General features: G+C 38.3%; 3 protein-coding genes across 3 annotated transcripts; all 3 read right to left on the reverse strand.

The window, feature by feature from the left end:
* Positions 1-5,234: 5,234 nt before the first annotated feature.
* On the reverse strand, positions 5,235-18,155 carry LOC132544675 (uncharacterized). Its single transcript, XM_060208298.1, has 7 exons — positions 18,054-18,155; positions 15,222-15,363; positions 13,317-15,082; positions 9,769-9,865; positions 7,036-7,124; positions 6,466-6,667; positions 5,235-5,467 (listed from the first exon to the last, which is right to left on the reverse strand). Exons 1-7 carry the CDS (start codon positions 18,153-18,155, stop codon positions 5,235-5,237), a joined length of 2,631 nt encoding a protein of 876 aa, XP_060064281.1.
* Positions 18,156-27,714: 9,559 nt separating this feature from the next.
* LOC132544648 (sodium/glucose cotransporter 4-like) lies at positions 27,715-41,607 on the reverse strand. The gene is made up of 15 exons (XM_060208270.1): positions 41,407-41,607; positions 38,626-38,697; positions 38,291-38,395; positions 37,686-37,745; positions 36,968-37,072; positions 36,529-36,634; positions 35,895-35,975; positions 35,392-35,597; positions 34,523-34,658; positions 34,218-34,325; positions 33,719-33,869; positions 33,060-33,228; positions 32,734-32,949; positions 30,147-30,252; positions 27,715-28,527 (listed from the first exon to the last, which is right to left on the reverse strand). The coding sequence occupies exons 1-15, from the start codon at positions 41,488-41,490 to the stop codon at positions 28,298-28,300; spliced, it is 1,935 nt and encodes a 644-aa protein (XP_060064253.1). The 5' UTR covers positions 41,491-41,607; the 3' UTR covers positions 27,715-28,297.
* Positions 41,608-64,900: 23,293 nt separating this feature from the next.
* On the reverse strand, positions 64,901-66,904 carry LOC132544642 (immediate early response gene 5-like protein). The gene has a single exon (XM_060208263.1). The coding sequence runs from the start codon at positions 66,802-66,804 to the stop codon at positions 65,746-65,748; it is 1,059 nt and encodes a 352-aa protein (XP_060064246.1). The 5' UTR covers positions 66,805-66,904; the 3' UTR covers positions 64,901-65,745.
* Between the last annotated feature and the right edge of the window lie 5,185 nt (positions 66,905-72,089).

Genomic DNA, 72,089 nt, shown 5'->3' on the forward strand with positions numbered 1-72,089 from the left:
TTTTGATACCAATAAAAATATAGAATTTTAACTCAATTCTTTACATGTTTGCCTCGGTAAATGGGCAAAGAAGGAGAGGAATCGCTTGGGTTTATTATATATATATATATATTTTTTGTTTTGTTTTTGACAATCTTTGAAATTCAGCCGTGTTTAAACCTAGTGTCAAGCGTAAATATGTAAATACTCAATAGGTCAGCTTCTGTTTTTTATAAATGAAAATTCATTACACTAACATTGTGTTTTTGCAGTTACTTTTAGATATCTATCAGACATTTTTATATCTTAATAAGGTCAGGAAAATGTGGTATCTAAACACGGTCAGAAAAGTACAATGTAAGAATTATATGTAAAATATGAAATCATTTGTAATGTACGAATTATTTCTCGTGTATTTAAACAGTTTCTGTTTCTCGTTAGTATAGAGAATGACTGTTCATTAGGGAGAATTACTGCCCGGTTTGGAGATTGTTAAGTAAGGGGAATTATCATATGAATCTAAAAGGTTCAAACCCACAGGTATTGATATCATATTGTCAGATAAATATAGTTTTCAAACCGTGTATCGGGCTTCCGTCTCTTACTTTTCCTCACAATAAACATTTCTTGTTTCCATACCCGAACTCTCTTATTTTGTACGTTCCCGTTTAGCCGATGTGATGTTCTTTACATGTTAGTCAGGTTTTTTTCTCATTTTTCAAAATGGGATACTTTCTTACGTGTATATAATTCCAAGTCCCACACCTCATATCTTGGCGCTTGGACACGGAAAAACTTTTCAGTCCAGATTCGTCAAATCAAGGAAGGTTTTACTTTCTCAAAGGAGATTAAACTTCCACAAAATTAAGGTCATCGCATCGCCAGTCATAACCTTGTTATCTCCCCTGATATAATATAGTGCAATCTGCTTAATAACTTGTTCCATTTGTCAGAGGGAAATATCAGTGATGATAAGTGGAACGTGACATTAATTGTTGACACGTTTTTCGGACGTCTTAATCTTTCTGCTTCTAACAGAAATTGTTTGAAGACCAAAATGTTTAGTCTGTTGTTGCATTGTCCATCTGCACGGTGACTTTCCTTGACTTTTGTTTGTTTATTCTTTAAAATATCTAACCTGCTATCATAAATGATCGTAAACCATCATGTCATTTTCAAAGTTTATATGTGGTCAAATTCATACGTGACTCTACGGTGTCATCATTTGAGGATTTGCCACGTAATTCATTAAACCATTACTGTGTATGCTTCATATTGGAGCATCGATGTTACGGTTTGAGAACATCATACGGTCACCTTATCAGTGTTTACTTTGATTTAAGCAATCAATGATTTGGAGACAGATACAAACGTCTACGTTCTAATAAGAACACAATTTTCAATCTTCATTCCATACGATATGCTATATGGAAGAATCGTTTTGGAAACATGATTCCATTTTCAGCAAACACATAAACGGCTCCGTGAAGCTTTTCGGGGCACGTGCAATAATTTTTCTATATTAGATTAATTCATACTTTATTTCATGAAACTTGAAGTTCAGATCAGTTATTTGAGCATCTTAAGTTCTGTATCAGAAATGTGTTCACTTATATTTGAAGATGGCGACATTCGTTATGACGACATCGATATGCCGCGGTTTTGATCATTCTAACAAGAAACAAAATAAACATATTTTATCGTAAATTATGGTTCAATTTTTTATCGTTTTCTCAAGAGATCTTTTATTACTTAAAATCGATCCAGGTACGCATGTCAAAGACTCATGTCAGGAAGTTTCGGCAGCATGTTAGAAAACTTGGTGGTATGGCGCCCACTCACACGCGGCCTAACCATCGTGAAAGGTTCCAAGAGACACGCAGCTGGACCTTACAGGTAAGTGGGTTGATTTAATTTTGTCCAGTAGGGTAATGACAATGTTTACAGAAAGCGTCCATGTGGCCACTGAGGCATGAATCCTTCTTTGTTTACCTTACTTTAATTACCCATGATTAACAAGACTTTTTGTTTTGTTTGATAGTTGCTGTTAATAATAATAATAATAACAATAATGATAATAATAATAACATAGTTTATGAAAGTGTCACATATGGATTGATGAAATACAAATAACAATTATAAAATGTACAAGTTTAAGCGATCAACACCCAGCTTTAATTATTTGACCCATGAAACATCATAATCGATAATATTAACATATTTTTACACTGTGACTAAGACACAAAGGTGGAAATACCCTTCGTCACACACACAGACACACAGACACACACACACACACACACACACAAACACACACACACACACACACACACAACACACACACACACACACACACACACACACACACACACACACACACACACACACAACACACACACACACACACACACACACACACACACACACACACACACACACACACACACACACACACACACACACACACACACACAACACACACACACACACAAAACACACACACACACACACACACACACAACACACACACACACACACACACACACACACACACAATCACACACACACACACACACACACAAAATCACACACACACACACACACACACAATCACACACACACACAATCACACACACATTTTAATTTACAATTACTTATTTACATTTCCACTCATACTCTGGGGCAAAGAAGTTAAACTTTCACACCAGAGAATATTACTATGAATATCATATGTAGAAATGCCCTTCGTCACAAATAATAGTGTAACTTAGAATTACTTATTAAGCTTTCCATTCATACAGTGTGGCTAAGATGTTCAAATATATCAGAGCATGATACATGGAATTCAATGGTAAGTGCCCTTCATCACAAACACACACACACTCACACACACATATATATTTATACTAGCGTAACATACAGTCACTGATTAAACTTTCCATTCATACAGTGTGGCTAAGATGTTAAAATATATCAGAGCATGAATATCAATGGTAAGTGCCCTTCATCACAAACACATATATATGTACTAGTGTAACTTACAATCTCTGATTAAACTTTCCTTTCATACAGTATGGCTAAGATGTTAATATATCAAATCAAAGGATATTTCTATAAATATAAAAAATAGAAATGTCCTTTGTCACATATACTTAATGTAACTTTCAGTTACTGATTGATAATTACATTCTGTGAAAAATTAAAAAAAAAATTCTTCTATTAAAGAAAATAAAAAAAGCTCGCATTTGTTTGCTGGAGATCACCATTTTTTCATTATATTGTAAATATATTATCTGTGTCTAGGTTAAAGAAACCGCCAATGGCATAAAAACGTTTTTTAAAAAGATCGTTTCTTATGTCATCATATAAATTGCATTCTATTAGGAAATGTTTTTCATCCTCCACTTTATGCTGGTCACACGGGCGGTCTGGTGTATCGTCCCGTCACAAAGGTCTGAGGAAGTAAGCCCCCTGGAAAAATACAAGATTACGTCTGTGATGTCTTGGTATGTCCATTGGGATATAACGTTCATTCTTGAACTGTCTATATGTACAGAGCTTGTTTCCGTTAACATTGTCACGGTCTTCATAAAGCTGAGCTTGCCATTCAAGACTATCTTTTAATAATAATTTCAACAGGAGTTTTCTGACAACAAATTTTGATGAAAGGTTCACAGTGGATATTAGGTTATCTGTGTCTATAACGTCACACAGACTGTAGCATTCCAACCTCGTCGTTGTCGAAAGGACAACTCCATTATTTTGTTTTGCATCCGATGATCTTCGAGCCTACTGATTTTATACAATAGTGTCACACACGGGACATTCTATTTATGGGGATACGATGGTCAGCTTATGTCACCTCTGGTAGAGCTATTGGAAGTATATTTTCGAACACCTAAAAAGAAGCGACATGCTCTGTTGAGCTTAGTGTTTATAACCGAAAGTATCTTGGTTCTCTATATAGTACTGCCGCGGTTATACAACTGTGTTATAGAGTTGTGTAAAACATCGTCGGTTATACTATCTGACGAAATAAATTTTCCTTTTAACGCTCCAAGTCCGACTAGGTCATGACTTATGAAACTATCAGATTATCATATCTTGGATTACATATAATATGTAAATGAAAAGAAAAAGTGATATTAACCGACGTGACATTAAGTTTTTTCAACTGTATATCATATATTAGATAGGTAACCAAGACATTAAATGAATTCATCGCCTGAAGATGGCCATAGAACCTGAAACCGATAACGAAAATATTTGTCACCATGAATTTACTATTCTTATCAAATCGATAAAGCTATTCTCCAATTTTTACTCTCTAGAAAGTTTTAGTTATCTCCCTTGATTCGTAGATAAGGTAGCTCGTGACGATGGCTTTAATTTTAAATAAAAAAGTGGTACACAAACCCCAAAAAGTTTCATTTCCTCATTTCCTAATGCAGTTGTGTGTCTTAAAATTTTATCTATAATTAATGTATTGTATAACAAAACAAAACGGCTTTATGACGCAGTTACATTCATTATCTGGCTCTATCGTATCTAATTCTAAATTTATATTAAAATGAGCGGTTTACCTGTGTGTCTTTTGTCTTATTTACTTATTTGTTTATCATCAGGTATGCACCAAAATACCAATCGCTCTAAGCACATATGATTTGCTTTTATTTTGTTTGGATTAAGTTGAATTAGCAAACAAGAATAGAAATAAGGCTTTATACGTAGACTTGAACACATCGATTGTCATGTTATGCAAACACATGCTATTGATGATGGTGATTCATTGTCTTCGTCAAACTGCACTTATGAAAACCCATGTGGTAATTTATTTATCTTTTCTGTGTGTGAAGTCACCTGCTGGTATCCGAAACGGAGACTGTAATACTATTAGGAATTAGTCCCTTGCTTAATGCATCGGGAGGGACGGGAGGGGGAAGAGGCTGTTATCTACATTTGGGAACTGACCATGGGAGAAAAGATCGTTATCGTCATTGTAAGTACATATACGAGTATATGGCTGCCGCAGAAGAACATGCGGTATTCGACGATTGTATTCTGATCATTTCTTGTATGGCTTGCTTATCATAATTACATTACGTTTGTATATCCTCTTATACACCAAAGTGTATATCGATTTTCAGTTATTTCAACATCGTCATGTTAATATCGCAACATAATGTTTTGAAGAAGAATATCCCATTGCAGATATGACAGAAAGAAACATCTGTGATGACGTAAATGCAACTGTTCTACAGTAGGTTCTGGAATAATAATTCAGCGTTCTTTTCAAGGAAAACCGACTCCATGAATTGGCTAATATTTCTACTGAGGTCTTTGAGGACTGGGATAAGGTTGAAGAATATCTCGACCACCAGTCTAGCCTTATTGTTTCTGTTGCTGGAGTACACCATGTAACTGAAGACGTCGAGATAGTGCGAGTGAAGAGCCTCTACGGAATTGGAATCCTCGGCTGTCACTCCATCTAATGAAAAAAAAAACAACAAATGCAGGAATCAAACCCAGGCATAAAACTAGCATATGAATAGGATATAAATTATCTTTAATTTCATATGAAATTTTTTGAAAAGTGTATACTATTTTTTGTTTTTATTTTGTTTTGTTTTTTTTTTTTTCGCGCGTGCCTTGATAAACAACTATTAAAACCTTAAGACCGATTTCATGAATCTCATAAGAAACGATAACAAATTCAAGAGTCCTTTTGATTACATAACGAGTTAAATTTTGACACGTTTTAATGTTAAAATGTATAGGACAAAATCAAACGGAGCCAGACAGTTTTTTTACGCCAAATTCAAATCATAACGTAATGTCAGTGTCCATATTATGAATTCACAATTGATTTTGACTGGATCAGCCAATGAAAAATGTTCCAGGGTATATAACACCAGTGACATAAGCAAAAATATTAAATACTTTGCAAATAATAATGTCTTATTCTGGCGATAACAACAACTTTTAATTGATCAGCTGACCGTTTGATAACAATGTACGTGTTCAAATTGAACCGAACAATCATTTGATTGTACCGGAATAGGACAACTGAACACTGATACAAGTAGTAATGAGATGAAGGAAAAGGAAGGCCTTCACAGAAATTTGGTAAGTTTGTAAGTGCAAGACTAAATAGGTCACAATCGGACAACAGTGTTTTTGTGATTTTATAAGTAGTGGCTGGATATGGTACAACCAGAGGACAGTGTTTTGGTGATTAAATAAATAATTGCTGGATATGGTACAACGAGATAACTGTGTTTAGTGATTAAATAAGAACTAACCGGATATAGTGCAAACAGATAACAGTATTTTGGTGACTGAATAAGTAGAGGGTGGATATGGTATAACCAGAGGTGGTCGGAGATCGTTCAGACAGATAATAGTATTAATGAAGACTTATGAAAGATAGTATGACTGTGTGTCATGGTGGTTGTTAGGTGATGGAAAAACACAACTTCAGCTCACCGAGAGATGTCAGTAGGATAGCGCATAACAGTCCTATTTCGAGGTGAGACAATTCGAACCGCTCAATCAATTCAGACACGCTGTTGATCTGATCCACCATGCGATCGTCCACAAACGTGTTCAGAGCGCTCTGATTCAAAACGAGGGCATTGTCTGCGATGTAAAACGATTCGTCCTTCAACTGGATATCTGATGTAGTAAGCTGTTCGTAGATAAAGAAACGATAAAAATCAGCATAATTAATTATCGTTTTAGCATCAGCTGATAAAAGGCATTACAGAGTGATGATTCTTATATGTAATGGGGGACTGTTAAATCAAAATCTATTAATGATCGTGCTAGTTTCAAAGATATTTTTCATATACTCACAAATTTTGTGATGGTTAACGTAGAAATTTATCTTTACTTCAATGAAAAACAGCATACCGTATCTGAATTTAAGTGTCTATATGCATATAGCCAATGCGTTCACTTTGCGATATTAGATTTTAAAAGAAATATTCAGAAAAGCTTGTCCACGTGAAGAAATACCAGTCTAGTAGTAAAGACTGATCTAGCTTTCGTACACACCAAATGTATTTCAATAAACGCCCTCTTCAGAAGCAGCATCTGATCATCAGTGTGTATGTTGGCAAATCCGGGCATTTCTAGTGCAAACCCTGAAAATGTAAAACCACTTTATGTAATGATGTCATTGAAAGAAAATTACTAAAAAATTTTTGTTTTTTCTTGAAGTCACCATGTATACTTAATTGTTTGACACATAGTAGTTCAATGTGAAGGATGCACGCAAAAAGACGGGTTAGTGCTTAAAAACAAAAAAACAAAAGCGGGTTATCTGTTATTTTGTATTAGAGCTTTCAGCAGCGCATCGGAACCTTATCCTTTACACTAGGATTACGTCACTGATACACTTCTAGGATTGTGCTCGCTGATACGTTTGTCGGTCTAGCACCGTCCATACGTTCTGTACACGTGTATGACTACATGCAACAATGCGCGTGAAAAAATACGCCATCGATACACTGTATATCCTGTATACTTTAAGGACTACAAAATTGTATTCGAACTTACAGTTTTCGGTCTACCCCCGCCTACCCACTCATAGTGATAAACTGCCAAAAGTAAAAGTAAAGACTGACAACACCCAATAATATACTTGTAGCATACATATCACCGATACGCTTGCCGAATATAAGTCTGTCTATACCCACGCACGACTACGTCATTGATACGCTTGTAATGGTACGCCCTACGATACACATGTAGATGTATGCCCGTCAGGACGTTGGTAAGACAAACTATGTCACTAATACGCTTTTAGGGCTACATTTGTACGCCTAGTGATTTGCATCATAATGTCCACCGATACGCTTGCAGAACTACGATTTTCGATACGATTATTAGTTTATGACCGCCGACACGCTTGTAAGACAATGTTACTGATACGCCTGAAATGCTTTTCCCATTGATACGCGTGCAGATCTACACCGCCAACGTACAGTGTATGTAAAATTACAGGAATTCGTTGGTCTCTCGACGCAAATACCAAATAAAAAGTAAAAGGTACATTCTTCATTTTAGGATTCATATCACATGCTAGAGATAAACACGATTTTTATGACTTGATCATGCGACCATGAGCTGAATCCAGATAAAATCATGAGGTTTGTGATTTAACGTACTTCTGGGAGGTAATCCTAATGCCAATCAAACTGCCGTCGTCACGTTATCATGAAAAAGAATATTATGCAACATTAACAATGTCCCTACAATATACAGTACAAAAGAATGCGCCAAAATATCTGACGTCGGAGAAATCAGTGTATTTGTCAAATCCATGTAAATAATACCACTTACTACAACAGATATTCTATAAGCTGATCGAAATGTTCAACACAGATTTTTTATTCATCGGCGTTTTGAGTTACAAATATCTAATCTAAGAGGCACGAACCTGTACAAAACAGCTGTGTTGTATATATTTCAGCGGACAGACTTTTTTGCTGATACTTTTGTTTTTCTCTGAAAGGTTAGATCTGACAGCGCTATACCCCTTTATATGTTTCTGAAAGTTCTTTTAAAGTATGCACATAAAGTAAGCGTTTCTCGTTGCTGTTATGAAATGGTCACAACTACATCTAAACGTCTACATTTTACAATTTTCTATTCAATTTACATATCATTTCTACCATATTGTAGCAAAAGCAGGCACTGTTTAGGGATGTCAGTCCTTTAACAATTATGTTGTTGTCTATTAAAGTGTTATACAGGCTGTCGTCGTTACAAAAGTAGGAAATTCACAAATTACTTCTTAGGCATAATTTAAACTTGCATTTGTATTTGTTCTGAATTGAATATACTTGATCTGAGCATATTATATTGTTTTATTTTCTCACGATGTTCTGTTGCCGTTGATATATATTTGGGATATTTTTCGATAAAGTCACGAAGGCCACTCCTTCACTGAATTCATCTACGTTACGATCTCCAGAACATGTCTATCATGTTATCTACTCATGCATATTGCTTAGATATTTTATCATTTGATCCATGTTTGCGTGGTTGTATGACATAAATAAAACCCTATTTGCACATTTTCCCGGCTGAACCGACAATATTTCTTTATACAAACCACAACAATTTGATATAACACGTATGAGCTCTGTATGTTCGCTTTAGTATCTAGTGTGTTTAAGTTTCCACACCTAAATCTTTTAAGTCGGGTTCTGAATTTTTAATGGAAAGTAGGACTATGAAAAATCAATAGAGACAATGAGTATGAATATTAAATCAAAACTTCGGAAATTAAGAAATGAAACTATGGCAAAATAAGACCAGAAGAAAGAGATACAGTAGAAACCTGAAAAATACAATAATAATAATAATAAAAATAATAATAAAATCAGGCATGTTCGGAAGGTAAACGTTTTCTACCTCAGTGACTACACTCACCACGGAAATCATAGTAAATCAGAAGATGTTATATAACCAAATTAAAACAAAGCTAACGACAATGGAGGTCAATTTTCACGAGCACCAAACACGTTTTTTTCACAAAGAAATAGAATATTTTTAAATGGGACCATGAAACTTTCCCATTTTATTTATCATAGATAGAACCATAATAGTGTGCTGGTCATCGTCCATTGTATAACCATATCTTGATTTGATTTCTCCCTATCTTAAGTGAATACTCTTCTAAACTGTTACGGGGATATAGTTTAATGCATGTTTGTGATTTTAAATTATACTCGAGAATCAAGCCATGTAAAAAATGTCACTAATTAAAATATATCTTACCTCTTATCCTTTCATTTTCCGCTTTTATTTCCATAAAAAGGTTCGACAAGAAAAACCCGACCCCTTCTTTTGATCTTGATGCAATCTTCCTACTTTTCTAAAAGTAAAATGAAAGAAAAAACAATTAAAAACAGCATGTTCATATATAAATCAATTAGGAACACGTACTGGTCATATTGATATTCGTAATTAGAAGTTAAGATACGTAAAACCCGTAAATCATTTGTCATGTTTACAACCTTATAGAACACTACACGATGGTTATCGATGTTTCTTACAAGATTGTAGCAGCCGATAAATACATTGTTCTATCTCGTCATTCTAGGACTTCAAAGGATATTTTCAATTCAAATTGGTCTCTTTATGGATTCTTTTTTTCATTTTCTTCTATTGTCTGCGAAAAACTTCCTTCAAAGGGGTTGAAACATCTCGACAGCAGCGACGGTCGTTCTAGAGTCTACCGTCGTGTTGGTGAACGTTTCCATGGCATTTGTGTGATACAACGGCGTTCATTCGGCGGAGTCATGGTGTGGCATCTCATTCCGTGGCAGAACGGCTCTTGTGGTTATGAACGGCTCACTTACAGGCATCAGATACCATGACGAAACCATCCGGCCTCACGTCATTCCATTTGTGCAGCAACGTAACGCCACGCTGCAACAGGATAACGCTCGCCCGCACGTCGCGCAGGCCGTCACCGACTTCTTGATCCAGAACAATGTGAATGTACTGTTCTGGCCTGCCATATCACCGGATCTGTCGCCTACATAACACGTGTGGGATAAGATGCAGCGTCGCTTATGTCGCCTCCAAAATCAGCCGTTGACGTTATTAACCTGTCACGTGCGCTTGTGGGAATGTGGAATGACATTTTTTTTCCAGCACACTCGTCACATCAATGAGCCGTCGTTGTCAAACATGCATCGATTTCAATGGTGGACATACATAATATTTTATGAGCTGAAATTTGTTTAGCGAACGCATTTGAAAAGTGATCTCTATCCATAACCATATCAAATAAACTGGGGTTAAATAAAGTTAAGATTTATTTGGCGATTTCTTATATACCTCCTTAGTTATAGCATATAAAACCTGTACAGTTTCTTTTAAAGAAGGGAAGTAGGCTCATTATGTAGAGTTGCGAAAAGGAAAATTAACTATAGAACATGATGTTATATTCATATAAACAACAGTTTCTGCCATTGGGCTATATACGCATGTGATAGAATTTAGATTAGTACTATTTTTGATGGGAAATGTCTCTTTCACTACCCATGCATGGATTTGTAAAAGTGTGTGAAATGTTTAACGAACCAGAGTGTTTTTTTATTATCATCAAGAAGTAGACCCATCCTTTCCAAATCGTTGAAGCGTTTTATGAAAAAGATGAACAATTCCTACTACAGACACTAGAGAGCTCAACAAGAATACTGGGAGTATGTTCCTTTCTTGGAAATAATGATTTTCCTCGTGCATTTTGTATTCGGTAGCACACTACACATTTTTCCAGTCATGGAATGAATTGGATTTAACTTGTTCAGTAGTTTCATATTTTTTATGTTTTTTTTTTTACCAAGTCATGTTTATTAAACCTTCTATTTTGAAATAGGACTTTATATTATCATGTTTGTTTTGCATTGTTCCTAAGGCACATTTCGCTATCTTATATATGACTGTCCAATAAGTGAGTCACTTTTAAGACAGTTACAAGTAACATATCGAACAGTTACAGATAACATATAAAACAGTTACAGGTAACATATACAACAGTCACAGGTCACATATTGAGAAGTTACAGGTAACATATACAACCGTTAGTTACAGGTAACATATAGAACAGTTACATATGACATATAGAGAAGTTACTGGTAACATATGTTACAATTACAGATAACATATCGAATATCTACTTTTAAAATATAGAAAAACCACAGGTAACATATGTAACAGTTACAGGTAACATATAGAGAAGTTGCATATAAGGTATAGAGAAGTTACAGATAACATATGTTACAATTACAGATAACATATAGAATATCTACTTTTAAAATATAGAAAAATTACATGTAACATATGTAACAGTTACAGGTAACATATAGAACAGCCACAGGTAACATATATAGCAGTTACTGGAATCATATTGAGTAGTTACAGGTAACATATAGCACAGTTACATGAAACACATGTAACAGTTACAAATAACATATGTTACAGTTACAGGTAACATATACAACAGTTACAGGTAACATATAGCAAAATGATATGTAACATATAGAAAATTTACAGGTAACATAAAACAGTTACAGGTAACCTATATAACATTTACAGATAACATAGAGAACAGCCACAAGTAACAAATATAGCAGTTACTGGAAACATATACAACAGCCACAGGTAACATAGAACAATTTCAGGTAGCATATTGAGTAGTTACAGGGAACATATGTAACAATTACAGATAACATATAGAGAAGTTACAGGTAACATATAGGACAGTTACAGGTAACATATAGAAAAGTGACAGGTAGCATATAGAAAAGTTACAGGTAACATATAGAACATTTACAGGCAAAATAAAGAACAGTTACATGTACCATGTAACAGTTATATGTAACATATATTATAGTTATTGGTAACATATACAACAGTTACAGGTAACATGCTCGATTATATTACAAAACCCCACCAATGAATGACATCATAACCATGTTTTAAGAAAGGTTATAAGACAGCACATGACAGGTTCAAGGTGATTATGTAACTCCTATATGTAATATTTATTGTTTACACAGATGATATAATATATAGTTTTATTGGTAACTTTCTACCAGGTGTGATCAATTTTTGTACAAAATGTAGGACATTAATTAAACATGCACTGTCATTCTGCGTCATATACCGAAATTTGTTATGGAGTTCGACATTATCTGTAAAAGTACATATATTTCTATATTAACTTCGTCAGCGTGTTACGTGGCATTATAAGGTACATTGATTTATTTGCATACAGTAAGATGGCGACAGCAATAAGTTATCTAAGTTCTAAGACTTATGGAAAGCAAAGTTTTTATTTCATTAATATATGTAGTTTTGAGAATAACACATAAAAGCATGTTTATTGCAGAAATGAATAATATAATCTAAAATTCCTTATTATACACATTTGAATTATGAAACCCATTAAAGATTTTTCATTTTAACTCGCCGGGGTCTAGCTAAAATGATTCTTGAGGCCTTGTCGTAAATATCCGATAAAATGAAAACGCATGGAAGTTTAAATGTATGTAATTAAATGTATCTGGCATTAAGTTTTTTCATTCTTGGCTATACCGTGTCATTAGACGTAAAAGATATAGAATCTTAAATGAGTTTCCATTTCATATGAGATTTTATGAAAGGAGTGTTAATAATTCAATTCTGCGAGCCAAGGCAAGTTTCATAATCTTTCATACGAAATGGAAACAAATTTAAGAGACATTTTTATCACATGTTTTCATGTTTCATGGTATGATACGAAAAGTAAAATAAATAGTGAAAATATTACTTACTTTGTCATACTTGTGTTTCTTGGTGAGGCGTCTCTTCAGAAACACTGGTATGTACAGCTTATCAACAGATCTGTGAAACACCTTCAAGGTTTTCCTCATGTCATCCGTAATATCATTTACCGTGTCGACTTTGGCCAGGTCGTTGTCATTCGCTGTACGTGCGTTGTCTCTGGTGTCTTGTTCATTGCCGATAGAGTTGCAATTTGAGGAATAGTCGTGAAAGGCATCTGTCATAATAGTTTGTGCTCCTTGATGTGACGGATCTAGATCGCCATACAAATTTCTAAAAATAGCTGATGCCAGGTTTTTCATACGGATTGGATTTAACACGCTTCTTTGCTGACTATTTGTTAGTTGTTTACATTGATTTATGTTTGGAGATGTAATATTGCTACTTTCTTGGTCTAGCGGTTGAGAATCTGTAGCAGGCAGACTGTTGCCCTGCTGAATGCAGACTGTGTCGTCTCTAGGTTGAGTATCAGCCATGTTTCTCGAATCACTTTGCACTAACGGCTGATTGATTTTCTTCACTTCACTTTCCATAGTTACAACATTACTCTCACTATCATTGTCAATGCTAGTTTGCCGAAAAAAAGGAATATAAAGTGTCTGCATCTGTGTATTGTCATGAAACACTATATTGCTTTGAACGGCATCAGGTCCTCCAGAACTGGCAACATGTATCTCACTGACCGACAACGAAGTATCTATTGACGTGGGACCATCCGATTGTGTCTCACACTGAATATCATCCTGGGTATTGAATTGGTTTTCGAGTTCATTCGTTAACGTTTCGTGTTCTGATAAGTTAGTTAACAACCGTACGTAATTGCGAAGGTAAGCACTATTAGAATCTGGTTCAGATATTTCTAGTACCGACACTCCAGTTTGCACATCATCGCAAGAATCCTGCGCTGGTGTCATATCATCAATACAAGGATTAGTTCCATCTATCTTTGCACTTGGTAGCATGGAATTCATTCTAGTTTTATCGACATATTGGCTTTGGTGATCTGATACTGAACTAGGCATATTTGGAAAGTCGCCTACTGCTAATGTTTCACAACTTACATCATTATTGCTGGTACAGTCTTGGTGATCCAGATTTGTCATTGATAGTATTTCGGATGAAGTTTGGTGTGTATTAAAATAGTTTTGAGAAGTTGGATAATGCGACGAATCCTCTAATGGTAATATTGTCGCTTTTATTGCCGAAGGCCCGCTCTCGTGTATCGGTTGGACGGAATGCAACACAATCTGAGTTAAGTCCGACTGGATTGAACAATTTGGAGTTATCTGATCAGAAACTAGGCTTTGATCCATTAAAACAGTCTCATGGCCAAGAAATGATGTACTCGCTTCATATGAAATTGGTGCCTCGGTTTGGGATTCTGTTACAGTGCCGTCTGAAGAAATGGCATTTGTGTCATTGGGTAATGATGTGGACTTATTTTGTACGATAGAAGGGAAGAACTGACCATCACTGAACACCTGCTCCGTAGGTGACCATTGCAGATTTCCCGTCGTCTCGTTGAGGTTTGTTAGAACGTGTTCTTCATTTTCTCCTCGATCTAGAATTTCTCTCGATGAGTGATTGATGTCTTGAAACTGTGTTTGGTTGACAGTGGATTCACGTGTTTTCTCATCTTTCTTTCTTGCTCTGTTCTGTTTAACTAATGAAGATATTCTTGTTTCTGTCCGTGATCTTTGTAATTCTTCAATTGCAGCTTTTTTCTCTACTTTCGGAATTCTTCCCATCTTTATTGCTACAATGAAGTACAACCAACGTAAGAAAGAATTAATGATTGCCCTCTTAATATTTCAAAACAATAATGCAAAGTATTGTACTGATATTTTTTTTGACATTATATCAATTAACAGTAAAGTTGTGAACAAGAAATATACCTTCTATGGACATTCCATTCTCTTTGCATTTCCGAAATCGACACCCTTTACAACAGTGACGAGTATCCGGCGTGATAATACAGTTCCCGCCAAAAAAGCAAGCCAGCGTCTTGTCTCTGTTCATCCAACGTTTGAAGAACGCCTTGTATAAATAAGATACCAAAATCATGATTGTCAATCAAATACACACTGAACAAGGTCATACAAACAAAACGTAATTATATTACACTATTTTATTTAACCTTCAGAAACGATCCGATTGTAAGTCACTGTCAAAAGCGTGAAAGTCAAACCATCCAATAAGCGGTAACACATATTAGTAAGGCTATATTAAAAATATAATATCCCCCCTCGGGAAAAAGATTACACTCCATCTGTAAAAAGGTTAAATTCCCTATGGAAATAGATCACACTCCCTCTGTAAATAGGCTAAATTCCCTATGGAATGATCACACTCCCTCTGTAAATAGGTTAAATTCCCTATGGAACTCCCTCTGTAAATAGGTTAAATTCCCTATGGAATGATCACACTCCCTCTGTATCACACTCCCTCTGTAAATAGGTTGGAAAAATTCCCTGTAAATGGTTAAAATGGAAACAGATCACACTCCCTCTGTAAATATGTTAAATTCCCTATGGAAATAGATCACACTCCCTCTGTAAATAGGTTAAATTCCCTATGGAAATAGATCACACTCCCTCTGTAAATAGGTTAAATTCCCTATGGAATGATCACACTCCCTCTGTAAATAGGTTAAATTCCCTATGGAAATAGATCACACTCCCTCTGTAAATAGGTTAAATTCCCTATGGAATGATCACACTCCCTCTGTAAATAGGTTAAATTCCCTATGGAAATAGATCACACTCCCTCTGTAAATAGGTTAAATTCCCTATGGAATGATCACACTCCCTCTGTAAATAGGTTAAATTCCCTATGGAAATAGATCACACTCCCTCTGTAAATAGGTTAAATTCCCTATGGAAATAGATCACACTCCCTCTGTAAATAGGTTAAATTCCCTATGGAAATAGATCACACTCCCTCTGTAAATAGGTTAAATTCCCTATGGAATGATCACACTCCTTTGTAAATAGGTTAAATTCCCTATGGAAATAGATCACACTCCCTCTGTGTATGGGTTGAATTCCCTATGGAAATAGATCACACTCCCTCTGTAAATAGGTTAAATTCCCTATGGAAATATATCACACTCCCTCTGTAAATAGGTTAAATTCCCTATGGAAATAGATCGCACTCCCTCTGTAAATAGGTTAAATTCCTTATGGAATGATCACACTCCCTCTGTAAATAGGTTAAATTCCTTATGGAATGATCACACTCCCTCTGTAAATAGGTTAAATTCCTTATGGAATGATCACACTCCCTCTGTAAATAGGTTAAATTCCCTATGGAAATAGATCACACTCCCTCTGTAAATAGGTTAAATTCCCTATGGAAATAGATCACACTCCCTCTGTAAATAGGTTAAATTCCCTATGGAATGATCACACTCCTTTGTAAATAGGTTAAATTCCCTATGGAAATAGATCACACTCCCTCTGTAAATAGGTTAAATTCCCTATGGAAATAGATCACACTCCTCTGTATGGAAATAGTAAATAGGTTAAATTCCTTATGGAATGATCACACTCCCTCTGTAAATAGGTTAAATTCCTTATGGAATGATCACACTCTTTTGTAAATAGGTTAAATTCCCTATGGAAATAGATCACACTCCCTCTGTAAATAGGTTAAATTCCCTATGGAAATAGACCACACTCCCTCTGTCAATAGGTTAAATTCCCTATGGAAATAGACCACACTCCCTCTGTCAATAGGTTAAATTCCCTATGGAAATAGATCACACTCCCTCTGTAAATAGGTTAAATTCCTTATGGAAATAGATCACACTCCCTCTGTAAATAGGTTAAATTCCCTATGGAAATAGATCACACTCCCTCTGTAAATAGGTTAAATTCCTTATGGAATGATCACACTCCCTCTGTAAATAGGTTAAATTCCTTATGGAATGATCACACTCCCTCTGTAAATAGGTTAAATTCCCTATGGAAATAGATCACACTCCCTCTGTATATGGGTTGAATTCATTTGGAAATAGATTACACCCCCTCTGTAAGTTGATTATACTGGAAATAGATTTACTCCCTTTGTTAAAAGATAACACTCTCTCTGTAACTAAATTACACCCTCCGGAAATAGATAACACTCTCTCTGTAACTAAATTACACCCTCCGGAAATAGATTACACTCTCTCTGTAAATGGATTAGACCCATTCTGTAAATAGATTATACTTGCTTTGTAAATAGATTGCATTCCCTATGTAAATAGATAACACTCCGCCTTGAAATAGATTAAACTCCCTATGTAAATAGATTACACTCCGCCTGGAAATAGATAACACTCCCTTTGTAAATGGATTACACTCCCTCTGTAAATAAATCACAAAACCACGTCTTAAGGTAACTTGGGTCAAAGACAAGTATAATCACGATGTTGTTTTATAGATTTCAGTAGGTTAAATTTAAAGCACACACTCTTTTCGTTCAGACGTTAGAGGTTCGAATCTCTGATGAAAGCATAATGTGACAAGGTAATGCTACCGTGTTCCGCTATTTAAGTAATGTAACACTTAAAAACCCGTCCTTGAATGATCCGGTTATCTGTGGAGACCGACTTCATGTGACCAAACTTCCTTGATTAAAAAAAAAACAAAACAGCTCACCAATTGTTTTCAAACGATGATACCAACAACTGTACACTAGAATTTGAGATCAAAGGGGATTTACATAGTATTGTTTAATCTTACCTTACATCCCTCACATGTAGCAGTACCGTAGTGAACTCCCATCGCCTTTCCTGTGCATATACGACATTTCCCGAAAGGAAAGGAGACCGATTCATTCGTCATTGTTAATCCTAATCAAACACGTTATATCAAAAATTAATCAGTTAGGAAGCTGTTCAAACAAAACATTTATTGTGCGAAGACAATAAATTGCAACGATTTTTCTACCACATTTTATGTCTGAACTTTTAAGCACAGTGGTTAAACGTTATTTGCGCTCGGTTAGCTGGTTTTCATAAACTTAAGGACAACATCTAAGAGTTGAGTAACGTGCGAACAAAGTAAACAGTTGAGACGGATGTTCAAGTCTGTTGGACTATCATTTTGATAATACCTGCCATAAATATAAAATTTATGTTGGCTTTGTGTGTGTCAAGCGTGCTGATCAGACAGAAATCGACACTGTTGTTCTGGTCATGTGCAGCGTTACACTCCGAGTCAAGGCCGATGATTCTATTGTGTACATCACATGACTCCTCGATTTAATGCGTTAATATGTACCCGCGTACACGTTAACTATCACGTGTGTGACAATGTGTCATGAATGCTAAGCTGTCTTTATAAGGAAAACACGCCGACCAATGAAAAAAAAATCTAGTCAGGGGCGAACCATGTTCTACAGTAATGGGAATATTTAGCTGTCACTTTTATCAGTTCGAGGCGAACATCAGATTGGTCGTACCACGGTAGCTAATTGGAATATATGGGACTCCCTGTACAATGTCGACCAACATAAATATAAAAAGCCCATTGTAGTTTTTTCAAGCTATATTTGCTATCTAGTTCATATCTATATAAATATATTTTCTTTAAAAAACGGTAGCTAGATATGTCCTATAACTGGACCTCTCACCCATTGTATTCACAGCAAAAAAGCTATAAAAGTCTTCCTCAATGTTCTATGTCAAAACTTATCGTAAAAGACTGTAAAGATGAAAGATAACGTAAATAGGTAAAATTTCGAGATGTGTTATTGTTTCCAGTGTGTCGTGGTTAGTGATTCTACCAAATGAAGTGATATTCAGATTTCCGACAGACATTTTAATGACTCAGTTATTACTATCATACGTCTGGCTACACACTGCCTGTTACAGACATTAGTATGGTATTAAGCAATAGGTTCTTTCTGATGTTATTTCTTATCGTTTCATATTCTTCTTCGATTTCTATTCCAATCGAATGATCATCTGAAATACAGACACAAGACAAAACATTTGCTCCGATGTCAAAATAGAGAAAAGCATGCGTGTCTGTTTCTATCTATATCGGACATGCCATGTTGTTAGATATTGGTATTCCAAGATGTTCGTGTTTGTTTGTTATATTTTGTTTTGTTCTACACCATCAAGTCGCCAAAGAAAATGATTGTTATCAAAACGTCCACCAAAACACCAAGGTATTTCTTTTTTGGTAAAAACTAAATAAGAACATTCATAAATATAAAGCAGATATTGCAAAGAACCGTTTCCAGGCCATGGCGCCCTGTTGTGATCCCTACCCCACACCCTCTTTCCCCTTCCCTTTAACCCTACCATCTACCCTCTACCCTACCCTATGCCCTCTTCCACCTACACCGTACCCTCTAACCTCTACTCCTACCCTATTCCCTCTAACGGCCACCCTCTACCCCTACCCTCTTCCCTTTCCCCTATCCTCTGACCTTAACCCTTAACGCTTCACCCTCTACCCGTTATTCCCTGCCCTAATGTACCATCTACCCCCATCTCTCTACCCTGTACCTTCTATCCGTACGACATTTAACATTCAGAATTCGAACGCTTTACCCGCTACCCCCAGCCCTAAACCATGTACCATCTACCCTCATCTCTCTATCCTGTACCTTCTATCCGTACGATATGCAACATTCAGAATTCGAATGTTGCCCACCAGGAAATGCGACGCATTCTTAATATTTGAATGTTGCGTACCACGACATACGCGTACAATACTCAACATTCAGAGTTTGAATAGTTTGTACTACAACATACGTGTACAACATTCGATATTCAGAACTGGAACATTTTGAGGTTTGAATGTGGCACTTCACAACAAATAACATTCAGAATTCGAATGTTGCGCAGCTTGACATACATGTAAGACAAACAACATTTAGAGTTTGAATATTGCACATCACGACATACTACATACAACATTTAGAACATACATACCTAACATCCTCCATATTAAGTGTTCATCTTGTTCCAGATAATGAGTTTTCAAATTCAGATTATAAGCGATAACATTTTTACAACATCCAACGTATGCTTATCATTTTAATTTTAAAGATATTTTCACTGAGTACAGATAAGTTTAGTCCCAAATTCCACCTTATTCTGACATTAATTATCAGCCACCGTGGATGGGGGATTTCCTATAATGATAAGATTTTCCTTCGATAGTGTATTTGTTCGTCCCTCTCTCTGTTTTATTCACAACTTCTCCTTTGCCTGTTGACTCTTACTTCAGACAATGCTTATTTGAACGACGTGCTTGCGTATGAGTGATATTAGGGTAACTGTTACTATACACTTCTGTAAATGTTGTGTTTGGTTGATAATACTCAGACTTTCTCGATCATTTTCCATAAGAAGGATTAGCTCTCAATTGCTCTTCATGTTCAGATGTCAAAGGTCAATATTTTCAGCAACAATGGAAGTGTATAGGAAGAAACCAGGAAATGTGACAAAAGGACCCAAAGTTGGTAATTTGATTAGATCAGGTGAAATCAGAAAGGGAAGAGTCGAGGGAACAGGGAGCATAGCAACAGCGACAGACTAGCTAGCAAATGAAGGCAGAACTGATCGGCAGAACGAAATTCTCAGAGGAAACTACCACCATAAACCAGAGATCAGACATGGTACTCTGGTCTGCAACAACTAAACAGGTCATCATTTTGGAACCGGGAACAACGCATCTCTGTCTCCTGTTGTCTAAATTATTCTGACGCTCTATTGCCATTTTTATATCGGTCTGGGAATCGATGAACGTCATAACTCCTGCCCTATATAAAGTGAGTGAGTGAAGCGGACGGCACTCAAACGATAATTGTGTAAATTGTCAAGCAATAGCCTAGCAAAGCATTTCATATCATTTCATATTCCACTTCTATATCTATTCCAATCGAATGTTAACGTGAAATTCAGACTCGCGACAAAAACAAAAAGATTCAAACTCACAATACATGGGCTAAACATTGACAAAAGTAAGATTTACACAGAGACTCTCGAAAAAGTGAAAAAAAGAGAGTAAGACCAGGTGTTCCGATGGAGTAAGTGTATTGTGTCTCCTTTATCGACGAGATGTAGAAAGCACAAGGGCAAAATGTTAACTAAAGGAAAAATTGAAATAAGTAAATTTACGATAAGACCAGGTGTTCCGGGAAAGCATATGCAGAGGCGTAGCAATAATGTATGCTTGTATGCTTAAACATACACTCGAATTCCATTGAGATATATTTGCCCTACTTTTTTAACCTTACTGCGCCCCTAGACCCCCTTAACCGGGGCTTCGCCCTTGGATCCTCTCTTGAAAGCATACACTCTTAAAAATGTTTTGCTACGCCACTGATATGGCATGTAAATCTTGATCAATCCAATTTAATTATGTTCCCAAATACATTATCATGTTGACAAGGAAATGATATATTTCCAAAGACGATCTTTCCTATTTCTTCCATCGCGTGGGAAATCAAAATAACTCTATCGGTTCCGCTTGTGAATTTCACCAAATCTAGCCCCACTGGAAATCATACAACTCCGCCTGCAGAATAGCTGGACTCTTGTCGACAAATGGCAAAGAATAAGGCATTGATAAGTTTCGTTGTATCATGATATGGTTAAATAGGGAAACTATATCTGCAAGTATATATCTAAAGAACCACGATAGTTTCTTTATTTGTTTAGTTATCTCTCATAAAGATTTAGAACACACACTCCTCACCGTAAACGTCTGACTCGCTGTCAATCACCCCAAAGCAGCGACGGTAACATAAGGTTATTGTATGCATCGTTCATGACTCATGTTTCTTTCACTTGAGGTCATAAGAGAAGAAAAGGGAATCTGTATTTTAACAGATGGATGCACAGGCTTGTTAAGTGGCAAGTTATGGATTATAAGTACAAACTGTATATATTTCTTTGTTCATTTTTATACAAGTAGAACAATTTACAGTTAAGTTTTACTCATTTTTAGTACAATCTATATTACTTTGTTCATATTTATACAACTAGAACAGTTTACGGTGAAGTTTTTCTCAAACTGTATGTATTACTTACATCAAATTACTTACATCAAATTTGTTCAAGTAGAAAGATTTTATAGGAAAATTCTACATATTAACTGTTTATATTACAAAATTCATATTCATAAATCAGAACAGTTTTATAGTTAAATTTTATTCATTGATCATACGTGTACACTCTGTTCATATTCCTCAACGCCTATATTCAAGCTTATGTGCTGCACGACCGAGTTACAAACAGCCTTCACTCATTATGTAAGATTGCTATATATATACATACGTATTTAAGACATTTAGACGTCAGCAGTTAATTTTTGCAAGTCGTTTAGTGTTAACGTTGGAAATCCTTTCAATTCCTAACCGTCGTTCTTGAATGTATAATGCATCCACCTTTTATTGTTTAGTCCATTAATATATTTCTCCTTTTTGTTCCTTTCTCGTTTTTCGTGATCATGTGATCATGCAGATAAAATCATGCTTAGTCTGCTGATAAAAAAAACAGCAGTATAAAACGATATTTAAGTCATTAGCATAACACATCCGGTTTTCTCGTCTTTCAAAAATTATCAGTATACTTTGTAACTATATTACATGTAGGCCAATCTATTCAGTAAATACAACCATGCATTCACTTCGCGTATTGAGTATGACCTTGAAACGTTCATGATAAAATAAATAGTGATATAATTGTACCACAATAGTTTCTATATATAACGAAGTGTTACCTAAGGATCACAAGAACGATAACTCACTCAGCCGTCTCATGAATTTTTTACATGTATAACATGGCTATTCATATCTTCTAGGTGATTTTCATCAATTTATTATTCTGGGTAATTTGTTATTGATTTACGACCAAGACTTAAGACCAACCGTAACTTTTTTTGCCAAACTCGACGATATTGTCTCTTACGGCGCTGAGCAACTTTGCTCATTTCAGCTTGAGCAACGTACAAGAGATCGCTATTTTAATTGGCGGTCTGATTTCAATGAAGCATAAAACTTTGAACATCGTACTTTGACCAGTATAACATAGTACTGTTTAACAAAATGACAAGCGACGAGACGAGAGACAAAACGACCGTTAGGCTGGAAGGTCACTTGCTTATTATGCCGTAAGTAGGTCAGCAGTGCGATGTCAAAGACCACGGTTATAGTTATATCTGAAAGGTGTAAGTGCGTTTTAAAATTCACAGACCTATGATACAATATTTGTTTGCAATCTCCTCTCCCATCTGAATTCATATAGGACATATACTCATATGTCTTTTACCAGCTGCACACTGCACATCTATCTTCCATCTTTGTCAAAATGCATTGAGAATAATCATCTTGCTCCGCGTCTGTTATTTCTATAAAGAAAGTACACATTTATACTAACACGTTACATGTCGTTGTTATAATTACTTTGATGAATAACCATCGTCACGTCATGATACACATTTACGGTTAGAGCGCACAAATCGTAGTGTTTCTTGTCTCTCGTCTCGCTTAAATAATCGGTAGGTCTATATTTTTCTCTCACATACTTTGGTTTATTTTTTTCTCTTGACCATGACTCCTTCACCGCAATTAGTGACGACAGCAAGACCGTGGCTACATCAATATCACTCAATGCTCTAATTTCGGTACCAGATTGTCGTTTCTATACACATCGCCTGGACACCCCATGGTCTTTTGATTGGGTATCTGAAGTAAAGTCGTCTTTACCTTAAATAGTTTCATCACAGTTTTCTGTACATCATATTTTAATATATGAAAAAAAACCAAAAACTGTAGAGACGCGCAGGAATCCAGATTCGGACATCGTGGAGAAAAGTAGAAGAACGGACAAAGGAAAGTAAGAGCAGTGTGAATGGGCTCGCAAAGAGCTTGGACAAGATGAAAGCAGCCGGAGCGGAAACTTGCATGGCATGACCAATTCATATGGTTTGTTAAAGCAGGGAAGCCGGAGAAGGAAGCTGCAGCGGGAAAAAACTGGCACGGTCATAGGAAATAGGAGTATACTTGGAGAAGTAAACTTGTGTTTCTGGACGTCATGCAGACAACATACATGTATATCCAGATGTGGTGATATGGTCCGCCAAATGCAAGCAGTTAGTAGTCATCGAGCTGACTGCGCTCTGGGAGGAGCGGTGTGACCAGGCTAGTGAGAGGAAATGAGCCAAGTATACAGAACTCATGAAACAGTGCAGGGATCGAGGCTGTTTCCTGTAGAAGTAGGATGCAGAGGGTTACCAGTCTGCACAGACTGGATGACATCACATGCTTTTGGGTGTATTCGAAACGTTACGTAAGATGGTAGTGCACAGATTAGATAAGGCGACTGAACGTGCATCATGCAGGCTGTTGAACAGACAGGAGGAGAGAGACTGGAATCAATGCTTTGAGTGGGTTGATCGCCACTATCACAAGGACGTTCCGGGACACGGATTGAAACATCTAGACTGATTGGCCGGGCTGATGATGTTAATGGATATGCAGTACTCTACCGCCTGTATAGGTACAAGTCCCTTTGCTTAGATCGTGATATCATTTTATAATAATTTTTGTAGAGGTTAATCTGTCAAAAACAATGTGTCCAGTTCACAAATATAGGCCAAGTTGTTCATTTAGGGCCAACAAAACAAACAAAATTAATTTTTTCCATTAATAACAAAAATCAAAGTACAACACAGTCAGACCTCACAACTACAACACAGTAAACCCTCACAACTACAACACAGTCAGACCTCACAACTACAACACAGTAAACCCTCATAACTACAACACGGTCAGTCCTCACAACTACAACACAGTCAGACCTCACAACTACAACACGGTCAGACCTCACAACTACAACACAGTAAACCCTCACAACTACAACACAGTCAGACCTCACAACTACAACACAGTCAGACCTCAAAACTACAACAGTCAGACCTCACAACTACAACACAGTAAACCCTCACAACTACAACACAGTCAGACCTCACAACTACAACACAGTAAACCCTCACCACTACAACACAGTCAGACCTCACAACTACAACACAGTAAACCCTCACAACTACAACACGGTCAGTCCTCACAACTACAACACGGTCAGACCTCACAACTACAACACAGTAAACCCTCACAACTACAACACAGTCAGACCTCACAACTACAACGCAGTAAACCCTCACAACTACAACACAGTAAACCCTCACAACTACAACACAGTCCTCACAACTACAACACAGTCAGACCTCACAACTACAACACAGTCAGACCTCACAACTACAACACAGTAAACCCTCACAACTACAACACAGTCAGACCTCACAACTACAACACAGTAAACCCTCACAACTACAACACAGTAAACCCTCACAACTACAACACAGGAAGACCTCACAACTACAACACAGTAAACTCTCACAACTACAACACAGTCAGACCTCACAACTACAACACTGTCAGACCTCACAACTACAACACAGTCAGACCTCACAACTACAACACAGTAAACCCTCACAATTACAACACAGTCAGACCTCACAACTACAACACAGTCAGACCTCACAACTACAACACAGTAAACCCTCACAACTACAACACAGTCAGACCTCACAACTACAACACAGTCAGACCTCACAACTACAACACAGTAAACCCTCACAACTACAACACACTCAGACCTCACAACTACAACACTGTCAGACCTCACAACTACAACACAATAAACTATCACAACTACAACACAGTCAGACCTCACAACTACAACACATTAAAACTTAAAACTACAACACAGTCAGACATCACAACTAAAACACTGTCAGACCTCACAACTACAACACATTGAACCCTCACAACTACAACACTGTCAGACCTGACAACTACAACACAGTAAACCCTCACAACTACAACACAGTCAGACCTCACAACTACAACACAGTAAACCCTCACAACTACAACACAGTAAACCCTCACAACTACAACACAGTCAGACCTCACAACTACAACACAGTAAACCCTCACCACTACAACAGTCAGACCTTACAACTACAACACAGTAAACCCTCACAACTACAACACGGTCAGTCCTCACAACTACAACACAGTCAGACCTCACAACTACAACACAGTAAACCCTCACAACTACAACACAGTAAACCCTCACAACTACAACACGGTCAGTCCTCACAACTACAACACAGTCAGACCTCACAACTACAACACGGTCAGACCTCACAACTACAACACAGTAAACCCTCACAACTACAACACAGTCAGACCTCACAACTACAACACAGTCAGACCTCACAACTACAACACAGTAAACCCTCACAACTACAACACAGTCAGACCTCACAACTACAACACAGTCAGACCTCACAACTACAACACAGTAAACCCTCACAACTACAACACAGGAAGACCTCACAACTACAACACAATAAACTCTCACAACTACAACACAGTCAGACCTCACAACTACAACACTGTCAGACCTCACAACTACAACACAGTAAACCCTCACAACTACAACACAGTCAGACCTCACAACTACAACACAGTAAACCCTCACAACTACAACACAGTAAACCCTCACAACTACAACACGGTCAGTCCTCACAACTACAACACAGTCAGACCTCACAACTACAACACGGTCAGACCTCACAACTACAACACAGTAAACCCTCACAACTACAACACAGTCAGACCTCACAACTACAACACAGTAAACCCTCACAATTACAACACAGTAAACCCTCACAACTACAACACAGGAAGACCTCACAACTACAACACAGTAAACTCTCACAACTACAACACAGTCAGACCTCACAACTACAACACAGTAAACCCTCACAACTACAACACAGTCAGACCTCACAACTACAACACAGTAAACCCTCACAACTACAACACAGTCAGACCTCACAACTACAACACAGTCAGACCTCACAACTACAACACAGTAAACCCTCACAACTACAACACAGTCAGACCTCACAACTACAACACAGTCAGACCTCACAACTACAACACAGTAAACCCTCACAACTACAACACACTCAGACCTCACAACTACAACACTGTCAGACCTCACAACTACAACACAATAAACTCTCACAACTACAACACAGTCAGACCTCACAACTACAACACAGTAAACCCTCACAACTATAACACTGTCAGACCTCACAACTACAACACATTAAAACTTAAAACTACAACACAGTCAGACATCACAACTAAAACACTGTCAGACCTCACAACTACAACTCATTGAACCCTCACAACTACAACACTGTCAGACCTCACAACTACAACAGTCAGACCTCACAACTACAACAAATTAAACCATCACAACTATAACACAGTCAAACATTAAAACGTAATCGTGTTTTATTGACTTATTTTTCATATATATCTTTATTATTTTGGCATCCATAGGTCCAGCGGAAATTTGAAGGTGTGGAAGTGATTCGTGTCATAACCTACATCTTTATATGATAAAGCTTTCTGACATGACATTAGGTGTTTACACCGGAACCTTCAGATATATTTATGAGTATTCTCCTTTTGTTACATAAGAATTTTTTATTATGAGTGTGTTATAAAACCTTGACTTTAGATTTATTTGATAATCAGCTTTTGTAGAAAATAATATAATATACAGGGTTTGTAATGGTAAAACGTATCTTAACTATTGGGGTGTGTAGGTCCACTTACACTGAAAAAATATGATAAATCATTCTAAATTGTACATATTTACATATAGTTGTATCTTTAGTGTAACGCATTGGTTTAAATCTTGGAAACGAATTAGCTTTTCTCTCTCCATACGATATTTGATTTAATAAATTGTTCTTCAAATGCCCACGTGCGTGTCAATTTCGTTCCAGTACAGTCATCGTTGTACATGCATTGTCATTGACATAAAGATTTTAAACGCAATCCCTTTAACAATTGGACAGAATGATTGACCATGTCATCGATAGAACCCATAAAGAAAGGCCGTTACTATGAGTCCAATGGCTGCATTGACATTTAAAACTCTTGTCCATCTCTTGTTTTCCTTCAAAAATTTCCTAATCTGAGTCTCGTCTGTGCTTGGTGTAGTCGAACCGGTTTCATTTTCAGGCATTCCACAAATATAGTCGCAGGCACGCTTAGCACATCCTGTTGGTCTTTCATCTTCCGGTTCAGCGATTTCTATACCTAGTATGTATAAAAATATTATTTTCACTAAAAGGACTTCAATACAGTAGATTATGACAGTAAGAGAAGCTACATATCAGACTAGACAGTCAGGTGGTAACACAAGTATCCGTTTTTAAAGAATAACTCAGTTATGAACGTCCGTTCTACGGACCGGAAACAGAACTGATTATGTATTTTCTGAATGAGCACGATGTAAACGTCTCGCTGCAATTCGTTTGATTTTATTTTTTAGAAATGTTTTCACGCATTATGGTCAATAGAGATATCCATGACATGCCCTTCAATAAGGGAAACATGATTTTTGTTTCCTTCGATCATTTATGTATCACTATCAATGAAATTAGGATATTACATCTACATCAGTAACAGTTCTATAAATGTTACTCATCTAATAACTCCTTTCTTAGTTTGATAAAATTTACAGACTTAAATAAGTTGTGTACACTTAGTCGGTCGGAAAATAGGAGACAAACTACAACAACAATTCCTATATATATATTATAAAGTTATCAAAAATCTTTGTTGTTTTTTTATCGAAATCATATAACATGTACGATTATGACTCTAAAAGGTTTGTTTTCATAAATCTAAATGAGTAAGGACAGGTCTTCTTAATTGCAGCTCTCCAACTTCTCACCGACCACGTTTTTCTCGACTTCCTGAGAAGTATTAACCGTTCCGACTAATGACCGAACCACGCACGGCTAAACTTCCTGAGACAAAGTAACCTTTCCGGCTAGTGACCGAAACACGCACGTCTCACCTGTATGAGAAAAAGTAACCGTTCCGACAAGTGATCGAAACACGCACGTCTCACCTGTATGAGAAAAAGTAACCTTTCCGGCTAGTGACCGAAACACGCACGTCTCACCTGTATGAGAAAAAGTAACCGTTCCGACAAGTGATCGAAACACGCACGTCTCACCTGTATGAGAAAAAGTAACCGTATTGTAAGAGTTCGTGATTCCTTGATACACGCTCGGGTCACACTAGATAACGTACCATTTGTGGCTGGACACACACTCGGGTCACACTAGATAACGTACCATTTGTGGCTGGACACACACTCGGGTCACACTGTATAACGTACCATTGGTGACTCGATACACACTCGGGTCACACTAGATAACGTATCATTTGTGGCTGGACACACACTCGGGTCACACTAGATAACGTACCATTTGTGGCTGGACACACACTCGGGTCACACTAGATAACGTACCATTTGTGGCTGGATACTCACTCGGGTCACACTAGATAACGTACCATTTGTGGCTGGACACACACTCGGGCCACACTAGATAACGTACCATTTGTGGCTGGACACACACTCGGGTCACACTAGATAACGTACCATTTGTGGCTGGATACTCACTCGGGTCACACTAGATAACGTACCATTTGTGGCTGGATACACACTCGGGTCACACTAGATAACGTACCATTTGTGGCTGGACACACTCGGGTCACACTAGATAACGTACCATTTGTGGCTGGATACTCACTCGGGTCACGCTAGATAACGTACCATTTGTGGCTGGATACACACTCGGGTCACACTAGATAACGAACCATTTGTGGCTGGAAACACACTCGGGTCACACTAGATAACGTACCATTTGTGGCAGGATTGTTTTCTTTGGCTGATTCACTGTCACGTACGGTAGAGTTATTTCCCTTGTCTTCAGGCTTCAGTCTGGTCCACCAAGTTACTCCTTCTAGCTATAATCACATATTAAATCATCTTGATTGATCTTATTAGTATTATCATATTGATCTTTACTGTCCGGCTAATACACATCAATATTTTCGAACATAAACATTTCAGACATATTAATTTTGTTTTTCCCAAGCACCAGCCGACAAATTGACCCCTGTAGACGAGTGAGTTTGTACACACTGCGATCACCCAATGGTCACGGATATTTAGGTATACACTTAACACACTACGGAGAAACAGAAATGATAAAAAAAAATGTATTTGAGGTCATGAATGACGATTGCCAGAGTTTATTTTTTTCTTCTCACAACTATGATTACCACTAAGTAATGCTATACTCAAACTTTTGCTATAGACCATACAGACAAAAACATACGTGTGACGCTCGGCTGAGAATGCACATCCGAGCCATCCTAACTAACTGTCACCATCAAGAACCATGTCATCCAGAACTAACTGTCACTATCTAGGACCAGGTCACCCCTAACTAACAGTCACTATCGAGTACCAGGTCACCCCTGACTAACTGTTACTATCGAGGACCATGTCATCCAGAACTAACTGTCACTATCGAGGACCAGGTCACCCCTAACTAACTGTCACTATCGAGGACCAGGTCACCCCTAACTAACTGTCACTATCGAGGACCATGTCATCCAGAACTAACTGTCACTATCGAGGACCAGGTCACCCCTAACTAACCGTCACTATCGAGGACCAGGTCACCCCTAACTAACTGTCACTATCGAGGACCAGGTCACCCCTAACTAACTGTCACTATCGAGGACCAGGTCACCCCTAAATAACTGTCACTATGGAGGACCAGGTCACCCCTAACTAACTGTCACTATCGAGGACCACGCCATCCCGAACTAACTGTTACTATCGAGGACCAGGTCACCCCTAACTAACTGTCACTATCGAGGACCAGGTCACCCCTAACTAACTGTCACTATCGAGGACCAGGTCACCCCTAAATAACTGTCACTATGGAGGACCAGGTCACCCATAACTAACTGTCACGATTGAGGACCACGCCATCCCGAACTAACTGTCACTATCAAGGACCAGATCATCCCTAACTAACTGTCACTATCGAGGACCAGGTCACACATAACTAACTGTCACTGTCGAGGACCAGGTCACACATAACTAACTGTCACTGTCGAGGACCAGGTCACACATAACTAACTGTCACTATCAAGGACCAGATCACCCCTAACTAACTGTCACTGTCGACGACCAGGTCACACATAACTAACTGTCACTATCGAGGACCAGGTCACTCATAACCTACTGTCACTATCGAGGTCCAGGTCATCCCTTACTAACTGTCACTATCAAGGACCAGATCACCCCTAACTAACTGTCACTGTCGAGGACCAGGTCACACATAACTAACTGTCACTGTCGAGGACCAGGTCACACATAACTAACTGTCACTATCAAGGACCAGATCACCCCTAACTAACTGTCACTGTCGAGGACCAGGTCACACATAACTAACTGTCACTATCGAGGACCAGGTCACTCATAACCTACTGTCACTATCGAGGTCCAGGTCATCCCTTACTAACTGTCACTATGGAGGACCAGGTCACCCCTAACAAACTGTTACTATCGAGGACCAGGTCACCCCTAAATAACTGTCACTATGGAGGACCAGGTCACCCATAACTAACTGTCACGATTGAGGACCACGCCATCCCGAACTAACTGTTACTATCGAGGACCAGGTCACCCCTAACTAACTGTCACTATCGAGGACCATGTCACCCCTAACCAACTGTCACTATCAAGGACCAGATCACCCCTAACTAACTGTCACTATCGAGGACCAGGTCACACATAACTAACTGTCACTATCGAGGACCAGGTCACTCATAACCTACTGTCACTATCGAGGTCCAGGTCATCCCTTACTAACTGTCACTATGGAGGACCAGGTCACCCCTAACTAACTGTTACTATCGAGGACCAGGTCACCCCTACCTAACTGTCACTATCGAGGACCATGTCATCCAGAACTAACTGTCACTATCGACGACCAGGTCATCCCTAACCAACTGTCACTATCGAGGACCAGGTCACAACTGACTAACTGTCACTATCGAGGACCAGGTCACACGTAACTGTCACTATCGAGGACCAGGTCATCCCTTACTAACTGTCACTATCGAGGACCAGGCCATCCCGAACTAACTGTTACTATCGAGGACAAGGTCACCCCTAACTAACTGTCACTATCGAGGACCAGGTCACCCCTAACTAACTGTTACTATCGAGGACCAGGTCACCCCTAACTAACTGTTACTATCGAGGACCAGGTCACCCCTAACTAACTGTCACTATCGAGGACCAGGTCATCCCTAACTAACTGTTACTATCGAGGACCAGGTCACCCCTAACCATTTTAACCTTCGCAGGCTTTAGCGACTTTTAGTGAAGTGTATTATACTGGAACGGAATTAGATAAAACTTACCTCCTCCTCTCTCTGTGGATGTGTTAACAAGCTGATGATGATGATGGCAACAGAGGTGACTAAAATCATAATGGAACCGAAGTATGTGTAGTGAACCCTAAGCAATATCGACGGACGAGTTTCCGGTTCTCCGCACTCGGGGGCTGGATTGGCAAAATCTATAGCCATTCGTATTACTCCGCATATATGACCAATCAAAATACCCCAGAAGGCCCCCTATTAATATAAATAAAAATAAATGAAACATTAGTTTGTGAATTCTAATTAATTCTAATTAAATGATTGTCTTAAAACAATGTTAGATACATAATTATATGAAAATATACCTGTTCGTTCATTCGCTTCCAGAAAACGCCAAGGATAAACAATGCTCCAATCGGCGTGCCAAGATAGCCTTGTATAGCCTGGATATAGTTAAAGAGTTGTCCCCCTTGTGATGATCGCACCAAGGGTATCCAGGCAATACTGATACCACACAGGATCACAATAAATATCCTACAAAGACATCGAATGGTTTACATAACAAACCTACAGGGATGAAATGGTGTTGAACTTTTAGACCGCGTTTATCAGTTTTGATTTAGCCAATGTATTCCTATGTGATCCGTGTACAGTTGGTTTCAAAAGGAGAAATCACAACCATTTTCACCAATAATTAGAACTCATCAGGATTCGATTGTTGAGTTTCAAAAGGGAAATTTATAAGAAAGGTGTTTTGTTTTTGTCAATGAAATATGAAGTTAAGCTGACTTAACGTTATTGAATAGAACGCAGAGGAATGAAATATTAAGTTTAGCTGAATTAACGTTATTGTATAGAACGCAAAGGGATGAAATATGAAGTTTAGCTGACTTAACGTTATTGTATAGAACGCAGAGAGATGAAATATGAAGTTAAGCCGACTCATGATTATTTAAATGATCATACAGTCATAAACATACGGAGTCGTATCAGCCTTACGGAAAGGATACCAAAGTGAACAAACCTGCCAACGATAAGAAGTTCCCGCTCTGTAGCCCTTGGTCGGGCCCTTCGCCACAGATCCATAGTAAAAATTGTACTTGAACTGTTAAAGATGGAAGTTAAAGAGCTCATAATGGCAGACAACATTACTGCCATTAACAATCCGCGGACACCTGGACAGAAAATGACAACATTATACAAAATGTATTTACATGATTTATTCTGATGCAACGACAATATCTAAAATAGACACTGTATTGTGTTACAGCACCATCTGTATTTAGTACTACATATTTAAGGAAAGTAATGCCAGCAGATCCAAATGATGTATTAAACTATAAAGCATCATTTGATTGTTGTTCTGGCCAAGCAATGCTTATTTTCACTTTTTAAGATACAAATGTTTTTTCAAATCCTTCTTGTAAATGGTAACGGTTTCACTCCGTTTTACAGATCTCGTTTACATACCTGTGGAAAAAACCATAAAAATAATACTGATCGTCTCATTTAGGTATACTTACCGAAGGGAAGTAACTCCAGGACCAATTTTGGATAGGCTATGTTTGAGCAGCCGACAGGATTGTCGCACACCCTCTTACATACTTCTGGGTCTACGCACGCGACTTCGTCTGTAATAATAAAGCATATACATATTCAGAAATCCTCGGTTTTGTACTTTTTGAAATAATATAGATTGTTGATATCTTCCTTTCACTTCCATATTTGATGAAGAAAAAATCATTCATGTCCACGAGTATCTGTTTTCCGAGCAACATTACCCGCCCCGGATAAGGATCCTACCATATAACTGAGATTTTAACCTTACCTGGGTATAAAGCGCGACTTATCATGCCTGGGAATATCATGAGGAAGAGAGGCAACAGTTTAAGGTAACCGGCCAAAATTGACCCCCCTTTAGCATGAGATAGGTTCTTGGCCGCCAGAGAGCGCTGCACTATCACCTGGAATTAAGCGACATGTAATAATGATTATATATTTATAAAGAAAAACATTCATAATTATGCAACTTCATTTTACCGCTCAACAGTATCCTATTTCCTTTTGAACACAAAAAAAATCAATGAAAATCGATTTTTCACAGAAACAAATATGCAAAAGGTCAGTTAGATAACTACATGTCAAATGAGAAAATGTTTTATCACATAATCGGCCTCATGTGAACTCATCCATGTGATATTATTTTGCGTAAATGTCAGCAGTGTAACATCAGATTTCTGCGCGTCTTAAAACAAAAAACTTGAATTGTTTCATAAAATTTAATATGACATGAAAAGTTCCTGTGGGAGTTCCTAAATATAAAAGGATATCTTCAAATAAAACATCTTTTCGGAACGAAATTATCGTATTGGCATACCACATCGACAGTAACTTTACTGATGCCCCATTAGTTGACGTAGAAAGTAACTTTTTTTTCAATTTATACCAGTAAACATGTCGCAATTTCACTACATCTATGGTGAAATCATATTTTTTTCTTTGAGAGACGAGTTTAGTTTTGCTTATTGGTTAGAATTGATAATTATCAAGGATAAGACCCAACTAAAAATTACTCGAAAAATCCTACGAATTATGGGTATTTTTTAAGACGACGCAGACGCCATCTTGTTTGTTAACACGATGAGGCCGTAATGTGTTCCAAAGTGCTGTTTGAGTGTGTGGGTTTTTTCGTCTTACCTGATCACAGCACCAATACCAGAGACACCCTAAGGAGCTTTGGAGCAAAAGTCCTGGCCATGGGTTATCTCCCGTTATGGGATCCCGAAAGATGTGGAAAGCGTCATCACGCGGGAAACCACACGTACTGTTTGGCTCACGCACCGCTGGAATCGCATCCATGTACTTCCGCTCTAGGTTGTTGTATCCCCCGATCTCATTAAAACCTTAGAAAAGGAAAGGTACAATTCGTTAAACAGTTTAATGTTTAAGGACAGATTCAAATCTGGACAGATAAACAGCCATAGCACTTGTTGTGCTGAAAGACATTATGCATTATCGTTACGGAGAGGAATGGGTGTAGCAATTTCAAAACAGAAGCAAAAACAGTGTCGAGTAATTTTTGTTTATTTGTTTGGTTTTTTTTCTTTGATGACAAACAAAGAATAATCGTCTATCATTGCCATAATTTCAGCTAATAAACGATAAGAACCACAGTGACTGAATGGTTTATCCAGACTTACTAATTCCCACTAGTGCCAAGGCTCCAATGGTCATAATGGCGGTCTGGAAGGTGTCCGTGTAGATAACAGCGGCCAGTCCACCTGTCGGGTAACGGACAAACCAATGTATGTAAGCTATATCATAGATATAACATAGAGTACATGTGAATGTCACAGAAATGGTTATGGTTGTAATGGGGAAAGGAATAAAAACTAAAATATAGGACAAAGAAAACCGATGTGTACTTTAACACATATCTCCAACTAAAAATCATTTCAACAAATTATATATATGATATATTTATTTTGGAATATTTTCTCCGTGTTGGGAACGTCAAAAAAGGAATTTTTCTTTTTCAGAAGTATGTTTTACCATCTCGTCACACTTTCTTCTGCTCTAGTGTACGTGTGATTATACTTTTCACATCTCTTACACTACATATGTCCGTGCTAAAACTCTTCAACTGATAATTTTTCTAATGAAGGTGACCGTGTAGTCATCGAAACGTCACACTCAAATCTGCTACTTGTTATGTTATAAGAATATCTATTCTACAGAATTATGTTTGATTTAACGTTTTTCAATTGAACATTTGAAAGTTATTCACGTGTAAAAATATTTATAAACAGATTCAATGATGTTAAGGTTCGTTACCGAGTATGGTGTAAACTGCAGTGACTCCCAGTAACGCTAGTATACTGAGGTACATGTCCCAACCCAGGGCTAACTGTATGAAAAGAGCTCCGGCAAATATACTCACCTGTAAGGCAAAACAAAGTTTAAAATATGTATATAGACATACAGACATACATTTATAAAGACCTTGTCTCTAGTACCTGAAAAAGAAAAGATAAGATTTTAAATGAGTTAGTTTCAAACGTTCTCACGATTACCTACAGCTTTGTTACCAGTGCAATACTTACTCTATATCGCCCTTCATATTTTCAAAACACCTATTGTACAGCTGGTCCAACGCAATCCATAAAGGACATAACCAATATCAACTCTGTGAGAGAACTAACGTTTCAATGTGATTTCCTTTAAAATAATTTCAATTTTGTTTTCTAATTAGTTGAACGACAGCAATACTTACGGCAAGCTTGGTGACTATGTATAATATAAGAGCCAGCACACTGAGGTAGATCCGGATTCGATAGCCACCAAACCGTTTCTCCATATACTCCGGAAGAGTGTAGACCTGTACCATATATAGTAGTGCACAAATATAACATATTTATGTACTTGTATGTGTATGTACAAAATGTATATGCATATTTAAACAGGGAAAAATTATACTGTTCTTGCATACTAGTGGTCTTAACAATGTAAGAATAAGTTTGGGTTGTAACGGATTTGATGTACGAGGAAGGGTTTGTCAGTGAATATTCTATATGTAACAGTCTTGATGTACCAAGGAGGGTTTTGTCAGGGAATATTCTATATGTGACGGACTTGATGTACCTGGGAGGGTTTTGCCAGTGAATATTTTACATGTAACAGTCTTGATGTACCCCGGAGGGTTTTATCAGGGAATATTCTATATGTAACAGACTTGATGTACCAAGGATGGATTTGTCAGGGAATATTCTATAAGTAAACGACTTGATTTACCAAGGAGGGTTTTGTCATGGAATGTTTTATATGTAACAGACTTGCTGGGAAATGGGGAATGATACTCTGAAACACTAATTGATACTATGGAGATTTTCTCAAATACCTTTTTTACATATTTAAATGGGCTTATGTGTCCTCTAGCTAGTTAATACTACTATATAATAAGACACTTTCTGGAGTCGACGAGAGACACTTACCCCAGCGGAGATGTAGACGGGAAGGAAAAACCAGCCCAGTAACAGGACCAGCGGCATACTCTGTGAGAGAGATATTACAGACATAATATGTGAGTCTATAGTGATAATAAAATGCTGCCATACAAGTTAAATACATAAAATGTATCTTTTTTAATAAATGTTACTTGATACATATGGATATAAGATAAATTAGAATAGAAAGGACACGACACAAAAACCTTTCAATCCAAAGAACGCGAGAGATTTGGTGAAAGCATAAGTCCAAGCCATACCGAGCCTTACAGGAAATGGAAGGAAGTAAATTAACGAATTAGCAAAATAAAGCCCTTCACGCCTCCAAACTCAATCACAGAAAATATTGTACAGAGAAAGCACATGTACTTAATACATCTCTGGAAACATCATCCTTCAACAATTAGGAAATATTCTTCATATTATATATAGTAATTTTTTGCGGGTCATATACAACGGGACATAGAGTTATTTCATTATACTGTCATATTTTGTCTTCATTAACACTGGCTATGGAAGTGTACAGAGTAATATATTATTCACCAAAGTTTAAAATAAAATACTTATTACAACCTTTATGTAGGAATACTTACAAACCATTCGTAAGAGATCATGGCTATTCCAGCAGCCGCCCCAGTACCGGCTAGTCCAACAAAGTGTTCACTCCCTATGTTACTCGAGAACAAAGATGCTCCCACCTGTAATAATACGATTCTTCAGTATCAAATACAAATCTAGATGTAATCTGTTAATAAAATATGTAGTCATGATGATGTTTATAATGTTTATTTTTTAGCAACAGACCTTGCATTAGGGAGTCGGTGGTTATAAGGTGTTTACGTATAACTGCTAGTATATATACGTTTGTAACTGATTTATACAGTATTTTGAATATTTGGATCTTAAAGTACAGTTATGATTACTGTACCGGCCACCAAGCGATGTTCCGTCCCGCCAAAAAGTAAGAGTTGACGTCATTCCGGTTCCGGCGACACACCGTCTGTAATTAAACGATATGCATTTATATTACAGTTTAGATGTTATCGTCCATTAAACTTTTATTTAAGTATAATAGCTCTCTTCTGACCTACTAAGGGAAGTTGTCAACCATTTTCCTCCTTAACCACATACCAACCACAGTCAATTTGTCAGATCATAGATTCTTACCGACATGTTGAATCATACTTAAGTCTTTATAATGCTTGTCTTCGATTGAAAATGTCGTTAACGTTGACCTGTCGATATTAAATATTTCAGCGTCATAGACATTTCATATCTCAAACAACGTATTAAATTATAACATATCCAATTGTTAAATTTTGCTTGTAAATACAGTTACGCTTTTCAATAAGCAGAAAATAATCGAATGTTCTTCCCGTAATTTAAAATCAAGGACACAACTGATTCTTTTCCATCAGTCGCTTACCTCGATATTTACTTAAACGCAACAAACTAAGGCTTATAATTTTCGCTTTCTAGATAGCGATATCCCTGCTTCCACATCTAATGGTGTTACAATATCGGACTTATTCCCGACATTTAAGTGAAAAATGTCAACGGCTGACGGAAACAAACTCTTACATCATGTGTTGCCGTCATTATGATTGCATTACGAGTTATGTGATAGTTAAGATGCTTTGTGGCATCAGCTTGTACTTGTATCGTTTTGACATGACTTAAATATATATTTCTATTTGTTTATGGCTGGGGCAAGACTTAAACTTGTTGTCCAAATTACGTGATCGCTAAATCCGATTAGATTTGAGATCGTTATCTTTTCTTTTTCAGCATATTTACTTCCTACCTAACATGACAATACCTTACTTTTTGGCCTTATTGTTGAACGTCTGTTCAAAGCGAGGTATTACTGATTTCGCGGCAATAAGGCCGAATGAGGTGTCATGATGTTGTGATGACACTGGCACATAATAGCACTACAGGGAAACAGCAGGACACTGTCTTCATTCAATTAAGGTGACCTTAGCTGTTGGGTCATGTTAATCTAATTAGCGACATTTTCAGCGCGATATTTTGAACAAAATCTTGCGCCAAGTGCGAATGAAATCTGTATTTGTTGGGGCCCTCGAACACACTTTCCCTGTACATTTTACAAACTTCATTTAACATTGCTTGATCGAACTGATGGAAGTATCTGCAAAATTTCAATATATAACCAAAATACCCCCACCTCTGTCATATAGATAACACAAAATCCTAACAACAAGTTACATGTATCAGTCCTTCTGCAAGACTTCATTTAGTGATGCCCTTTGGGCCCCTGTAGCTGTAAATAACAGCTTTCCGCCACTGACCTTGGTGGAAGTAAGCTTCTCATATTTCACATTCACTGAAAAGCTTTAAATTCTAACCTATCGTAAATAAAGTTGCTATAGAACTGGTTGTTTCGTCTTGGTGTGTCGTTTCCTAGGGCGATCTTATCAACCAACAGTGTACGCCCCGTGGAGTGGCATTCACTAAATTGTAGATATGTAATAATTATGATCTGTGATTGCTTGTTCTCACCATCTTTGCTCCATTATGACACTGTTATGGTTTTTCTGGTCTGTGGTTCCATTTCCTGATTATTGGAAACACACACTGTACGCTCGTCCGGAACACACTGTATGTCCGTCCGGACAGGGCGCTTTTTACTGTTAATTTCCGTGTTTCATGAAGAAGGTTAGAAAAATTAAAGCCTTCAGTCAAAGACATGAAATGGGAAACTGAAGCAAATTTGAAATTATGTTTATCACATAACTAAAGTACTTTTTCAAACAACATTGTATTAAGCAGATAACTACGATAGTGACGTCGCCATGGATATGAAGCCATGAGAGTACGGTGTCCCAATGGAGTTTACGAAAACCTTCAAAACTTCCACGGCTCCACTAGGTCATGTCATATTTATGGTCATAATAAAGTGCTATGGCAGGTGTTACTGCACCAATAACAGGGTAGTTAAGTCTTAGGGAAAAGTAAAGAAGAGTATAGATTCGTATAAATGTAGACTAACCCTGATATAACGCACTCATGGTACATGTTATATGAAATATCGATAATCAACTCATCATCTGGCTCCCTGATCCGGAATCAGAGAGAGGGGAGTAGTTGTAGTGTATGCCTCGCTGAGAAAGGAAAGGGGCCGCAAAAGCAAGTGGGCAGCGGGTGAGGTTGGGGTTGGTGTAGGGGTTAGGGGATTGGGGGGGGGGGGAGGAAGGCACATTAAGATGTCATTATTCGACCTAGATCTAGACCTAACTCCAAGATCTGTGTGAGGAACTGAATGTGTCTACAGACCTAATCAGAGGCCGTTTCCCTACGTGAATGTGTGAAGAGTACCTTATGCCAACTACCTTTCAAAATTGCACGACAGTTTAGAGTTTTCGAAAACAATTAATATACACATGTACTTCTAACCATTGCAATTTTTCAGAGTAAAAAGCGCATAACTTTGATAAATGAGTGATGGAGATAGAAATACGTGACGATGAAAGCATTGCCTGCCTGTAACAGATAGAGTTGTGTTAGGTGGTGTGCAATGTTTGTGTTTTGTTGACATGTAAACGGCACGATGTAAACATCAGATTGTAAACATATAAACATGTTATTAATGTTTAACTCATTTCATGTAAGATCCGGTTGGGAACGTGACAAAGTCCTATTTCTCACTTTGCCATATAGGTTGTAAATTATGAAATAGTAGACTTACCCACATCCCTACGATGAGAACACATATGAAGTATAGAACAACAACAGTGATGTCTGCCCAATGGTCAAGCCCCGGAGTGGCCATTTTGAAAAGAAGTGTCGGTGAGAGTATCCCAGAACTAAAGGCTATTCGGGTCCTTCAATTCCACTGTAGTGTGCGAAGTTTTAACCCTTCCCTGACCGCAGTGACGGCAAGACGTTTAGCCAACTGTCACCCTTTCCAGCGTTGTCTTGGTGTTGCCACTGACCTGTGCGAGGGTAAGCGACACTTTACGCGCGAAAGTTGATCAGAGGTTCTGCTATGTACGCGCAATCTCCTATCCACATCCTTGACAGTGTAAGAATTTTATAGAGGCGGACGGCTGAAACGTTATCATATAAATATCTGGGTCAGTCCATCGGCGTTGCACGAGAGTGAGGGACTTAAATCGGCCTTATCTCATTCTTCTAATTAATTTGGAGGCTGTTATCAATTCTCCATACTTTCACAGCACACAAGGTATAAATACTTACAATCCTAATTTACATGTTGTAATTTATACCGCCTTTGTTTACCTTTATCAGTTTTATACCTCTACCTGTACACACTATATACATATTTAAATCAACTTAGTCTGTAACTAGTCACACGCCGATCTGGAAATCTGACAATGTGTCTGACCATCACCATCCATTGTGCCTTTATTTACCTTTGATTATTGTAAAAAGTAACACATACATACTCTACCGCGCTCTGACTATAAGTAAAATTTATTTCGTTGGTTATACAATCCTTCTCAATTCAGTGCTGCTTTGCGTTCTGTAAACATATATCTTGTTTTGGTCGGCCACGTTAGGGAGTACACAATTGTTGAACAAGAAGATTTATGTTCAAATTTCTAATAATATAATTGGGATAGATCTATCAGTATTCCTACAATAACAGATGCATTTTTCATCCACTTTGGGACGATAATATAATACCACGAGCATCCCATTATATTACCATCCTTGGTTGTTTTAACATCGCCTTATAGAAAAGAGGAGCGTGGTTTTATCATTAAGAAGTTACTCGCCTTTTTAGACAAATTGTACTCTGCTTAGTGATGTTTTACAGAAGTTAGCAAATGTGTCTGGTACCTTATTAGAACTCTTTCTAATGGTCACACTTAATTAAGTGTACTTATGTTTCACTTGACGTCAAGTGTTTTCATCTCATGAGATTCGAATCCTTTTTCGTCATTAGGTCTCTTCATGTCTTTTTTCTTAGGGAGGGCAAGCGATCAACGAGAGGAAAAGAATTTCCAATTCTCATCTATTCACTACTGCATGTCTTTACTACGACTCCATCGCCTTGGTGACCAAGTGTCCAGTATCCCCAACAGTATCCGCAGTTACACCCCCCACTCCCCCAAGTTATCCTGTTGTCAGGTACATTGTTATGTCTTATTTATGTAATTGCTTAACGATATCATGTGGACGTAGACTTGAAACTCAATAACAATCCATAAATAATGGTTGTATACTACTCCTAACACGAATTTCCTAGACATATACATGGGGATAATACAAGGAACTAGGGAGTGTAGCACCCTCAGCTTCATAGTCGACGCCAGTCATGTACAGCTCAATTCTGTAATGTCACGTTCTCAAGTTAGGAAATGGGGAAGTAATTAAAAAACAAACTCATATTAACGAGCATCGAAATCAGCCAGTTTGTTAACGATCAAGAAAATAGAATATTAGCTTAAAAATGGTTTTCCAACTGCATCTATTTACACCTGTTGTTTCAACGAAAATGCATGTTAAGCTGCCATCTGGTGGACAGATAAAGGAAGTTATGGTTATTAGTCTGTCACACAGATTGCATTCATATTAATAAGGACAGTGAACATACTGGGAGGAATTCCTGAAAATCATGTTAATCTATACAAAAAAAAATGCGTAGCTCAACACTGTGTCAAAATTGGCTTCATGTTATCGTCCCGTGATCTAGAGTCAAGATTAACACTCAGTAAATAGGGGTGGGGTAATAATAATATAACTTTGAAAAATGAAATCGACAAAGATGTACAATCAGATAAGATATTAATTTATTTATGCCATCAACTTCTACTTTGGTAGTAAACGTGATGTACATGTAGACGGCATCATTATTGTTACTGGTGCCGCGGATGACTATTATATAATAAAACATACGTCATCTTCTACTTTCTTAGTATAAGGGATTATCATTCGATGGTGCTAAATTAAAAAATGTAAGACAAAATAATAGTAAAACGAATAGGTGACATTTTAATAGGCAATGTCAATGGAGAAATTATGAAAAATGTATTCCGACTAAGTGCCCGCAACCGATGTCAGGACACAAGATTATACAGAATCCACTATAGGACAGTATATACAAGTATTGCTGTGGAAATTTCAAAGAATTTGTATATATGTGTGTTTTCTAGGATTTAAACAATAGGAGTCAAGGTGGTGAGTAAAAGATTTTGACTCTAGAAAAAGTTATAGTATGGAATGTGAGAATCTAGTTTCTGGTTACCGAAGTTTGGTCTAAATGTGAAAAATGTGTCCACATGTACAACAGTATACTTGTCTGCCTGCAGTCTTAAATATTATATTTTTGTGTGCTTTGTACAGCATTGAGGAAAATAACGGTAAAAACTTTGGATTATTATATAATGATACAAACATCCTGAATACACATCCTGTTGGTAAATTATCGAGTAATTCTAATTCAGATAAACGTTTTAACTAAAAGGCTGTACCACACGGGTGCTTGGAGCAAGAACAAACATATGATTTACAGAGTCTGAAACCTGTATTATATATCAAGAGATATTTTCAATCCGATGCAAGCAAATTAGTGAAGATCTTAAAGACAGAACGGGATCCATTCAGTGGATGAGGAGTCAAATCATGATTTCCCAGAATTCATTCAAAGGTGGTTAAAAGCATTGTTAACAGGCATACCTAAATCACAACAGTCAGTATCCCGGAAACACATGAATAAACAATATAATTTTATACAATTAAACAAACAGTAGGAAAGTAACGAAAGACGTCAGTAGAAAACAAACATATAAATTGCAACGAAACATGAAATCGACACAACCGACAAAATCGTTAATGATGCGATGGAAGGTTTTAATCCAGATAAAAACATCAGTATATCACACGTTAATGATTCGCGAAACTGTCTACAAGACCAACAATGTTTTCTGTATCCAATAACATCGTATCATTCTGTTTACAGAATAATCGTTGACAGTCCATCCAGAGACGTATATATACGTCTCTGATCTATCCTTCCACACTTCACAGGTGAATTCCGGTTTTTTTTTCTTTTTTTTTTATTTGTTGTCTTTTCTGAAGCGAAAAGACAGAGTTTTCACTTTCCGTGGATAAATGGAACCTTTCACACCCTCGGATGTGATATTATTAGAATATCTCACTCTCTTGGAGGTGAGTGAGGCAGATCTAATCCCGAGGCGATAGACGATTAAGTTAGCAAACTCGATGGTTGCAACTTAAACGGCTTTGCCCAGGGTTGGGATCACCGTATCTCACTAACAAATGTGTTGAGGGATTACTTTTCTCTTAATCTACTGACTTTATTAGGTACACGTACGTGTTTTTCTTGTCCTAACATCGTTGACGTCATTGAATTGTTACTGTGACGTCATATTGCCACGACAGGGGAACCTTTCGCCCACCATGACGTGAGATTTACTTGTCTAACCTTGAGGTGTTTTCCTTGTCCGAGTGCACTGAAGACGAAGCGTATTGTGTGTAAACAAAAACCACGTGGTCGACGTATGAATGAGTCACGTTTCCCGCGCCTCAGACACTTATACATAATATGATGCTAGTGTACATGCCAATTAAATGTCAAATAAAAGTATCCTCCTGATATTGTATATACATATATTCAATAAAAAAGTGTTTTGAGGATAATTATATTAGAGTAGCAGACGAACTTGTGTATGAGTGTAATCTCATAAAAGTAGTTCCACTTTAATTGTTTTCGGAACGTGCAAAGAGCACGTGTAGCTTGGCTCAATCCTGGGAAATCTCACAGCGGGAAAAGGGGTGGACTGTCCCGTCCTGAGAAAGAGAAATACCTGTCAAGGATACACGAAAAGAACAATTAGGAGACGACCTAAATTCAGATTATGTATATCAGAGGCCACAAATCATTTCCAATATCTTTCGAGAAGTGTAGATATCATTTTAATATGTTTTCATCATTTTTTAAAGACGTCAATCGAAGGTTGTCACAATGCAAATATCAGATTATCACTTCTGCAAGGGAGGTAATCTCGTCAATCTTAAAAATACTTATCACGACACGCCGTACAAATGGCCTCAATAACGCGATTGCCTTTCAGCTGAAGGGACCTAACTCTTCGTGTCATGTTCGTAGATGATTCATTTAACTGTGCATTTTAACGTAAACAAAAAATTTATATTGAGCACGAAATTTCCATGCATTTCATGACTGTATTTTATAATGACCTTAATTACGTTCAAGCGTTCATAAATTTCCATATTCTACCTCACAACCAGTGAGAAAATGTGTGTGACCAGGAACGTGTTATGCAAAGTGTGATTTTTCGATGACTAAACTGCCATTTCCATCAGTTCAGTATTGTTTGATGAAGGTGACAATGCTTCTCCGACATTACAGGGGTTACGACAACTTATGACCACGTCAGTGGCTTCTAGAATTTTAAGGATGATGATAGTGTAGATATCAAACGTTACACACAAATTTTCAACTGGCTTTTTTATTCAGTATACTTACCAACATAAAGAATTAAGTAAGACAGTGTTCATGCCTTCACACATTGGGCATTTTTGCATATACTGTGTTTGTCTGAATTCTCAATCTATAATGCTTACAGAAACTGAACGAAAGGTATCCTGTGGCAATTATTGCGGATGTGTCAATTTTTGTTTGTGCTAATTTCCCTAAAAGTGAATAAATATATGTATGTGCTGAAATTTAACTGCGCTATTTTAATAGCTTTGCAGTTTTATTTATGAAAGTAAGATGACTTGACACCAAAATTCCCTGTTTATTTTGTGTCTTCGTTTATTTCATTAATTAAAAACTATTGTTTAAACTGAAGTAGGAAATTTTGTCACCGCTTGATTATTGCATCTAACTCTTATTTCCTTCCAACTTTTAAGTAACTGGCTCTATGCCTGTCTCTGTGTGATTGATCGTATAACAGCTTTTAGTGAAAATGCCTCCCGTCCTGGGAGGTGGCGGGGATTTCCCTTTAGCTTCCTGGTTGATAAAGAATATAAGTAAATACGGCCGACGTTTTTAAAAACAAAACAGATTGAAACATTTCTAACTTCCTCCTAAGCTCCACTTGTGCCATTGAGCTGAAATTTGTTGGGAATGATATGGAAGGGAAAGCCGATGGCGTGGCGGCTATTTTGTAACGTGATCATACAATCATGGTTTCTTTTTACAATTCATATTTAAGATTTTTCTTTAGCACCATTTTTGGGATTCAACTGAATCTTGTATGATTGTGAGATCCTTTGTTGTCTCTATTTCTGATAAACTGTTTGTGAGATCCTTGTTTTGTCTCTATTTCTGATAAACTGTTTGTGAGATCCTTGTTTTTGTCTCTATTTCTGATAAACAGTTTGTGAGATCCTTGTTTTTGTCTCTATTTCTGATAAACTGTTTGTGAGATCCTTGTTTTTGTCTCTGTTTCTGATAAACTGTTTGTGAGATCCTTGTTTTTGTCTCTATTTCTGATAAACTGTTTGTGAGATCCTTGTTTTTGTCTCTGTTTCTGATAAACTGTTTGTGAGATCCTTGTTTTTGTCTCTATTTCTGATAAACTGTTTGTGAGACCCTTGTTTTTGTCTCTATTTCTGATAAACTGTTTGAGAGATCCATGTTTTGTCTCTATTTCTGATAAACAGTTTGTGATACCTATTTTTTGTCTCTACTTCTGATAAACTGTTTGTGAGGCCCTTGTGTTTGTCTCTATATTTGATACGTTGTCTTTGGGCATTCTCTTTCTCACTTTGTCTCCGATTCTGATGTTTCCAGTAGGTTTTTTTCTGTGCTAATAATTCGGCTCTTTATCTTCGTACATATTTATGTTCTACACATTCCTGCTTCAAGAATTGTTACTCCGTGACCTTTCATTATAATACAACTATGCCTCTCCTAGGTCTCGAGAATGTTTCTGTGTTTCGTGCCTCTGCTTTCAGTATTGTCTGTGGTCTGTAGCCTCGATCTCTGATTCCAATATAGTTACTTACCCGTGACTTCAATTTCTGCTCCCAATATAGTTACTTACCCGTGACTTCAATTTCTGCTCCCAATATAGTTACTTACCCGTGACTTCGATCTCTGCTCCCAATATAGTTACTTACCCGTGACTTCGATCTCTGCTCCCAATATAGTTACTTACCCGTGACTTCGATCTCTGCTCCCAATATAGTTACTTACCCGTGACTTCGATCTCTGCTCCCAATATAGTTACTTACCCGTGACTTCGATCTCTGCTCCCAATATAGTTACTTACCCGTGACTTCGATCTCTGCTCCCAATATAGTTACTTACCCGTGACTTCGATCTCTGATTCCAATATAGTTAGTTATCCGTAACTTCAATCTCTGCTCCCAATATAGTTACTTATCCGTGACTTCGATCTCTGCTCCCAATATAGTTACTTACCCGTGACTTCGATCTCTGATTCCAATATAGTTACTTACCCGTGACTTCGATCTCTGATTCCAATATAGTTAGTTATCCGTAACTTCAATCTCTGCTCCCAATATAGTTACTTACCCGTGACTTCGATCTCTGCTCCCAATATAGTTACTTACCCGTGACTTCGATCTCTGATTCCAATATAGTTAGTTATCCGTAACTTCAATCTCTGCTCCCAATATAGTTACTTATCCGTGACTTCGATCTCTGATTCCAATATACTTACTTATCCGTGACTTCAATTTCTGCTCCCAATATAGTTACTTATCCGTAACTTCAATCTCTACATCTATAATTGTTGCTTGTCCGTCGTTCGATCTCTGCTCCAGGACAACAAATACTTCTTCGTCCTTGTAGGATTTTTTTTTCTTCTTTTCTTATCTTTCTTCTCTTTTATCCGCTATGTATTCTGTGTATATCGAAATCAGAAACAATTCTACCAGTGGGTGTATCTAATATACTATTGTGTAAAGCAATATTGGTTGTTTTGGCTATTTCTGTTGTAGATTATTGTAGAATACCTACTACTATTGTACAAACAAGGTATTAAAACACCTACACAGGTTATAGCAGATTAAACAAACAGGTGACGAGACATTTCTGGTGTTTACATACCATTCACCTTAAAAGGCGTTTTTAAATACCACGGTATTAAAATCTTAAATCTACTATACATACTGTAAAGAATGTTGAGTGACCATTCATCCATAAAAGATCAACAATGCCTCATGTGGAATACTAAAGGTGGGTTTTCACAGAATGCCAAATATTTCCCGGTTGATAGACCATACTTCCTGTTGAAATATGTTTATGGCTTCCTCTTTGATAAAAGACATATTTTACTAGGTAGGAATGTGGAACTGAGTACCCCAGACATTTACCCCTCTAGGAACTGAGTACCCCAGACATTTACCCCTCTAGGCACTGAGTACCCCAGACATGCACCACTCTTGGAACTGAGTACCCCAGACATGCACCACTATTGGAACTGAGTACCCCAGACATGCACCACTCTTGGAACTGAGTACCCCACATATGCACCACTATTGGAACCGAGTACCCCAGACATGCACCACTATTGGAACTGAGTACCCCAGACATGCACCATTCTTGGAACTGAGTACCCCAGACAGGCACCACTCTAGGAACTGAGTACCCCAAACATACACTCCTCGTGGAACTGAGTACCCCAGACAGGCACCACTCTAGGAACTGAGTACCCCAAACATACACTCCTCGTGGAACTGAGTACCCCAGACATGCACCACTCTTGGAACTGAGTACCCCAGACATGCACCACTATTGGAACTAAGTACCCCAGACATACACTCCTCGTGGAACTGAGTACCCCAGACAAGCACCCCTCTATGAACTGAGTACCACAGGCATGCACTCCTCGTGGGACTGAGTACCCCAGACATGCACTCCTCGTGGAACTGAGTACCCCAGACATACACTCCTCTAGGAACTGAGTACCCCAGACATTTACCACTCTTGGAACTGAGTACCCCAGACATGCACCACTATTGGAACTGAGTACCCCAGACATGCACCACTCTTGGAACTGAGTACCCCAGACATGCACCACTCTTGGAACTGAGTACCCCAGACATGCACACCTCATGGAACTGAGTACCCCAGACATGCACCACTCTTGGAACTGAGTACCCCAGACATACACTCCTCTAGGAACTGAGTACCCCAGACATTTACCACTCTTGGAACTGAGTACCCCAGACATGCACCACTCTTGGAACTGAGTACCCCAGACATTCACACCTCATGGAACTGAGTACCCCAGACATGCACCCCTCATGAGTGAAGGGTTTATTACATTATAGTTAAGGTCAAACAATCAGTACTCATATCATACATTCCTGCATTCTCATATCGTTCAACATCAACACTGCAAGTACTACAATAGCATCTCGTGCTTGTGACAACAGTTTGTACTGGTCGTACACAAAAGTAATAATGTTCCTCGTGTTATAACGGACGATCGGAGTCTCGATTTTCTGGAAAATGCCGTAGCTATTTGATAATGTGGAGGCTAGGCCGAGTAACTACTGTAGCAGAGAATGTGGAGGCTACGCCGAGTAACTACTGTAACGGATAATGTGGAGGCTAGGCCGAGTAACTACTGTAGCAGAGAATGTGGAGGCTAGGCCGAGTAACTACTGTAACAGATGATGTGGAGGCTAGGCCGAGTAACTACTGTAACAGATAATGTAGAGGCTAGGCGGAGTAACTACTGTAACAGATAATGTGGAGGCTAGGCCGAGTAACTTTTGTAACAGATAATGTAGAGGCTAGGCCGAGTAACTACTGTAACAGATAATGTGGAGGCTAGGCCGAGTAACTTTTGTAACAGATAATGTAGAGGCTAGGCCGAGTAACTACTGTAACAGATAATGTGGAGGCTAGGCCGAGTAACTATTATAACAGAAGATATAGAAGCTAGGCCACGCAGCTACGGTAGCAGAGAATGTAGAGGCTAGGCAGAGTAACTACTGTAACAGAGAATGTGGAGGCTAGGCCGAGTAACTATTATAACAGAGGATGTAAAAGCTAGGCCGAGTAACTACTGTAACAGAGGATGTAGAAGCTAGGCCACGCAGCTACTGTAGCAGAGCCATTCATAAATACACGGAAGACAAAAATGTGGACCTGAACGACCTCTATTGTTCAACAGCATTCCACTGTCTACTTCACTGAATAAACTATAAATATGCACGGCATCTCTCTCATGCGAGGTCATGGAGGTGGTATCAAGGACGCCATGATAAGCAGGTCTGTGCGTATCACAGTACCATTAATAACGTATGAGGAATAGGGTGCTACCTGTGATAGATTTAAAACAAGAAATGGAGTCGTGGGGTCGACATTGTGCTGGTAAACTATTCATAGATAAGTTCACGCCAGGAGCGTAGCTTTATTCGTCTTGACGTAATATCTGATGCTATCAAGTCCTTATACATCGATGTAGATACATACAAACTCGTCAGTTTCTGATAACTTATTATTCTGGTCATATCTACTTTGTTTCTTTCCTAAAACGGACTGGATAATAAAACACCTCCTTATAGAATGTTATCTTACCATCACACCATTACAAGTACAGCTCAATCACTAGAAACACACGCTTTGGGATATTTCTTTATCGTGTATTTTTCAGACAGTTTTTAAAAGTGTTGGCTAGTTGTTGTTATCCATTAGATAAGAAAGAAAATAACCGCATTTGTATATCACACTGACAGTGTGTCCTTGGGTGTGTTTGTGTTATTGGGGGAGGGAAGGATGTGTGCTCATATTTGTATGGGTGTCATATGTGCCTTAAAGTTAGTAATTTAGCATACAAAACCTGTTTAAACATACCTATTTAAATGCTTTTTATGTCTGGTATATACCTTTGTCCCCATTTTAAAGTTGAGCTTATATTGTTATATTGTCAGCGCATACACTGTATGCCATATGTTTCCTTGTCGTAACAATGTGTTAAGAATATTATCACAATGTCTTGTTTTAATTGAAATCCGATTTGACAAAAACTTCAATTATGACACAAAAACTGTAAGAAATTATCATCCAAGTGTGCAATATACTCCGAGTGGAATATAGGTTTCTAGGCACTGATAATCTAAACATCCTCACCTTCCACCACCCACACTGTTTTGTGCATGTAATGGGGTGACTGGGTAATTCTAATGTCGTGAAATTAAAGATTGAACTCATCTGTTTCTGTCCATGTTACTAACAAGTAAATCACAGCATTATGTGCCAGCGAAGCAAGCATGAAGAAGAAGTACTCACGATGTTTCGTTAATGGCCAAATATTGTTCCTTCTCTCCATCGACCTAGACGCGAAAGAGCTAGGGAAAAACACAAAAGGGCAATCGAATCGAGAGCGAAAAAAATGGCGATAAAAACGCGTGAAGCGAAGAAGACGAGAGAGCGAGAGGTAAGAGATGATTAAAAGCTTCGCTCCTTCGCCATCGTTTCCTCGCTCCGTATCGCTGCCAATCATTGCTTTCGGTTCCTCGCCCCTTAGGTGAGAAGAAGCGTTGTTTAAATTTGGTCTGAACAGATATCTAGTCATATCACCAGTTTTGAGTATCAATAGAGAACCACATCGCTCTCGACATCTATAGACATGTAGATCTATTCAGAAAAATCTCTGACCACGACTATAGACTGGCAGGTTTCTTAAAAAAAACCTGCATAATGTCGAACAGGTGTTATGACACTGAAATTTGTAAAACGATATGATATTTTTATATTTGAAACAAACTTCGTGCATTAGATCATGGTCGGGAATAAATCTATGTGGCAATGTTGACGTGATAGGTTTGGACTGCGAAACTATACAGACGAGTTGCCAAGCCTCTAAATCCCACTCAAAGCTTCCCACGTACTACGCCGTGAAGGATTCAGCACCGCCACTCTTCACAAGGAATCAATGCCTCCTACGATCGATATACATTTATTTATATGTTAACAATAAAACGGTAAGGCGAATATCCATAATCATAATTAATATAAAACCGACCAAATGACAAAACCTAACAGCTTTTCACAGTGACCAAATATCCCTTCTTTTCAACCTCACGGCTTTCCACCGTGACCAAATATCCCTTCTTTTCAACCTCACGGCTTTTCACAGTGACCAAATATCCCTTCTTTTCACAGTGACCAAATATCCCCTCTTTTCAACCTCACGGCTTTCCACAGTGACCAAATATCCCTTCTTTTCAACCTCACGGCTTTTCACAGTGACCAAATATCCCTTCTTTTCAACCTCACGGCTTTCCACCGTGACCAAATATCCCTTCTTTTCAACCTCACGGCTTTTCACAGTGACCAAATATCCCTTCTTTTCAACCTCACGGCTTTTCACAGTGACCAAATATCCCCTCTTTTCAACCTCACGGCTTTCCACAGTGACCAAATATCCCCTCTTTTCAACCTCACGGCTTTCCACAGTGACCAAATATCCCCTCTTTTCAACCTCACGGCTTTTCACAGTGACCAAATATCCCCTCTTTTCAACCTCACGGCTTTCCACAGTGACCAAATATCCCCTCTTTTCAACCTCACGGCTTTCCACAGTGACCAAATATCCCCTCTTTTCAACCTCACGGCTTTCCACAGTGACCAAATATCCCCTCTTTTCAACCTCACGGCTTTCCACCGTGACCAAATATCCCCTCTTTTCAACCTCACGGCTTTCCACAGTGACCAAATATCCCTTCTTTTCAACCTCACGGCTTTCCACCGTGACCAAATATCCCCTCTTTTCAACCTCACGGCTTTCCACAGTGACCAAATATCCCCTCTTTTCAACCTCACGGCTTTTCACAGTGACCAAATATCCCCTCTTTTCAACCTCACGGCTTTCCACAGTGACCAAATATCCCCTCTTTTCAACCTCACGGCTTTCCACCGTGACCAAATATCCCCTCTTTTCAACCTCACGGCTTTCCACAGTGACCAAATATCCCTTCTTTTCAACCTCACGGCTTTCCACAGTGACCAAATATCCCCTCTTTTCAACCTCACGGCTTTTCACAGTGACCAAATATCCCCTCTTTTCAACCTCACGGCTTTTCACAGTGACCAAATATCCCCTCTTTTCAACCTCACGGCTTTCCACAGTGACCAAATATCCCCTCTTTTCAACATCTTGGCTTTCCATTGTGACCAAGTATCCCCTCTTCTTTTCACACTTTGCTTTTTACGCCATGATTAAATACTCCTGCCTTTTCACATCATGCATTTCACCGTGACCAATTATCCCCATTGCTTTTCACCATAGCCAAATATCCATGTGATTTTCACAATAGCTATATATTCCTTCTGCTTTTAACCGCGATTAAGTGTCTTTTGTGTTATCTACCATGACCAAACATCATCTCTGATATCCACCATGACCAAATATCATCTCTGATTTCCACCATAATTAAATATCATGTTTTACACTATCACCAAAATTTAAAATTCCCATGATTTACACTATGACCAAACATTCCTATAATTATATTCTGGTCTATAAACAAGCATGCCTTTGACTTAACACTTCGATCAAACATCCGCATGACATTTCACTATGACAAAACTTTCCAACATTCCCATGACTTTACACTTGGATCAAACATTCCCATGACTTTACACTTGGATCAAACATTCCCATGACTTTACGCTTGGATCAAACATTCCAATGACTTTACACTTGGGTCAAACATTCCCATGACTTTATACTTGGATCAAACATTCCAATGACTTTACACTTGGATCAAACATTCCCATGACTTTACACTTGGATCAAACATTCCCATGACTTTACACTTGGATCAAACATTCCCATGACTTTACACTTTGACCAAACAATAACACGACAAGCTATGGCATAATTATACGCTTTGTCTGGCTATCCCACAGAAGTAGCACCTCGTATTTACACCGTGACATCAGACTGTAGGAGTCGTTCCTTCAGGATGTCAGCAAAATATCACTTGGGGTCAGGAAATCAAATGCACCGACTGAATGATATGCTGTACGACGGAAATACAGGACTGCTATCGCAAACACGGAAATATGTACATAGAACAAGGAAAATCCCATACACCATGTAGAAGAAAAAAACATTGTTTGTGATATAAATAGAAATCTGTATGTCGAATGCCATTGGCTATATACTCCGCCAAACAAGTTTTACCACGCGCTGACCTACTTTCGGTACGTTACCCTTATCTTCACAGATTGGTAGTCACGGTTGCTGCCCCCTACTCTCAGACAGAGGTTACACTGCCCAAACCTAGTGTATGTAGTTTACACTCGTTTTATCAATTAACGTACAGCTTGCTTTAAGAAGAGATTTTTCGCTTTGGGCATTTTGTTAGAATTTTTCTTTCTCTGTAAGATCTACACCATACGATCTGTATTAGTGATATCGACCTTCACAGGGAGTGGTTCATGCATACGTAACGCTCTACTTGAAGCATTAACTCCTGTCTGCTACATCCTATCGATTTTACTATAGTATCAGCAATTTGTTGGTGTGGCAACACGTATCAACACATGACGCCAGGCTGGCGTGTTGACGTCACGACACTCGAAGGTTACACGATTGTTCATATGCATGGATAAACAGGCGGTTCGATAGTAAACATGTTGACGACGTCCATATACAAGGTGTTTGGATGAAAATCTAGTCCTTGACATCAATTCACATCAGTCACTAAATCTATAAATGAGTGTTATATAAGAAAATAACACAATAACCATACCGGTGTGATCACGCGTGTACTGTCGTTCGGGCGTGTAGTCAGTATCTTAAATACTAAAGACCAGAGCATATGTGACGTAATCGATAATTTTATGAATGGGCGCTTCGTGATGGTAGTCCGAATGGTTACTAGGGAGGCGCTGATCGATTGCTGGGTGGAGTACCATTTATCATAACTACATGTATATAGGGTGGTGAAGCTAACCAAAAGTAATTGTATGGAGGGATATGCCAGGAAGTTTCCAACCATGGGAGAATTCTCACGATGGTATGGGGAAGGGGTGAATGGGATATAGCAGAGGTTGTGGTCGAGATGGGCGACTGGGGGAAGGGGATATGTTTCCTATTAGAGAAGTGGTTGGGTGATAAGTGGGGAAAGGAAAGAAAGGTTTCCTGTGAGAGGAACGGTTGTGTTCCGGGAAGTCATCTGTAAGGAGTGGGGAAAGGGGATAGGTTTTCTATGAGAGGAACAGTTGTGTCGGGGAGTCGTCTGTAAGGAAAAAGGGGGAGGGGACAGGTCTCCTGTGAGAGGAACGTTTGTGTTCCGGGAAGTCATCTGTAAGGAGTGGGGAAAGGGGATAGGTTTTCTACGAGAGGAACAGTTGTGTCGGGGAGTCGTCTGTGAGGAAAAAGGGGGAGGGGACAGGTCTCCTGTGAGAGGAACGTTTAAATGAGAGGAGCGTTTGTGTCGGAGATTTTCCCAAAGGGAGTGGTCGATACGTTTGTAATAATATGTAATACATATATGGACCGTGGGTCGGGATTCCGTGCCAATTAAAGATTCGGACTATAAATAGATCGACAATTATACAAACACGACGTAATAAATGTAGGTTACATTATGAAACAATTCAACTCTTCCAATCTCTGACTCTTGTTTTTTTCTCATCAAGTGGTGGTTTTTGCAAGAACAAAGTTATAGCGGAGAAAGCTTAACAACAAAGACTGAGAAGAGAAAAGCACTTCAGGTTGTTAAGTATTCAGACTTTTGAACCTCCAGGAATGATCGCCGATGTAAGCATTGTGAAAAAAACACACAAGTAATAACAACATAGGAAAACATCCTGTGTATTAATAAACATGATGACAATAAAAAAAAATATCGTAAAATCATCACATCTGGTACTCCGATATTAATGACACGTGATTCATGAATTCTGTTTCCGGTTTTTAACAGATGACACATTCTGTTCGAAAGCTTTGTTAACGGATGCGAGTCAATCGGTTAAACGACCTACATTTCTAAAAGTTTTCATTTTCTTCCATTTTCCTTATACGTGATAGTTACTATATTCGACCTACATTCTGCGCGTCCATTTTATCTATTAAACTAAGATATCTTTGGTGACACATAATTGCATGGGAAAGAAATCAAATTCATTATCATACTAAATCACTGGAGTGGCTCAAAATTTGCATTATAACGTATTAGATGAATATCAAGTGACGAGCAGAATTTCCTCGATTTGAAAGAAAGAGATTGTGTATAGGTGGATAAACGTTAAAAATAGGCCGAAATTGTTTTCTATATTTAATCATAGGGCACGCCCTCTGATTAGGTCGGCTCAGATCCGTAGCTGGGACACTCTGTCCCATTATATTCTTCACACAGTCGTGTTTGTGGTTTCATCCTTATCGCCTGACTAGGTCTCTACTGGGTTTCATTGTAGAGTTACAAACCTCGGCAGACCGTGACCGACGACCCAGATATACACAGGCCCAATCACGCCCTGTCTCATGGAGGAAAAGGCCTTTACAACAGAGGCATAAGAAGATTACCTAGAACGAAAATGTACATCAGAGACATAAAAAGATCATAGAGACTGAAGAAAGGACAAACAATCAGTGTCGAAAGATACCGTCTGAAATCGGAGTTAAAAAGTAACCCAGACATTTATACACAGAAACGACATCTGACTAAGCGCATTCCATTGATAAAAAAAACGTGAAGATATCTTTAAAATGTGGCGCGGTATACATGTCCCGCAGTGATAGCTGTCAGGACTGACGCCCATTTCTTACTAATCGAAGGTCGCTCGTCATCTCCATCTAATTGTCAAAACCTTTCTTTTTCGGAAGATCTAGAGTAAATTAAGTACGTTTTAAAGTAATGAGCACATCAATTATTTGAAGTATATCAGATACGTGTTGTTTTATGAATGATCTATGGACATATGCATTAGTATCATATATTTCTCTGAGATCCATGTCCCCCAATATCACTCCAACATAACAATTCGCTACAGAACAGAAATGCAGTATTATTTACACATCGATCTTAGGTTTCAGAAGCCAGGAGTGCCTTGTCTCGGTAATCCATTGTGTTGAATGCAGTGATGAGAACCATGTCCGGACATGTTCCTCTGTAACAGATTGAGATTCAGGGATAAATATGTGTACAACGCAGAGTTGTAGGGGGTTCAGGGTTACAAATCAGCTAGGTTTTGTACGGGTTACAGGTTCATGTATGAAGGACAGGGTCATTCACATACATTGTCACTTCTGACGTACGGGTTATATATATGAGGTTAACACCAAATTTAGCTATGTTTTCTTATCCTGTGTGTTTTGAACAATCTGACCAATTATTTAAACAGTCCATAAGGATAAATGTTTTGTTTTATTTTACACAAGACTGTAAGTACCGAAACGAAACTGACACAAATGATGATCTACAAAGTTTCCGAAAAATTTATTTTTAGACGCGGTCAGCGACTGGCTGGATTACACGATTTCTATAAATAGAGCGGCCTATAAACAACGTACTACAGGTATTTACTTGTTACGCTCAGCCTTTAAAATAAACCGTATTGCCCTACACTGTGAAATTCCAGGTACACTGCTGACGTAGTAAGGTCAATATTTACAAAGATAGGACAATTTCTCGTTACTGGTATTTCGTCAGACTGGGGCTTTTACATCCGCTGAGTAATTGTGTGCATGTTATTTTACTTACGAGTACGGTATAAATACGCCCTCAGAGGTTAGGGTGATTTTGTAAACGTGTATTAATATCTACGATATGCCATTATCTATTCTGGTGTTGTTAACGAAAACAACTGAACTTGTTTGTAAACAGCGTGGTCTGTCACATCTGTACGTCTGTATTGTAATGTTGCAAACATAAATATTAATTAGCATTGATATCGAAGTTTGTATACAGTTGTCTTACAATACACAAATTACTAACCGCGAAACTCATTGTATTTTATTGAAATTATGGACTAAAACTAGTACTTTCGTTCCATCTACAGACTGGTTTCAAGGTGACTGAACATTTGTGACAGCCTAACCTGAACTGTTTAGTTCGTAAAATCAAAAGTTCGGAAAATACAACACAGAGAGGTGTTATTTTTACCAATTGTTGATCTAGGCCCCAGAACATATACCATTTTACATCGTTAACAAGTGTCCCTAGTCTACACCCTTTATTCGTGTTAAAGTAGTATGTTGTAATGTGTCCGCGTCATGGATACACGCTGTAGGAACTAAGAACGTTATAGTTACCCACCCCATGACTCTGTTGAAGACGGGGCTATCGTTGTTACCCGTATCGACGTGGAGTCTTTCTGGTCAATGTCATTGACCAAGCATTTTGACCAACTGGTCAATGGCCATTCACTTTATATACAATTCTGTAGACTCGTTACTTAAACAGCTCTGGTGCGTTGACCTCTGATCGAGCTAGGGCGGGTCGTTCACGTCTCGCTGTATTCACATTCATTGTTTGATGGAAACGATATGACAAGAAGAATTGATATTCAGAGATCGATCAAACGTGACGATAGACGAACGACCTTGTCATAGATATGAAATCCGTGATCCTATACATAATTCAATGGCCATCTGTATAGCATGGACACACCTACGGTTACAAATGTAAACATAAAATTGATGTTGTTGTTGTCGTTGTTGTTGTTGTTGTTTTTGTTGTTGTATGTCAGTGGTTCCGAAAAAAAATGTTGTAAATAAAAACAAAGACTAGACAAAGTTTACACCACTGACAGACAGCATACTTTGATGTTCAATATTTAACGACCTCGAATTTAACCACAATTACATGAATATACCGTTAATCCCGAAGTGATTACATTGTGCTTTAAACCATGCACACCACGTAAATAGAAAGAAAGATACATAGAGAGTTGTTAAGTATTCTGTCAATCATCAAAATATTGTTCTGAGACAAATACACGATTCCTTAACATGTAGATGAATGTCTCCAACATGACAGGTATCTGTATATCATACTAGTTTATTGATTAACGTGATGTTAATGATACCCCAGATTAAACCTAATAGACAAAGGGCATGATTCAGCGTCAAGGTCAAATTCCTGATTATTATAAGTGATACAACCTATTGAATATGTGTCATAAATCTGACAAAAGAAAATGAAGAATGGGCCATCCATCAATTATAGATATCATCATCTACATAGCAAATTTTTGTTTTATATAGATGTTCTCTTGACTTACATAGATGAAATCATCATGTGACGTCTAACATGTGTATCATAGTGTACTCATTGTGTCTAACGAATTAACATGCACACAAAATGTGTCTAACGAGTGCAAATACACACATGGTGTGTCTAACGCGTGTACATAAACATATCTAATGAACATACATACTCAATATGTGTCTAGTCAGTGTATATAGACGCATGATGTGTCTAATCATTGTATATAGACGCATGATGTGTCTAACCATTGTACATAGACGCATGATGTGTCTAACCAGTGCGCATCGACACAAAGTGTATCTAACGAATGTGCATATATACAAGTTGTGTCTTACTGAGTCCACATACACACACGGTTTGCTCAATGAGTGTTCATACACATAGCGTGAGACACACGATATGTCTAAGGAGTGTACATGCGCATTCAAGTTGTTTCTAGTGAGTGTACATACACACACTCTGGATGTCTAGCGAGTGTGCATACGCACACGGTATGTCTAACGAGTGTACATATGTACAAGGCTGTGTCTAACCACATACACACAGTGTGCCTAATGAGTGTATATTCACACATGATTTGCATATCGAGTGGACACACATGACGTGTCTAACGAATGTATATACGTATTCAGGGTGTGTCTAGGGAATGTACATTGAGATCAAATCGTTCTGTTTATTAAACACGTTTTTGTTTTTTGTTGTTGTTTTTTCTTGTCTGAGAACAGTTTTGATGACGTCAAACACCACATGCGCTGGTTATAAAATCGACTATTTTGCACAAAACTATAAGAAATTATACACGCATATTCTCGGCAACTGGTGAGCGGGGAATCTAAAATCTGCTGTTGGATTATTTATCAAAATTACAACTGAAGGACAAAATATGTAATATGTAGGCTTGGTAGTAAAACGTCATATCAATATTGATAAAATGCCACTAAAACAAAGTATTACTTGAAAACTACAACATAACACATCGTGAATAAGGCCAGGAGATCCGAACGGGTGATGTCACTTAAACAAAGATTTTCCTGAAGACAATAACATAAAACATCGTAAAAAAGGCCAGGGTAATCATCTCTTCAAGCAATATCCCTTCTCTGAACAGTTAATGTCTGACAAAGACACTTCTCTGGATCTGACTGGAAACACAGTATATAAAGACACCCTGGTTATATAGGTCTCTGCCACTCTGGTACCGTTGTGGTCTGACAAGAGACTATATAGGTCTCTGCCACTCTGGTACCGATGTGGTCTGACAAGAGACTATATAGGTCTCTGCCACTCTGGTACCGATGTGGTCTGACAGGAGACTATATAGGTCTCTGCCACTCTGGTACCGATGTGGTCTGACAGGAGACTATATAGGTCTCTGTCACTCTGGTACCGATGTGGTCTGACAAGAGACTATATAGGTCTCTGCCACTCTGGTACCGATGTGGTCTGACAAGAGACTATATAGGTCTCTGTCACTCTGGTACCGATGTGGTCTGACAAGAGACTATATAGGTCTCTGCCTCTGGTCGATGTGGTCTGACAAGAGACTTTGTGGTCTGACAAGAGACTATATAGGTCTCTGTCACTGTGGTACCGTTGGGGTCAGACGAGACACTCTGATTATGATTATATATATATATATATATGGTATCGTTAGGGTCTGAAAAGAGACCCGCAAACCATGGTGTTATAGGTCTCTGTCACTCCGGTATCGTTTATGCTTGAAAAGAAACACACAAAAAATTGGTTACATATGTCTCTGGTTCCGTTAGGGTCTGACTAAAGTCACACAAACCATAGTTATGTATATCTCTGGCCCCGTTAGGGACACAAACCATGGTTATATATATATATGGTACCGTTAGAGTCTGGAAAGAGACACATAGTTCCCTTTTTTATAAATGTATCCAGCACCATTATGGTCTGACTAGAGACCGTTAGGGTTTGGCTAAAGACACATATGACTTCGGTTATATATATCTTAGGTACAATCGGGGTCTGACTAGAGACACACAAACCTGAGTTATATGTCTCTGAAGACACATATAACCTTTATTTTGTAGATCTTGCACGAGTATCTTTAGGTTCTGACTAGATAAGATATAATATGTCTGTGGTTTTTATTTAGTAACCCACTAACTTATGAAACATGGCAGCGCATTATGAAATGCAATAAGTTGTCTTATGAAACCAGGTACAGGTACGCAAGTTTGAAAGCAAAATACTGGTTGACCCCAATCTGGGTGGATCATAACTAATCCGATTTCAGAAGTCAAAAAGTCACCTTAGGGGCCCTGCAGACGGATAAGCTCATGTTAGTCATAGGCGGATTTTTGTCAGTTTATCATGCAAACGACACCTAGCAATGACGTAGATCAGTTCAGTAGTAGGATAGGAAGTACAACGGGGCCACGACAAGTACATGTGATCGATAAGTTATTTATAAATTCCACAGGTAGGCACATCGTTTTGTTTACTGTTGTTATCAACATATGCAGATTGACCAGAGCGAGGCTCACTAGTTAGTATAGGGGTAAGGGTTCAGTAAGAATGATAAATAAACACAAAACCCACGTCCGCCATTGGGTATAATATATATATAATCAGCATAAATATATATTGCGATTCGACCCCTAGGACAACAACAACTTGCCCAATGAAGCATCTCATTCTCCTTCGGCATCTATCATTACAGTGACCAACGACACAAATTATGTAATAGGAAGAAGTAATATCAATACCCTAGCACCACTGGGGTTCGAACTAGCGACCCTTCAGTCTCTAGCCGGACACTCTAACGCGCGACTAAACGGAAATTTCCATTAGCCGTTGGTAGTAAGGCGGTCTGTTCTCTCAACGTCTGCAATGTTAATGTGCAGTTGTGTTTAGAAGACCTATTTCTTACGACGGAAACAGCGCGTGTCACCTGACAGGTATTAAGTTGCCTGTTGACCTCTGCATTATCATTTTGCTCCGATGTATATTACAAACTTACGTCTTATTCAATTTATAACACCAATGTAAACTTGTTATATCACTAGCTGATTATACAAAGCATGACATGACCCGGAAGTTCCGGGAATAAATCCACATTTATGAAGAAACAAGACTTTCCATTGAGACCAGGATGTACAGCTTTATCGCTGTACTATTTCCCAATACTAAAGCGTCATCGGTACGATAAGCTAGTGACAGCTGACGTTCGCCATTGTCATTTTACCAATGAAATGTACGAAATCGCTACATTATCTTTGGATATGCTACTTTGTAGTGGCAAAATACTGAGACGATAACAGTAAATGTTGTACACATGTGTTTTATAGAAATGTCATTTTCGTCATGTTTCACCATGATAAAACTGTAGACTGTTTCCTTATATCTGATATCAGAAATCAACATTCATTAGAAATCATTCAATATCCTTAACCTTTTTTCAGTACTAAATAATGTTCACATTCCATTTGACATTGTCAAAATTCGACCTTCCTAGTGCGTTTGATCGTCCTGTCGTCCGTGAACCTAAAAAACCCATTAAAAATAGGACGATCAATGAACATCGCGGTCATTGCGTGCAAACTCCAATGTTTTATGCAAATGTAAAATTTATTACTTACTAATACAACACATTGTTGCGGGTTGATGTACAAACCACGTGATAATCTTATCAGAGCAACTATTCCGAGAATGCCTCTTGTGTATACAAGGGCACGTTTGTACTTGATGGATGTCTACCTTAGTGTATTTCCCTCCTATATTAAATATTAATGAGATATATCACGTGTGTCAGATTCCATTATCGTTGTATATTGTTGATACACCTATCATTTAACAATTACACTGGTGTAGCATGCTTCACATAAACTATGTAAGTTGATAGTTCCTAATCACTTTACACAAAGCTTGCTTTTTTTCTTTCCTGGAAGATCAGATATCGCGGTCATACCGAGGAAACGCATTGGCGACCCTTGGTGATACCCCTTAAAGAATGTTTAAGAGAATTGTCTAGCAAAAAACACAGTAATAAGAACGGTTGAGTTAAATAAGGAACAATAAAACTTCCAATAATCTTTTTTTCCTGACAATGAACTACATTTGAAAAGGTTAAAGTTTTCATGCTGAATTGGAAAGGTCAGCTTCATTTCCGGCTTCGAGAGCAGACTGGAAATTTTTACATTAATTATTCCATCTGGGAAAAAACAAATTCTACTGGTGTCAGCGATATATACATGTAACACTACAAGAAGGTGACAAGGTGTAGGTTTCTGGCGTCATACATATCCTCTCGGGTCATATCTCAAAGCGTTGATATCGTCAACACTATGTGTATACGTCTTTTGACGTCATCAAAAAAGTCACATTGTTTACGATTGCGAAGTCATTTCAAGGCGTTTGGATGTGACGCCATTGGTGTACTTGCGTCCAAAATTTAACATGTATGTAATGCATGGTTTTGTTAAGATGTTACTGAAAATCCAAGATACCCGTGACGTTTGTTAATTATCGCTCGGCTTAGTTTACCGACGTGCTTCACATCATTCATTTGGTGGCATTTCAACATCGTATCACAAAGTCAGTCACATATCTGTCAAAGTCACGTGCTCATCCAGCATCTAGGTATTTGTCGCAATACTGGCATGCATCGGATCTTCTTGCGCCAGTTCCATTTGTTCCCAGTCTCGTGTAACACTCCAAGTGAGGTTTTCTTTTGTCACTTGTACTCGTACGTCACTAGACTCATTAAACGTCACAAGTCAGTCGCTTGGACATACGACATCTGTCTGACCAGTGGCATCAACTGCCTTATCCAGTCAACTAAAGTCTTAACATGTATAATTTTTTCCCGATTTTGTAGCTTTTCTGTAGAGGTTACCAGTATATATGGAGGCAGTCTTACTCCAAGCTTCGACAATAGAAAAGTTTTGAAATGCAAGTGTGAAGATTTTTTTCCCCGATTTGTATGATTTTACAATAATAATGACATCCGAGAACAAAATTAATAACACAAAGTACAAAAATATTTTAAATATTTTTATGTTTATTTTCTTGTATTTTTTCATCATTTAAATATCAGCATCGCTGCAGTTTTGACATAAATATTAAATACTTTCTCACAATGACCGTACATTCTAAAACACTCTTTCACACAATAGCATTGTAGTCCACCCACACGCCTCACGAACACACCACATTCACATCCGGTCCAGCCAATAAATAACGCTCCCTTCACAGTCGGGTTATCTAGTACACGGGTCGTACTGCGACTTCTGTGGTAGACGTAGTACACAAAATCTCCCAAGTACACACTTTGTACTTCATACTTGATCTGATTAATTGGTCATGATTTTTTTTTTTCAAATTTGGAATTGAAAATATACCAGATTGTTATTAAAAATAAAATAACCAGAGGCAAAGATCACATGGGTTGTTTTCGCGTGATAGAGTTTCTAAAATGACACAATACACTATCCTGTTTGTGTAGTACATTTATCTGGAATAGTGCCCAATGTAGTCACCGATTCATAAACAAGGACTTAAGGTGGACGGACCCTTTTGTCAAATGACCTTTAAAAATTAAAATAAACATGAGATCAATTACGTCACAGCCTTGGCAATTATCCAACAAGCCGACTGGGATAGTCGAAATGTGGACAATGACGTTTATGTACACAATCCCTGATTACGCAATTAATTGTTCATTCAATGAACGTATTTCTCATCAAAAGATATTAAAAATATTGTAATTGTTTCAAAAAGTGCACTGTCAACATACTGGCCATATGGTCTATCTAACTGTTTCATTATCTAATTAGGCACCTGTCCCAACTAAATATAGAAACTACAATTTACAGTTCTCGGTCCATTACACAGCAATGGCCGTTGGCATGGGAACAGCATCAACCTTTGTAGAATCGATCATCTGAGTACTACAACTATCCAGTACGGAGAATTTGTGTCCGTGCACATTGTTGTAATATGTCACAGTGTCCAACCTATCCTTGGAATCGTTGTTATTACAGTCCACAATCTGATCCTTTTCTGATAAATTCTTTTCACATAGTCCACCAAATCCTGTATTAAAAATAGTAACAAGGTTCGTGATTTGAATTGATTCGGGCTGCACATGCTGTTGAACCACGGCATGTAAATTGTCCTGCTGTGGCCTACTCAACTCCACTGCCTCGCCCCTGGAGTGTAGGTCCTTAGGGGGGTCGGGAAGAAACACACTGTCCGAGTCTGTTACATCCTCACTGGAATCGATGACCCGTTCGATACGTGGACGTTTAACACCCTCGTGCGCCTCATCCGTTGTTGACGAGTCCGTGCTGAAACGCCTACGTTTTACACACCCCACACATGACTGGCTGTTGACGTAAGCATCTGTGACCTTTGGCTGTTCCGTACACTGACTTATCGGGGTCACGGCATTGTTGCTTGTTCGTACGATCACCAAACTACACGATTTCTTCATTTCTGTAGATTTTGAGCATTGTGAATCTGAAGACAGTTTTTGTTCAGTGATATCACTTGATTCAGTCCTCAAGCGTTTGGGTGGTGAGTTTTCTTTGTCCTGATCGCGGCACGCTTCAGTGGTCTGCTCCGTTTCCTCTCGTGACCTCTTGGTCGCGTCATGGCTGGCTCGTACAACCACGCTTGTAGTATTTGTGCTACAAGGATAATTTTGAGAGGAATTGTTTGTACTTATCTGAGTGACAGGTGTTTCCGCATATTTTGATTCCGATTGAGCCTTTCTGTTCATCAACATAGTTTGTAAATTATCCATCATGTAAGCCGTCCTAGCCTTGTGAAGCACACACGCCACGAGTAAGTTTTTATGTAAGTTTATACCACCTCGCTGGGAACGCGAGGCCTGTATTTTTCCCAAAGACACAGTGATGAGTCTCTGTGCTTCAGTATTCATGATGATGTGTAGTTGAATTCCTGTAGTTCAGTTGTATAACGGTAAACAATGTAAACAATGGTAATAAGTCCCTGCGTGCCCTATCCTTCTACTTCTCCAAGCTAATGACTCGCTTTCTTTGTATCAGTCCGTTTTGATATGCGTGACGTCTCTGTCTGATCCGCCAGCCAATCAGATTTCAGTATGTCTTCCTGACGTCAGTGTGAGAACAAGAAATACCCAATGAAAACCCAAAGCTTTAACTGGGACAAAATTTTCCCCGACACAATATACTCTAAAAATAGCTTGACCCGCCAAATAAAGGAAAACATAGCTGTCGTCATAGCAGCCTACTATAGTTCATTCACATGGACTGAGTCATGTGTTGTGTGGTGGTGTATGCGTTCAGGCTCGCCCAGTACGGGAAACATTGACTAATTCACATGTAATTATGCGTGGTACACCGGGAAGTTGAGTAATCTTGGAATTGTGACCAGCTTATCAGTCATATACACAGAAATCTCAAACGCTATAAATAGAGTAGTACGTAATTATCATATGATCGAATATGTAATGCTTGGCAATTTCATGACTTCTGAAGCGGGATCACAAGATGAATCTATTTGGGTCACGGCGCTGACATTAATACCTACTTAATATTAACCTGCAGTAAGAGCGGAATTATGAAAAAATTAGGCCACGATAGATTTAATCACCATTCTGGAAAAGAAAAAGGAGGCGTCCATTTTAAAAGATAATTGTTCCAAAATTTGACCGTGTGACGGCATGCAGGGGTCACACGTAATCAGAGTCAACTATACACAAGCCTGACTACTGATGATTTAGGTTATACCTTATAACCCAAAGCAACACGGTGCATTACAATTGCAATCCTATATAACACGGCGACCTCTGACAATCACACGTGTTTTTGTTGTTTACTTGGTAAACAAGGTTCGTAAGATTTCTGTAACCCTTGAAATTTTGAAATACAATTTTTCAGTGCGGAAAAAATAACGTTGCAGGATGAAGCTCGTCAGTGAGAGGGTGGTCCTAGGATACAAACGACTTTTTATTATAATAATGCAATATGGGTTTATTTATGATGTTATAGACTGTATCGTGTACTGTTTAACAATGGTCAGTTTTACTGCATAACGTGACGTGACATCTGATAATGCAATAGCACAATATGTGACATGACGTCATAGGTTTTATATAACAATGATGATCACTTACACTGCACAATATGTGACATTGCATCATAGCTGATATATAACAATGATGGTCAATGGCACTGCACAATATGTGACATGGCATCATAGCTTATATATAACAATGATGATCAATTACACTGCACAATATGACATGACGTCATAGCTTTTATATAACAATGATGATCAATTGCACTGCACAATATGTGACATGACGTCATAGCTTTTATATAACAATGATGATCAATTACACTGCACAATATGTGACATGACGTCATGGATTTTATATACCAATGATGATCAATTACACTGCACAGTATGTGACATTGCGTCATAGCTTATATATACCAATGATGATCAATTACACTGCACAGTTTGTGACATGACGTCATAGCTTATATATAACAATGATGATCAATTACACTGCACAATATGTGACATGACGTCATAGCTTTTATATAACAATGATGATCAATTACACTGCACAATATGTGACATGACGTCATGGATTTTATATACCAATGATGATCAATTACACTGCACAGTATGTGACATTGCGTCATAGCTTATATATACCAATGATGATCAATTACACTGCACAGTTTGTGACATGACGTCATAGCTTATATATAACAATGATGATCAATTACACTGCACAATATGTGACATGACGTCATAGATTTTATATACCAATGATGATCAATTACACTGCACAGTATGTGACATGACGTCATAGCTTATATATAACAATGATGATCAATTACACTGCACAATATGTGACATGACGTCATAGTGTTTATATAACAATGATGATCAATTACACTGCACAGTATGTGACATGATGTCATAGTTTTTATATAACAATGGTGATCAATTACACTGCACAGTATGTGACATGACGTCATAGCTTTTATATAACAATGGTGATCAATTACACTGCACAGTATGTGACATGGCGTCATAGCTTATGTATAACGATTGGTGCTCAATTATATTGCACAATGTGTGACATGACGCCATAATTTACATATAACGATTGATGATCCATTATATTTCACAATCGGTGACATTACGTTATAACATATGAATAGCGATCAATTATACTACACCATGTGTGACATGACGTCATAGCGCGCACACACACACACACACACACACATACACACCCACACACCCACACACACACACACACACACACACACACACACACACACACACACACACACACACACACACACACACACACACACACACACACACACACATATATATATATATATATATATATATATATATATAAATGATTGGCGATCGATTATATTGCACAATATGTGACATGACGTCATAGCTTTTGAATAACTATTGAAGATTGGATTTACTGCACAATGTGTGATACGATGTCATAGAGTATGTATAACAACTGATGATGAATTATACTGCACAATGTATAGTATGACGTCATAGTGTATATATAACGATCGGAGATAAAGTATGCTTCACAATGTTTGATATGACGTCGGAAGTATATATATCAGAATTGGCTAGTAATTACACTACACCGTGTGAGGGATTACGTCATAGAATATAACGAATGGTACTCAACATACTACATAATGACGGTGTAACGGACTTTGGTGTACGTTATAACTGATGAACAAACACTGCATTGTATGTAATATGACGTCATTCAGGATATAACGTACATGAAACCATGATGGCGTAGGCAGTTCTTGAATTCTAACAAAACATTAGGAACTCACGTTAAAAATATGGAGTAGATATTATGTACACCTACTTTATTAGTTAAGATATCTTTCTGGTAATGAAACCAGTGTTTCGGTCCAGGCTGATGAAAATAAGTGATGGGATGCTGTATTTGGAAACGATCGGAACGAAGTTATTTGCTTCAGTCCCACGCCCAATCTGCACCTGTAAGGGTTCCATCACCATGTGCAGCGTATCTTGTCGGTATGCCGTGTGTACGCATCTTGGGCTATTTTGGGAACGACGCACATAAAACCTAGGAAGTAGACGAGTCGATGTGGAATGCCAAGATACAGAGCCTGTCATAGGAGCTGGCGTTCATGCCCACGTTCACGAATTTGATGGTATTGCTTGTTCAGCAAAATGGCTCAGATTTCCTGATACTTCCAAAATTTTTTCGTCGAAGTCACGTCATACCTATGCTTTGTGAACGACGAAGAAAGGTATCTTTTAAAAGAATCCAATAGGTAGTGAACAAAGGAACCTGCCGTATAATATTGGATTTCTAGATTTTTAAAAAACGAAACAGGAAGATTTATTTCGATTAAATTGCCCTAACCTAGACAAACCATTTATAAACTAAATGCAGCGAGCAAGAAAACGCATAAGTCGACCAATATGTGTACATTTATTAATTAGAGACGCCATGTTAACGTGCACAATTACTTGCTATGGTGATCTACTTTTTCTTTGTCTCTACAGCTTTGTTGGCTTTTTTCCGGAAACATTATCATCCAACGTGGTAAAACCGAGGTGGTAAACCTGTTCAGACGTATGTTATTTGAATAGCGGCCCAGTAGTTACTGATTTTATATAACGTCTAAAAATAGACAGACCGGTCATGTCTTTATATTAATCATCTGGCAGGAGACCAGGCGGTAAACTATTTATAGTCACGCCTGTTACAGAAATAGCACAGTCTAAATATATATCTGTGTATAACAAACAACGACTAAAGCGGAAAATGCTGCTAAATATGTTTCATACATTTTCTGAGTAAACAAAGTCGAATTAGCAGCAGGGATAACCAAGTTTATATTTACAGAGTACAGCAACCTCATCAGTAGATTGTCTCCGTGATGTCAGCCTCTACAGTGGATTGTCTCCGTGATGTCAGCCTCTACAGTGGATTGTCTCCGTGATGATGTCAGTCTCACCAGTGGATTGTCTCCGTGATGATGTTGGTCTCGACAGTGGATTGTCTCCGTGATAATGTGAGTCTCACCAGTGGATTGTCTCCGTGATGATGTCAGTCTCACCAGTGGATTGTCTCCGTGATGTCAGCCTCTACAGTGGATTGTCTCCGTGATGATGTTGGTCTCGACAGTGGATTGTCTCCGTGATGTCAGCCTCTACAGTGGATTGTCTCCGTGATAAGTCAGCCTCTACAGTGGATTGTCTCCGTGATAATGTCAGTCTCTACAGTGGATTGTCTCCGTGATGATGTCAGTCTCACCAGTGGATTGTCTCCGTGATGATGTTGATCTCACCAGTGGATTGTCTCCGTGATAATGTCAGTCTCTACAATGGATTGTCTCCGTGATGTCAGCCTCTACAGTGGATTGTCTCCGTGATGATGTCAGCCTCTAGAGTGGATTGTCTCCGTGATGATGTCAGCCTCTACAGTGGATTGTCTCCGTGATGATGTCAGTCTCCACAGTGGATTGTCTCCGTGATGATGTCAGTCTCCACAGTGGATTGTCTCCGTGATGATGTTGGTCTCTACAGTGGATTGTCTCCGTGATGATGTCAGCCTCTACAGTGGATTGTCTCCGTGATGATGTCAGTCTCACCAGTGGATTGTCTCCATGATAATGTCAGTCTCTACAGTGGATTGTCTCCGTGATGATGTCAGTCTCACCAGTGGATTGTCTCCGTGATGATGTTGGTCTCACCAGTGGATTGTCTCCGTGATAATGTCAGTCTCTACAATGGATTGTCTCCGTGATGTCAGCCTCTACAGTGGATTGTCTCCGTGATGATGTCAGCCTCTACAGTGGATTGTCTCCGTGATGATGTTGGTCTCTACAGTGGATTGTCTCCGTGATAATGTCAGCCTCTACAGTGGATTGTCTCCGTGATGTCAGCCTCTACAGTGGATTGTCTCCATGATAATGTCAGTCTCTACATTGGATTGTCTCCATGATAATGTCAGTTTCTACAGTGGATTGTCTCCGTGATGATGTCAGTCTCACCAGTGGATTGTCTCCGTGATGATGTTGGTCTCTACAATGGATTGTCTCCGTGATGTCAGCCTCTACAGTGGATTGTCTCCGTGATGTCAGCCTCTACAGTGGATTGTCTCCGTGATGATGTTGGTCTCACCAG

Source organism: Ylistrum balloti, unplaced genomic scaffold (genome assembly GCF_031769215.1).
Source record: "Ylistrum balloti isolate Yb309-2 unplaced genomic scaffold, AGI_CSIRO_Ybal_v1 Utg369806, whole genome shotgun sequence".
Classification (NCBI taxonomy): Eukaryota; Metazoa; Mollusca; class Bivalvia; order Pectinida; family Pectinidae; genus Ylistrum; species Ylistrum balloti.

Coding starts and splice junctions, on each gene's coding strand:
- LOC132544675 (XM_060208298.1), bottom strand. CDS start 18,155: ATGACGAATGAATCGGTCTCCTTTCCTTTCGGGAAATGTCGTATATGC. Junction 15,083..15,221: donor GAATGGAATGTCCATAGAAG/GTATATTTCTTG, acceptor ACTTCATTGTAG/CAATAAAGATGGGAAGAATT. Junction 5,468..6,465: donor TATCCTACTGACATCTCTCG/GTGAGCTGAAGT, acceptor TTTTTTCATTAG/ATGGAGTGACAGCCGAGGAT.
- LOC132544648 (XM_060208270.1), bottom strand. CDS start 41,490: ATGGCCACTCCGGGGCTTGACCATTGGGCAGACATCACTGTTGTTGTT. Junction 33,229..33,718: donor GAACTTCTTATCGTTGGCAG/GTTTGTTCACTT, acceptor ATGTCTTTGTAG/GATATTTATTGTGATCCTGT. Junction 28,528..30,146: donor AAACAATCCTGCCACAAATG/GTACGTTATCTA, acceptor TATACATACTAG/GTATAGAAATCGCTGAACCG.
- LOC132544642 (XM_060208263.1), bottom strand. CDS start 66,804: ATGAATACTGAAGCACAGAGACTCATCACTGTGTCTTTGGGAAAAATA.